At 36.7% G+C, this 72,089-nt stretch overlaps 1 long non-coding RNA gene across 1 annotated transcript; it reads left to right on the top strand.

Moving 5' to 3' along the window:
• The first annotated feature begins 3,841 nt into the window (after window positions 1-3,841).
• On the top strand, window positions 3,842-36,094 carry LOC112540961 (uncharacterized). The gene is made up of 3 exons (XR_003084999.2): window positions 3,842-4,044; window positions 33,825-33,900; window positions 35,234-36,094. It is a non-coding gene; the product is annotated as an uncharacterized LOC112540961 (long non-coding RNA).
• The last annotated feature ends 35,995 nt before the right edge of the window (window positions 36,095-72,089 follow it).

Consider the following 72,089-nt stretch of genomic DNA (forward strand, 5'->3'; position numbering starts at 1 on the left):
TGCTGCTGGTTGTCCTCTTCTTTTTTCTTCCACCTTTCCCAGCATTATAGACTTCTCAACAGAGCTAGGTCTTTGCATCATATTTCCAAAGTAGGATAATTTGAGCTTGCTCATTTGTGCCTTGAGTGAAAACTATGGATTGATTTATCCTATGATTCATTTGCTTGTTTTCTTGCTATATTATCTATAAAAAAAGAGTCAACAGATGGTGGCACTACTGAGCTAATCTTGGTTGAGCTTGATCTCATTAGCACTTGTTTGGGAGATCACCAAGAGGACCAGGTTAGGGTAGGAAATTTTTAAAAGCTCAGAAGGAAACAATGACAGACCACTTCTATATTGTTGTCAGTAAAACTACAATTACTAGGAGTCAAGCTTGACTCTAGAGAGATAAATTTGACTTTTTATTTTTTTAAAATAAGTTGTGATATTATTCCATTTAGAAAGATAATTGATGTGCCATTGAGACATGAGTGGGTGTTGGAGGAAGCAGGATTTGGTTGATTTATGTAGACAGGGAATTTACCAATATTATTTTGTACTGCTGCATGAAGCAATGAGCCAATAAAGTATATGCTGGCAGGTCTGCAATCCTCCACAGTATTGTAACTGCTCATCCATAATTTCTAATGATTTCTATTGGGTTTTACACAAGGGATCATAAATCTGTTTAAAAATGAATTTCAGAACTTCAAGGGCATTTTGATCTAAAGAAATTGTAGATTCACATTCATTATGCATGGCTGACCCTTTCCCCTCTTTGTTCTCAATGCAATGGGACATAAAGGCTGGGATTTAACATATTTTTTTTCTGTATCAAAATGAGTAAAACTGTCATTCTTTGCATTAATGAGAGATTCGGCTATTGATTGCTCTTTGCCCTATTGTCATTGACTTGGTTGCTTTCCCTCCCATCATTTAGCCTAACGTCTGCCAATAATTTATTGACCAAAGAACAAAAAGTCAATCAATTTTATTTTCTGTGGACAGCATGGACATTTAATTTATCTCCTATCCATTGCCTCTTTAAGAAGAGCCTTGGGAGACAATCATGTGGCTGCTTCCATGTGGATTTTTTTGGCTTCAGGAAGATATCAGTATGTGAGCTGAGCTCATTTCAGCCACTTTTAATTCCAAGGTTAATAATGCACTGACATGGCATACTTGAAAAGCACAGCATTTTACCTCCTGTATACCTAAGAAATACAGATACTCTTCATTGGAATTAAATGCTAGCCAATTGTCATGTATTTTTTGATGCTATTATACATCACTGCTTGGTTCTTACTATTTTATCCTGGGTTCTTTCTGTCTAACTAGGGAGAAATAAAGGCATCAGGTGTTAAACTGGACTCAGGCTATGAATGGCACCTCAACCAGAAGGACTGTCCCATCAATCTGGGATAAAGAACTATTAAAATATACAACAGGGAGCAGCTCTGAAGTAACCCATTAGTAGTGAACACTACTAAGGCAACAGACTAAGCAGATACATGACTCATGTGGTCGCAGTCTTTCCCACTATGGTACAATACAAGAATTTTCAAACTTAGCGGTGCCATTACCCCCTAAAATGATAAATGAATTTGTGGGACCTTCCCATGAATAAAACAAACAGGTTAGGATAGGCAAGAAGTAAGTATCCCATTTACATTTAATAATTGAATTGCAGTTTGTATATCAAGTAAAACAATGATATAATCTTGAAATTTTATTTAAAGCAACAACCACCACTTTTTCATTAAAAATAAACAACACATCAACCTACTTCTGATTTATTTATCTGTTTGTGGGCTTCTATTTTTCAGCCAGTGACTCTCATTTCTTGTTGGACATTTATTTGGGATCAATATTTGCTCTTAATAGCAGCAGCTGTAGGAAATGATCTCTTTGCTGACAGCTTGTCCAGGCAGAACAGGTGCAATCCAGCAATTCCACAGCCAAGCTGATCTGCAAGTCATGGGAGTGCGGGGAAGTGGGATGTATCTGGACACTCCAAATGGCAAGATGGAGATGCATCTGCAGGTGAGGTAAGACTACTTAACATGCCTTTCAAGAGATATACCAAAGCCCCAGCGCGACCCACATCAATTTAACAATTATCAATCTTACCTTTTTGGAATAATGTGCCCTGAAAAAATGGCTTTTCCTATTCCCTCACTAGTGCAAAGCAAGAGAGCAGAAACAATAGGACATAGGGCTTGTTGTCCTCCTGCCCTTGTTAATCCAAGACAAGCAAAGGAAGAAGGGAAAGGAAAAGAGGCTTGCATAAGTTAAGATGGAGCCCTGTCAGAACTTGCTGCAGACTTTTTTTGCACCAGCTTTGTAAGCACAACCCTGCTCAACTTTGTTTGTGGCCCCCTGGGCCACTGAAACCAACTATTTGAGAATCCTTGCAACATACTGCATTTCTATAAAAATGAATTATAGATTTGCGTCCATAGATGGATAGATGAAGATATGTGTAAGCTGTAAACAAGGCTGTGCTCTGTTCCTCTTTCTTAGCAATTGGGAAGTGGCCAAGTTAATCTAAGATTATGAATACAGCACCCTTTTTTACTGATACTCTCCTTAAAAAAACAAACAAACCCTCCTTACCCTTCCTGGGTAACCCTCTTTGTTGCAAAAATCTGTCACTGGAATCAGTAGTTTCATATTCATTTTAAGCCCTATTAGCAATACAGGGTGGTTTTAGATTTAGATATACTCCCACGTTATCAGTTTTCACTGTCAGTTTTCAGACTAGAGCTTCCTTTTCATGATATGCTCTACTTAAGCCTTCTGTACATGTTCCCTTAATGGATTTTTTTTTTTTTTTGCACATCATCAACAGCAAAAGAATAAATGTTCAAGTCATATACTCAGACCATACAGCATCACAAAACTTTATACCTTAAACAAACAAAGAATCCTGATGAAGTGAATGTACTTTCTTTAATAATAATTTTTAAAAAAACTGGGTAAAGTCTCTATTGATAATAGCCCATCAATAATTAGAGTCCATTGGAGTTGGGTGACTATAACAAATTTGCATAAATAAGTAAATTATCCCTGATGATTATTCAGATATGCTAATGCACTTAGAAATTAAGGTGATAAAGTCAGGAGTCAGAGAAAGTAAGTAAATGAATGCTGGGTGATACAGAAATGAAGAGGAAAGAGAGAGAAAAACGGGGAAGTGAGAGAATTGGGCTTTATTTTCCATTTTTTGTTCTGCCAATCAAAAATAAGCATACAAAAACATATAATTCAATGAGACTTCCAACAGGAGCATTCAGATACTCTTCTACATGTATAGAAGTTTGCTGGAATTACCACAGCTTTTTGTGCTGTGTCTGAAAATACCAGAAGCTGAGAGCAATGCAGTGGATAGGTAAAAGGTTGGAGCACAAATGGAAGGCTGTCTGAGAAATAAGACCAAACATGGAGCAGAGTGCTCTTTCAGGCCTATTTGTGTTCTGCATCAGTGGGCGTAGCAAAGGGGGCTTACTTCTCCATTGCATCAGGGCAGAACAGGAATGCTGTGGTTTTCTACACTACGCAGCATCTCCATCAAGATGTCAGGAGAGGGAAACTGGAATATTGGAAACTCACACTGAGTAATTTTCAGCATTCTTTGCAGATGAAGTTGGTTATATTTGTTTTAAGTTGGTTTCTAATGTTGGCACAGATCATAAGGAAATAACTTTGCAAACACCTGTCCAGTTCACATGGATTCTTTCCAGCTGGTAGCTCTCAAGGTTATGGGACGGTAAGTAGAGACCCAGTATGGCATACTGGTTAAGGTGTTGGATTAGGACCAGGGAGACTCTGGCTCACTCTCAGTTGCTGGGTGATTTTGGGCAGTCACTCTCTCTCAATTCCACTTACTTCACAAGCAGTAGCATCTTCAGGAGGCAGGAAGCTATGAAGCTGCCTGGTTACTCAGATCATCAGGAAAAAGCCTTCTTAAGATGCCTGGCTACCAGATGGCTGATATCAGCTATGCTAGAAAGGCTTTTCTCTTGTGCGGCTCCCAAGCTATGGAACGTGCTCTCTAGGGAGGTATGTTTGGCCCAATATTTAGAAAGATGGTTAAATTGCTTCTCTTTACCAAGATTTTAATTTTTAATAACATAAAATTAATTATGTTAATGACTGTCTTGATAATTACATTAATTTTTCAATGTATTGCATTTTACATTTGTAACTGTTATAGACTGCCCTGGGATAAACCAAAAAGTAGGAAATAGATTAATCTTCTGGATTTTGGGAAAAATGTCTGGGTGCACAATCTGGAAGTAGAAAGATAGAAAACCCAAAATTTCAGAGCCTGGACAAAAGAACCTTGAATCCCAGTCATAGCTGTAAAGACTGAAATACTGCTTATCTAATCTGTTTTACACAAGTGTAGTGTGAAACCTTAAAAGACCAGAAAATTGATATATGACTTAGCCAAACATTATTTTTGAACATTCTATTTTCTGAGCCATGTCACCTGAGAACTAAATTATATGTTATACTTTAGCTCTGTGTGATTGCCAATTTTGCTGCACAGTGATCTTGGAAGGGATATCAGCAGTGCACTTAGGTAACTTTTATAGATTCCTGACTTAGCACCTCCCTTCGGCAGTAATATACAATAATTGATTTATTTCAAAATATAACCTTGATAAATTTGGAGACTCTTCTGCACTTCCTTCTGTCCACAAGTGCTGCCCTAAATGTTTTACTTCTTGGGATAATACTTAGGAGAACAACAGTAAGGAAATTCACTATAAAATCTATCATTTCCTTCTTTCTTTGCAATGAAAGCCCTGCCAGGTTTAGTGGATTGCATTGGTTTTCCATCCCAGACCTGAATGTGTAGACTTTTCAATTGTAATTGTCACTAATGAGATTCATGGTTTGCACAACCATCTTACCCATGTTTACTCAGACATTCCACTAATTCATAGGACATATTTCCCTAGCAACATGCTGGAAAGGCATGTGGTCCCTTGGGACTAATGTGGATTTACAGCTGCAGAGAATTTGAGTCCAGTCTTACTGGTTCTATTCAAGAGACACCTTGTCTCCATTAGACCACACTGCTCTGTAGTAGATAGAATTCTGTTTCAGTTGCAAGGATCCCACATATAGAAATTAGCAAATCAGGTAGAAGGATTACACAGCGCATTTTATTTCTTAGTTACAGAATGTTCTCTTCCCCCAGAATAACTTATCTACTTCCTTGAAATTTCTCGTTAGCATGGTTCTTTTAGTTTTGTACCTATCAGTTGAGTGCTTTATCCTAACAAAAATCAATTGATTTATTATGTGCCACCAAGTCAGTGTTGAGTCTTAGCAACCACATAGATAGATTTTCTCCATGATGATCTGTCCCTAATCTAGTCTTTCAGGTCTTTTAGCAGTGCACCATTGCCACTGGAACTGAGTCCATCCACCTTGCTGCTGGTCATCCTCTTCCTCTCTTTCCTCCCACTTTTTCCCACCATTAGAGCCTTCTCTAGAGAGGCAGGTTTTTATATAATGTGTATGAAGTAGGATAATTTGAGCCTGGTCATTTGTGCCTCTAGTGAGAAAATGGGTAGATGACATTTAATCAGCTTTGTTGTTTAAATGTGATGCATAGCTGTCAAAGGTTAGCCAGCAGAAGCTCATACTTTTAAATAGGACAAAATGCTTTTTGAGGTTCTGTTCTGCCTGATAGCACAAAGTTCTTTATGAGTGATAGTTTTATCATTCAGGCAGTAATGTTTCAATGACTGTGATGGAACCAAGATTTTAACTTACCAAAAACCTAATCCAAAACATATTTTGTTTAACAGAATTTAAACTGAGTTTATTTATAAGTAAATATGTTTAGAACCAGGCCAATACCACAACAAATCATGATTCTACTGAAAGAGATGGTGTAATTGCTTTCCCTAAAGCAGACTGCATACATTAAGTCTTACTGCTATAAGACTTTTGTAGTTAAGCAAACATCAATATTATAATAGCTGTATCAGTTATGAAAGATACTGCTTTTAAATTACTGGTAAACTTTTTCTTGAAAAAGTTCAATTCTCTGCTTGGTGAGTTTTAACTAAAAAAAAAGGATAACATTTTCCAGCTGGACTTCTTGTTTCTTTGTTTCTATTAAAGTTAGAGGATAGAATAAGTCCGTGTGAAAGTACTTATATGCAGACAAATTACTCTAGTTGGTTCATAATTATGAAAGCATACAAAAAAACTGAACAATAGGCTCCATAAAACATCAAGAATCATTCCATAAAAATCAAGTTAGAAATAAAAATTAAAATCCAAATCAGAAAAAATGGAAAATAAAATTTAAAAATATATGAAACTTTTCAACATTTGTTCATTGTATTATTATGAAGTGCTATTCTTCTGATAGCATAGTATTGTTTTCCAAGTTCCATAATCTTAACATAACATAACATGTTGCACGATTGTGACACTTTCCCCTTTTCTAGAGAATAATGTCCCTTTCATAGTCTCATTGACAGCAAAATGGCCCCCTGGAACTAGAACAAAGACCACACTGCCTTGTGTACTGACTATGAATGGCTTCAGCATTTGTCGAAGGCAGTGTGCCACTGGAGCTATACCAGACTGTGAATCCAGTTTGATGTTCTGTCAGAAAAACTAGTAAGATTCCAAGGGACACAGCAGTTTTCAGCCAGGCTCCACCAATTTTTCACCTTTACTACTCACCCAAATAGACTCAACACAACTAATAGTGGCTTACTGAGGCAACGTAAGCTGGGGATAGTGTCATAAGACCTCATTTTTATTTGCTTGCTCAGTTGCTTGTTTAGCTGTAGGCAAAGTGGCTGAAAAAGAAACTGGCAAAACAAAATCTGGAGTGCAACCAGGGAGAGGATGTCCTCATTACCTGCTAAAGTTTTCATGAAAGATAGCAAAAAGCATAATTTGCTAGCGTTGTTGAATAGTTTGAGTCAGGAATACACTTCTTCCCTCAAGCTGAAGGCCACACTAGGTCTTTGCTCGGCATGCCAGAGACCTCACTCCAAAAAGTATGCAAAATTGCATCACTGCAAAGAAGTGAGTATGACAAGGACAAACACTAAATGTGACTTTAATTTTAGTTAAATTAAATTTAAGTTGAGTGGAATTGAAGAAGCCCAGTTAATAACATTGTTCCTGTGTATGAGAAATTTGAGAAAAATTTGGCTGCATTTATTTTCAGAAGCTCTAGGGGTCAATTGCAGCTCTGGGGGCTCAGATTGTGCACTTCTGGGTTGACAAAAGAAGAAAAATGGATGAAGAATTCAAAATATACAGAAATATAATGAAAATTGAAAAACATAGCAGGAAGCTGGGGACTAGAGTTTAGGCAAAGTCTTCCAGGCAGATATTAATATAATTGGCTTCATAACTTTCATTGTCATTTTTACTCTTGAAAATCTTTCCTGATGGTTTGCAAAATCTGCTGGGATGCCTGTTCATCCTGAGCATATCTCTTGCTCATTTCTATGGAGCTTTCAGGGAATAGGTTTCCAGTGGTTAAAACATTATAATGAACACCACAGAATAATAAGCCCTTGAGGCAGAATATTTAAACTGAGAAGTGCCTGTTTCAATGATGTAATTTGAGGCTAGAGAAAAACCACCTGCCACCTGCATGTTTTAGTCTCCCCCCGCCCCTTTCATAATTAATTCTGGGCAAAAAATGAATAGTGAAATAAAGTGGGCACCAAAAAGGAAAAAAAAGGAAAAAGGAAAAAGAAAGAAAATCTGTATTAAGACCATGTAAATCATCCCTGAGTGTTCACAATCATTCACCAATAACTCTCCCAAATCCTTATTTTCTAAATTTTCCTGAATAATGTTGAGGAGCACATGTTTCAAGATGGGTTGCTCTGAATCCGTGCTGATGCATTTGCTCCTATTTATTTAAATAGTATGTTTGGTGGTGGTGGTGGAGAAAGAGAGACTGTCACTTTGTTGGGAGCATATATTATGAGAATGCCCAATTAGCTGCTGGAATGCAAAACCGTTCCTTTTGTCTGACCAGCTGCTATAGCGTCCTGTTGCCCAGCTAATGCACAGGAGGGTACATGACAATGGAATTATTGTTCATCTGTTGCTGATGAGGTTCTTTCACCGGCCAGCTGCTGGACACAGCTAACAGCTTGCTAAAGCACAGATCACAGAAAATCCATGGGGCAAGATCACTACTGATAAATATCAGCAGAACTCCGTTTAGTTCATCACAATGCCACTTATTTAAGTCAATGTCTTTTTTCCCCTTCAAACATTTGAACAGCATCCAACCTTATAGGTGCTAAGGTGCTCTTCTCTCTGCCCCCACTGAGTCTTCCTCCTCTTATTCGAATTCTGTCATCTGGAATTCAAGACCAGAAATAACAAAAGATTTGATCATACTTTTTAGTCCATATACAATGTAACTACTGTTCCCCTTTCCCAGTCCCTTCTTTTAGGATCACTACTTTAAATCTGCACTATGTGAATAGAGGGTAGAAAAATATAATAATTATTAAAGCTAAATGTTGTAAAGGATGATAATGTAATAAAGATTAATGTAAAACTCACATTTTTGGAGGGCTGTTACTTGATACGTTAGTAGATACCACCAGGTAATCACAAAATAACTGAAGAAACATCTGGGTATAGCTGAGTTATTTTTTAAAAAGTCATATTCAAGTCTTGGGAAGCTTGAATGATAAACAGGTCATTGCTTATTTTCTAGTATCATCCAAACTTTAGAGTGCTACAGAAAATAAAGCTGTCAAACAGGGTAATGTCTACTTTGATATACATCTCATCAAATCCTATGGGATTTACATCAAGGGAAATGCTTAGAAGACTGAGACTTTAATTTACATATATTAATTCAGGAATAGAGTATTAGGGCTTCCTAGATGCTGCTGAATTACAGTTCCCAACAGCTTTACCCAATATGGACAATAGTAGGAGATGCTGTGAATTGTAGTTCAACAGTATCTCTGGATCCCACAGTTTCCTCACTCTACCTTAACTCCTCACCCTCAACCTTTCTTTCTATCACATGGACATTTGTCTTTTCATATATATATATTTCTCTATATTTTATGGTCATAACTACTTTTGCAAAACATTTTTTCATATTATTATGCATACTAGAACTTCATAGTGTTTCAGAATCAAAGGCAAACAGGTATTTTTGAGCACTTGGGGCTCATAACTAGCATGTTCCTGGGACTCCTTAAAGCAGCTGTGTCTTTGCTAGGATTGTGCCAGAGCTTCAGAGAGCAGCCACACAACCCCAGGAAAAGACACAACTGCTTCAAGAAGTCATAGACAGAAATTACATGAACATTTCCACACACTCCTAAGCTTCCTCCCCCACCCAACAGATACACTTTTTTATTTTTTTTCTGCTAAAGTTTGTAGATATGCTTGTTCCCTTTGAGACAATTCATCAGAAAAGATATGCCATGAAAATCAACTTCTTTGGTTTTGGATTAAAGGAACCAGTTATGAGAAAAACTTGATCATTCCTACAACTCTATATGCAATACTGTTTGTACAGAGCTAATCCATTACACTTCCCAAAAGGAGAATAACTTGGCCACCCCTTCCCCTTAATGCATGCTTCTTTAGTAAAGTTGTGTCACTTCTACATAGTCATGCAAGTGCTACCTACTTTGGAGTAACTATTCTGTGGTTTGCTTTTCAAGATTGTACTTATTAGACTAGGTTATTTACGCCACCATCCCTCAAGATCTGTGGAGGAAGGGGAAGTCTGAGATTGGCATAACTATCATTGTTTTGAGGATAGTCTATTAAAGAGCTATCAAATTTTATCCAGGCTATTTTCTCATGCACCACATTCAGGGCTTGTTTTTCCAGCAAGCTGACATTTCAAACATTATTACATTTCACCATCATCTTCATTTTCATCATCACATCCATTATGCTCTTTCTTAAGTAACATTATGAAATGTAGGGATATATAATAGTGTCCTTACACAAATCTAGCGAGACCGCACTCTAACCCCGACCTGGAATTCAGCTTATCACGCCTTAAGAAAGATATTATAGAGCTAGAAAAGTACAAAAAGGTCTTGAAAAGGATAATGAGCTGCAGCAGCTCTCCTAATATGAGGAAATATTACAGTAATTGGACCTGTAGAAGGAAGGAGGAAAAGGCTTAGTTAACATATACAAAGAAAAATGTCTTCCCTTGCAAGTGGCAGGCAATTGGGATGATGTTAAAAGGAAACTGGCCAAGTTCATGGAGCTTCAGACTGTCCTTGCCTATTAATACTTATGGCTATTTGCTGCCTCTTCAATCATAGGCAGCATGCCTTAAACATTAGTTACTGGGAACAAAAGTGGGAGGGGCTCTTGTTCCCCAATCCAGGCTTGTGAACTTCCCAAGTGCATCCAACTGGCCCATATATGACACAGAAGGCGGGACGAGATGGGCCTGTGGCCTGACCCTGCAGGGATCTTTTTATGTTCTTATCTTCTTAAATTGCATTTCTCCTGGGCATTCATTTTGTTAGCATAACATAATTTACCTTCCCAGGGTTGCTTGGAATAAGCTTTGAAGAAAATGTAGCCTAATTTTGCAGCTAATTTTGCACTGTGTACAAAGTTATGTTATACAACACTCATATAACCTAATCAGAATTATTGTATGCTATGTTGTTAGGGATTATCTGGATTTATCCAAACAGTTCACCTTTAAAGTATTATTTATGAATGATGACAATTTACCATTTCTTACTTCAACAATCATGCTACTACATTGTTCCTTCTCTAAATTTCATTTTAATTCTGGTAAGGTAATCACAAGTCTAAGTCCTTCTTAGATTCCATTTAATATATTTTGTTTTTAATAGTTTAGTTTCATGCACAATGCATTCTTTTGCTTGCTATTTCTCAGAAAAATAAATTTGACCATTAAAAGCTGATAGGCCCTATCAAAATTTGCCAGAGGCAGGATGTTTGATTATCTGTAGCAGAAGCACTACAGTGATTATATTTCAAAGGGTGGGGGGAGGACCACTACCTTTAAAAATTATATTTTACAGGCTCACTTATCATCTTTAAACTTGCAAAGCCTGCACATTTTAAAAGAGAACTGGCACTTCTTGATATAAATGAATAATCACCAGATCTTTGTTAGCTATAACCTTTTTTAAAAAAAGAAAAGAAGGGGAGGGGTGTCAGAATATTAATTACAAGCTTCCAGCTAAAGTGCAATTTGTGTTTTAAATCAAGAACTTTAAACAAAAAACTTAGAACTATACTCACATCTAACTGCATAAGGCTCTCTCCTAGATTTTATATGATTGATGTGCATTTCTTTAAGACCAGAAGTCTCAGCTTGTCCCTGGTGCAGTCAGTTAACAAAAAAGAACATAGCTGCTATTTAAAAGCTTATTGTGTTGCACCCATGATGGGATACAACTACCAAATTTCTTGAGGAACAGTAATCTCCAGCCTTGTTCCATTCACAAATTCAGCCATGAAATCAACAGTCAGATGCTTTAGACAATTTCATTTCTATTGTACTGAAGATTCTATGCAAGGAGCACATAAGCAGCCAACATATCCTACAGACCAATCTCCAACTTGGTTCATAAACCACTGCCAGCTCTACTATAGTAGCATTAGAAATATTTATTGATTCACAACATAACATACTATCTTATGCAAGGCTATTTATCAAGATATGCTACATGATTGTGGAAATTATAATATAAAGAAATACTATTTTATTGGGCATCGCTTTTGGGTAGCACAAAATAGTTAAAACCTTTGATATCTAGGAGATTGTGAGGAGACTAGGAAAGGACTGGAAAAGAAAGCAGACATAAGCAATCAAAAGATAAGGGGTGAGTCAGTTGACAGCTTATCTCATAAATGGCAAGTTAGCCCAGGTGGAGAGAAATCCAGGACGAAACGTTTCAAATCATTCAAAGACACTCCACCTTAATTAACTCATATAAAGGAGGAAATTCCTCTTCTAGTTCCAGGATTCTGTAATTAACCCTAATGAACATTAAAAGTATCTTACTGAAATCTTGCTCATTTGATTTTATCCAGCTGTGTGGGGCTTGACAATATCTTTCCATTAAGTTTTGGCACTCAGTTCAGCCAGAAGATAAATTGTGTGTACTCCTGGAAGTCCAAGTGTCTCTTTGCAGCTTTTATCCTGTGGACTAACAAATAGCAATATAATGAGCAAAAAGTCCTCTCTTCTACCTCTCTTTTTCCCTGTTCCACTCTTTCTTAAATGGAAGACTGATATTCTTAGGCTGGCCTGTAAATGAGGTTATGTATTTTCTCTTAGAGAATCAGTCCTTTACTATTTCTGTGAAAGGAGCTGAGGTCTGTTCAAAATTGTATCAAGCATTGGATTTCAACCTGGACTTGTGGTCTTTTAAGGCGCTTCCTTTACTGGGTGGTTACTGTTGTTGCTATTGTTGAATTGAATTATTGTATTTTACTGTACTTGACTTCCTTTTCTTTTTGAACTTTGACCATAAATAAAACAATAATTATTATGGTACTGTTATTTGATGATTGCAAGGTTGTTAGTAGGGGTAGCATTTTTCCCACACTCTAAAGAGACTTTTCTGGTAATTTGATTCAGTGGAGAAATAAGAATGGGATGTTCTTCAGATTTCTCAAATGTTGTCATTGTCACTTTCACTGGGCATTGTGTGCCAATATTTTGGATAAAGTTTTTGGAGAATGCTCTCTCCCCTTCTACCTGGAAAAAATGTGGTATAGTTTTTAAAAAGTTAAAACACTAGTTTTTTTTGTTGTTTTTTTAAGGAATGCTCATTATCTGAAGTAGGGCAGATTCTTTTGGGATACTGATTGTAAAATGCATATGTGATTATCTAAATGCACTTAGATCAATTGTTTATGCCTACGACAGCATAAAGGAAAAGTCTAGCTCCCACAGAGGAAAATGAGTAAGAAGTTCTTGAGATCCTGCTAGCCCTTTTGATGGTCAAAAACTACACTGAACTTTTTTTAAGGAACCAAAGACTGAAGTGGGAGGGATGATAATGCGAAGGGTATAGGATCATATGATGCATGTGGATAAGGCAAGGATTTTTTGTTGCTGCTGTTTTCCTATGTGTTGGGAAAACAGGATTTTTGAAAGTGGTCATTGCTGTTATTGTGGTGTTAGACTTGTTTTAGGGCTTCCTGTAGCTTTTGCTGCAATTCCATGCTCAAAATGACAGGAGATGTTGTTGCTACTATGTTTAGGCAATAAGGGGAAGACAGGATGGGGGACAGGAGTCTACATGTACCCTTCAGGCTCCAGTTTGCTTGACCTTTGCTCTTCAGACTAATAAAATGATACATTTTCTTTCTGAAAAGTCTGTGTCAGACTTCATGGACACAGTCGTCAAAAAAACCTCAGGAATTATACTATAGCAATTAAAAGCTAGAAAAGAATTTTGTAATTTGGAATAGGCTTATTAATAGCAGTAATAGCAACAATGGAAAAAATAGAAGTAGCAATAGTATATTCAATGCAAAAAATTCAAAAGCATTTTGCAAGTTTAATAAAAAGCAGGTGAAAAGCATGAATCAGAAGCTAGAAACTTGCATTGCTTTTAGGATGAACAGTGTTTATATATTTATGAATTTATAAATCATGTCAGAAGACTCTGAAGAACATATCTGAGGCTTTTTTGCTGGCCTATTTTATGTTATTTTATTTTAAAGGTAATGTCTGGTTGCAGTAGGAATATAATATGGAGACAAATATTTATCAGGACATTTCTGTTTTGGGGAAGACTTTGGGCTAAGGCCAGGAAACACCTCTGCACAAAAAATATAAGAAGAGAGGGCTGTGATGAAGCATTGCAGAGATCAATCTAGCCTATTTCCCGCAATGGCCAATCTGATGCAAGGGTGTTCTTCCCAGTGAAGCACAAGATTTACCATTGCTATGAATGGACCCAGTTCTCTCTCCCTTCCTATTCTACTGGCATATTAGTGGTACAAGAAGTGGGATTTTCCCCAGAAAGAGGGGAAAAGAAAGCAAGTGGAAACAGAAATGCAAGGGAGGACCCTGCAGAAAAATCATGCTGAGAGGGGTAACTGGGCAGCATTAAGAAAGATGAAGTAATGTTTAATGGCAAATTCTTGATCAGGAAAATTTAGCCATCTCTTAGCCAGTAGCAGACTTACCATCTGAATGTGGCTATTGCCTGGATGGAGTTGACTTTTCTAAGCGATGTATTTTGTGAAGATGGCATTTTGTCTTTCCAGAATGCCCTGTCCTTTGAATTAATGGGGTGACTTAGAATTCTAGTATTCTGAAAGCAAGAGAAATCTTTCCTTCTATCCACATGCTCTATGCTATGCATTGTTATAAATCTCTGTCATGTACTATTTAGTTGCTTCAGAAAATAAAAAGCCTTAAACAGAAACATGCTCAAAACAATAAGTATTTAATCACCTTTTCTGTAGTTTTTGCTATGTGCTTATCCTGTTGAAGATAAAGTCATCAGAACTGTACACAATATTCCAAATGTTCCTATAACGTAGAGTTATCCAAATACATTGTGATCATGGCAACTTTATTCTCTTTCCTGTAAAAACTAATATGGAATTTTCCTTTTCAGCAGCTGCTATAGTACATTTTCCCTGCACTAACCACAACTGGTTAGGTTTCAGATCCAGTTTCTATTAAGTCATTACCAGTTCAGATTCTGTTAAAGTGAAAAGGTTGCTATGCAACTTTTATGACATCATTTATAGGAACGGTCTGTTAGTCTGCTAATGGGTGATATCATCATCTCTGAGCACCTTGGCATCTAATTACTGAAACAAGATGCAGTTTTCTATTCTGACATCATTCAACTCTATTTTGATAATGTAATATTTTATTTTTGTGTTGTGTTATTTTCTTCCCATAGATGATGTTTGGTAATATGATTTTCTAAAATTAAGAATGATGAAAGGAAGAGAACTGAAGATCCACAAGAAGCAGGATTTTTTTCTTCTTCTTAATGTTGCAGTTTACCTTCTTGAAGTAATGTTTTGATTGAATGTCCAAACAAGGAATCCATGGAAACCTCACTTTTCACAGGAATTCAAATGTTCTTACCTAAAATCTACAATATGGGGACTAGGTATAATTTTCACAAGTCATGATATTTAAAATTACAACATGCTGTTGGGAATAGAATATTTATAGGAAGTTAATGGTTTTCAGGTAAGTAGTTGTTTACAAAACAAAATTGATTTGATTTAGTGAAAAATTCCCTTATTTTAAGTAATCTAGATTTTATTTTCATACAAAAATTAATTGTGGCTTCCCAGCAAATCTCAAAGCCAGTGAATTCAATTTGAAACTGTATACCTTCCAATAACTTTATTGACTACATACCACTCTATGTAGCTCTGTAATCATCACTTCATTTGAGATTCAGTTATTTTTAGTGGAAATAATGGGATTTATTAGCACATTAACATATTCTAATCTAATAGGTCCATTATGAAACACACAATTTTCTTGTATATTCATTTCTGATCACCCAACACCCAATTTGATTTACCCCACTTCAACTTAAACATATGTCTTAGGAAGCTCCCTTTATAAAAATTAGCATTTACATAAGTGCTGTCTTGACTGAAATTATTTCCAATTTTTATTTCATTGCCTTCCTTAGTCAGGAATAAAATATTTTGGTGGATATGAGCCATAGCACTCAAATGTTCCATCCTGAGTTATTACTTAGGAGCAAGCACTTAATTTCTATAAGGAATATTTCTGAAAGAGCATTATGATTAGACCTGTTGTTGCTCTTCTGAATTACCAAATTATATCATGCTATGAGCAAATGGGAAACTAATTTGAGCAGCCACTACTTTATTAAGATTTAGGAAAGTATTAACAACAGAACTGATTAAGAGTAATTTTGACAGTCACCTATTTATTTTATGTTAAAATGGGAGGGGGGATTTTTGTTTCATTTTTAGTTACAGATGGTCTGTATAAATGTTATAGAACAAAAACACACTTAAGTACTGTATGTTTTCAGATAGCTTAGTAGGTACTGAGCTTCTCTTCATGTTTTTCCATTTATCTTCTTACCACATCCTCTAACTCGAGAAGGGCAAAATTATAGAGATCTGGTTCATACAACATGCTAAACCATAATTGGTTAATTTCACTTGGCACAGTGAATTCTGTAAGACCATGCAGAGTAGGACTATTAAATTTAAATATGGCTTAATGTGATGGGTAAAACAGATGAACACTCTCATTCAGTGCAATTATGGTTTAAATATGCACGTACAATATTCAGGCCATGTACCAGAATAATTTCATAAATATGAAATAGATCCACCTTCTAACTTGGTGCCTTCGAAATACATTGAATGATAGACTTGTCATCTCTAGTTGGCCTGGCCATTGATTTGACCAGGTTGTGGAAGCTGTTATTGATATTAAATTCAAGTTTAAAGCAGCGTTGTATTTAATTAATTAAATAGGTATATATAGCGAGAACACTACATTTCATTCCCATTGGAGAAGTTTATTCAAAGAGTCAGCTTTCTCTATTGATTTTCATCTTAAGCCAATTCAATACCATTTTTAGGTACCACTGTTAGCATTCCAGCACAGCTACTCATCCCACTACATTTCAGTAATTGCTGTATATTTATATCCCTTCCCCACAATCATCACCCAGCTTTATTAATTTAAATCCATCCTCTTTCTTACCGATGCTGTTGGAGAATAAGAAACGACAGGCCAGGAAAATCTTCTTTGTCTGAGGATTTAGAGCTACCAGTAGAATTCCTACAGGTTTTTATGTATTTTTCAGAACCTAAGTTTTCATTAGAGAAAAGGGCTTTTTTTTTCCTTCCCAAAAAGTGCTTTGCAGTGCTAAGTGTTTTATTTCCATTTTTCACAAAGCAAAACCCAAGCAACATTGTATAATAGATTGCCAAGAGTCTGACTGGATATTTGCTTTGATAGCTTTACCTATGTGGCAAATTTGGCTAAATATGCTAGATGTGGATGATGGCAAATAACACTGCTGAGAAACTGCAGTTTCATGCAGATGGATGACCCACCAAACTGTAGGGCTATGAAGCATCCTCAGACTGGCTCCACTGACTTGGCTGGTTATAGAATCCTCATGGACAAGAATTCATGTAAGGTGGCTTTCTGTTTTGAACAGAAACATACAAGATATTTTTGAACTTCTATAACTTTCCTCTTGTCCTTTGATTTCTCTTGCTCTGAAGAATAACATATACATTTTTAAGTAAGTAAATGAATAAATATTGATCTCCTGATGTAATTCCTGGTTTCTCATTTCCAGGTCTTTCCTCATCTAAACTAGTGCTTATTGTTCAGTAATATGCAGCCATAATATTTAGCACAAGTCATTACATATATTTGGATAATCAAACGTATGGCTCCGCAAGTTATCAACAAGCAGATGGTGGCACTGGATCTTAAAAGCCATATCAATTCCTCTCTAGTCGTGACATTTTTTCAAATGATAACCCAAATTTTGGTAGATGCTGTCTCTACTATGGTCATTGCTTCTATGGTTAAGGAAAGTTAATTTACTCTTTACTGTAGAGGTAAAATCTCAAAAGAATGTCAAACAGTTCCAGAGCAGAAATATAATAAGGCCACTTCCAACTCAATGCAACCACAGTGACTTTGTGATATTTGATATTTGATCACCAGGAAAACAAGCCCATTCTTTATGTTGGCTGTTCTCTCACCCTAACCCTACTCACACATCCATATTGTACTTACTGGAAAACATAGTGTCTGCTGTCTAGTCAAAATAATAATAATAATAATAATAATAATAATAATAATAATAATAATAATAATAATAATAGTGTCTGACTTAATAAGCTCTGTTTTTCCAATTGTCTGCTAAACCAGCACCCATTGGCTTCTCAGATGCAAAAAATCTTGCTCTGCTCATGTATAGTTGCAGGGCTGACTATGAAATAGTTATGGGAGGTAAGTTGCTTTACTGAAAGGACCTTCACGAGAAGAGACATTTGTCTGATGTTCACAAGACCCTGTTTGTCTTCATCACAACTTAGAAAACCATAAAATCTGAACAAGGCAATGCTGAGTTTTCACACTAGACACACTTTAGTCACATGCCTGTGGATGACTTAGTCAGGTCTCAGTCTCCATCTGACCAGTTTGTTGGCATTTTTAGGCCCTGTCCTTTATGCCACGGCAATAGACAAAGCAAGAAAGTTTCAGCTGCCATCTACCTGCTGATGAAGTAATCAACACACACCTGTTTTCTGCTGTGAAAACAAACCTACGCTTGTTAATGTGATGGCCTTTTAATCTGCAAGATGGTAAGAAACAGCCATACTGTAAAATACTGAGATTTAGAAACTTTCTCTTCTGGTTTGTAAATTGAGCAGGAACAGCAGGATACTGGCATAAGTATCTGTTTCTGTGATGACAGATGATGATGCCACTGCTAAAAATTAGGCTCTCACATGGCAAACAAAAGGGAAACCCAGCTGTGTGAACAAAGCTTTTGCTTCGATCAAGATGTCAAAAGCAGTTCTTCCTCTGTACCAAGTTCAAAACCTAGCACTAGTGGCTGTATTCAGTTGTTTGGTTGCAAAATTTGGGCAGCAAAATTGTGCAACCAAACAGCTGTATTCAGTTGTTCGGTTGCAAAATTTTCTTTTCTACACCTTCAATATGTTTTCTACAAAAGTGCATATTTCCAAACCTGAAATGCAAACTCTTTTCACATGCTTTTGATATTAAGAACTGCCTGGTAAAATTGGGAGAAATCAGGAATCCACTTCTGAATGTGTGATTACATTCTGTTCCACAAATCAGCTTGGGAGTCAATTCACATCAGTTCCTAAGCTTTCCATTCCTTAACCATTCCTGATAGAATCAGTTCTGGGATATCCTTAAGATATATATTTAACCCTGTTTTCCCTCAAGATTCCAGATTGTGATGAGCCCATTGTTTTACCTATCAAGGTAAGCAGAAGATGCTAATGGCATTGATTTGCTTAACGACCACATCACTTAATGACCTAAATTCCAGTCTCAGTTGTGGTTCCTAAGTGAGGACTATCTGTACATACTTTGATCCAGAGGATTTTAAAGATCAATATTCAATTGTATCCAGAACTTTTCCTTTTAGGATTAATGGAGCCACAGAAGATTATTTCAATATATGATTACTGCAGAGAGATTACTATATGCACAGAGATGGAAAGATTTGTTGAAATGGATAAATTGACTTCTTTGATTAGAAAGAAGACATTATCTACATTTATTGGTGACTGGAAGCTTCTTATGGACTTTTTGCGTAAAAATGAATAAAATGAACTGATTTATGCTTTTAATGATTAGATAGGATAGATTATAGAAAGAAGAGTAATATGTGACTTTAGAGAGAGAGGTTAAAATACATTTGTACTCATAACTGCTGTGAAGAATATTGGAAGCCACTTCTTTATATCTTTTTTCTTTTCTTCAACTTTTTTTCTTTTCTTTTCTTGCACTTCTTGCTTTTTCTTTGAGTTCTTCCTTTTTCTTTTTTCTTCCTTACATTATATTAGTTTGTGTTATTTTATCTTCTTGTTTAAAAGTTTTAATAAACAGTATAGACAAAAAAAATAAACACAACACACAAAATATATCTTCACAATACACAGAATTACCATATAAGATGTGACAATGGCACTTGTTCGGCTGGCTTTAAATGGCTTTAACCAAATGCATGAAAACAGGTCTCTCAATAGCTATGAATGATCAGTGTTCTGAGGAAGACCTACTGAATTTCATGTATGGGGCAAACAGCAACAGGGGTAAGACAGTTTTATTTATTATGAACATTTATATCTCATCCTTCCAACAGAATATTGCTCCTAGTGGATAACTATAAAAAGGATATTAATTAAAGAAAAACAGATGGTTGAACATATTTAAAAATACACCATTAAAAACTAGCTGGTGTTCAAATCAATTGTCCTATTTTATGAAAGTTGTCTTCCACTTGAAAGAAGCTTTTTTTTTCTTCTTTTCTCAGGGAACTTTTGAATTTCCTTGGAGCACCTTTCAATAGGGTCTTTGAGCTTGTAACATTGCTATGGCAGAGGGAGTCCTTGTGTTTCTTCATGTATCTAAATGTTTATTTCTACTACATTTCTCCTTAACACTCTGTAGATGCCCTGGATGCCTCCATTTCCTGCATGGAAAAATACCCTCAAGAGAGAAATAAACTCATGACAACTTTCCTGTTGGTTCTAGAAGGATGGGATAAGATGGGGCAAGACAAGAGGTGCTTAAATTCTCTACAAGAATCCCCCAAAATGTTGTTCTCCTTTGCATATTTAAATGCCTGTTCCTTTCTTCCCAACTGAACTAGTAGAGTCAATATATTCAGAAAATTACAGCATAAAACATGGGTGGACACACATGCTTAATGCCTTCTAGAAAGCTTTGCACAGACTGCTTACTGTGTGAAGTAAGATTCTGGACTAGTGAGATATTATTTTTTTCAGAGGACACTTCAGAAAACAGGGTGTAGAATATAGATATTTGAGGAGAGGTATAAAGCAAAACAAAGAACAAGAAGGGACAGGAAGTCAGGAGGTCATAAAAGTGAAGACAAGAGCTATTAATCTGACTGCAGAGAATTATTCAATTCAAAGGATATGGTCATTATGACTACATAGAAGACACATTTATCAGAGGCATTTTTAAAGAATTAGTCTGAGGTTGGTAAATAGGAATAAAAGAAACTGTAGCTGACAGATAATAGAAATGGGCTGAACACAAATGTAATTGTGCAACACAATCTTAGGGAAAATTATGGTCCTCTTTATTTGGCTTGTGAAAAGGTGATGGAAACAGTGGGTAACAGCTATTCAGAACACAATCCTTTGACATCATCCACAGAGTACAGGATTTAGGCTCCCAGGAACTCTGCAGAACTTTGTGTATATATTTGTTACTATGTGCCTTTTGCATGACTTTTGATCCTGCAGTGGCAATTCAACTCTATAAATATCTTTTTCTAGCTTTTAGCTGAAATAGCCTATGTGAGAAATTGCAGCCAGATGGACAAAACAGCTGTTGAATTTTGTTAGGTACATGAACCATTTTCCCCAGGCTATTTTAGGAAGTCAAAATAACCTTTCTGGTCAATGGGATCTTTCACAAATGTATTTATATTAATTCCATTTTTGCCATCTTATAGGCATCTGATCTAAGGGCTCATATCTGTACAATTTGCAATTCTTCCATTTTATGTGACAAAGTGGTTATCTTTATAAAGAACTGCATATATCTATTAGTCAGAGACGCTCAGCTCTGGGTATCTGGACAATCAGCTTCTGCTTCATTAGGTTATAATTGCTAGCAACTGTCTCATTAGACATGTCTAGGATTAATGTGTCACTGGAACCACTCTCCCCAGCATGGGAAGGCAATGGCAAGACAAGCTCTGCATCAGCGCTAATCATATCTGTTGAAGTGCATGGATATTGTTGAAAAATGAACAGAGTAACTTTTGGCTTGCCAAGGTTGTAAGACTGCAGAGGTCAATTGATTCATTATGGACACATGTTAAAAATCAGGATGTCAGATCCAGAATTTTATATTACTGGTAGAAACATCCCCAAGAGGAATTCTGCTCAGAACATTCCTCTTCTAGCAGACAAGGGACAAAGTAAGATTCAAATCCCTCTATTTTTGCTGCAATCCCCAGTGCTGTGGCTACCTTGACCACTGTTTTGAAGATTAACCCAATCTTCTGAATCTGATTTTTGAGAGAGGTACAGGACTTCAAAGGAAGATGATTGTTTGGATAGGATTGTTTTCTCCCACACATATCCAGAAGAAACACTAGAAAAACAAGTTTCCATGGATAGAAGGAACCTTTTCATCTATGGAAGGATTTTGCTGGTTCCAACCTTTTGTTTGGAGCCAGCAATCCATATTTGGATTCATTGTAGTTTTGAAAATAAATAACATGGACTTTTCCTTATTTTGTGGTGGGATGGGCTGTTCTTCAATTATGCCTGAATCTGAGAACATGCTTTCTAAGCCTGTGATAAATAGTACATATACAGGTCTATAAGAATTTCCCCAATGCCTCTTCCTTGAACTTCTTTAGAAAAAACACTTTTGGGAAGAGGAGTCCAGTAGAGAAGAACTGAGGAAAAGATCTATTATTGTTCCCCATTTCACAGTGTTCTGACCCCTGGTTGCAGCTAACAACTGTCAAATTTCCATGGCAAGAATCATGATCTGGCTGAATATGTAATATTTTTGTAAAAGTTCTAAATAGGGGATAATTACAATATTACTGTGCACAGAGGCAGTGAGTTGTTATCTGAATTAATGCTGTGCTGCTTACTGTGATTTAACATGTGCTTCTTTATAGTATCCTTTAGTTTAAAGCTGGTGTAATTTAGTTGAAAATCCAGAACAATTCACTGTTGCTGATGCTCCTTCCTGTTTTCCTCCTCCTCCTCCTCCTCCTCCTCCCTTTTGTAATGGAGAAAGAATGATATAAAGAGCATCTTGAAAGCTGAATTCTTTTAAATGTAAGTTTATATGAGGTGGGCGGAGGGAGAGATGGGATCCATTGATGTATTTTATTTGCATTTCTGCGTATGATCTCCAGACAGGATAGTATAATCACAGCATGACACATAAATCTTAACATAATAGCTTTAATGGATTTCTCGGAGCCACTACAATTTAGCATGCCAAAGCACTCTTAAGGAAGCTTTAATTTATATTATTAATTGTGGGGTATGAAGCTGAAGGTGGGGAGGAGAAGGTAAAGGAGGCAATTCACCTTCCCATAAAAACGGCAAGAGCTTGTAGTCAATAGATAAGAGAGTAATAACTAAATAAAACTAATAAAAGTAATAATCTAATAAGATAGGGCAATGTGTGAGCTAACTGCAAACTAGCCTGCAGGTCCACTTAATGGGCAACTGTGGATCATAGCCAGCTTCTTTAGGTCGATGGAATACTGCCATTTTCAGATGCGTAATATTGGAGAAAGATGGATAAGGATCTCAAGAATGGGTAAGCCAAGGCCCACGGCTCACAGGTTTCCCTCCAGTCCAGTTCCTTGCTCTTCTTGCTCTTCTTAAGGGATTCCTTCATACAGCTGTAATAAGGCTGCCTGCACCTTCTATAGATATAGGCTATCCTCACATTAGAAACAAAAATAAAAACAAAATGTCCATGATAAGCAGTACAGCTTTGTAACATCCGTGTCTAATGATTATGGGCGATTGTGTGTTTACTGTTTTCTTGATTTTCTCAAATCTTCCACAAGAGTAAAAGTAAATTCCTATTATTATATTGCTTTCACTCACACCAGAAAGAGCTTCTGAACCTCAGGATAATAATCTGCATTTATTTACATTGTACAGAAGCCTTATGTGAATTTTCTATCATAAAAAAAAAAGATAAACATTTGTCAGAAAAATGCCTAGAATGGATCATTAAGATTTTGATAAAATATCATTGATCATGAGTTGACCAATTGATTGATTGATTATGTGCCATCAAGTTGGTGTTGACTCTTAGCAGCCACATAGATTTTCTTCATGATGATCTGTCTTTAACCTGGTCCTGCATGACAATCTGTCTTTAACCTGGTCCTGCATGACAATCTGGTTTTCCAACTAAGTCCATCCACCTTGCTGTTGATCATTGCCTTCTTCTCTTTCCTTCAACCTTTCCCAGCATTAGAGCCTTCTCCGGAGAGCTAAGTCTTTGCAAAATGTGTCCTAAGTAGGATAATTTGAGCCTGGTTCTTTATGGCTCAAGTGAGAATTCTGGGTTGATTTGTATGTAGGTAAGGTGTAGGGGTATGTGTGTGTCTATTCATTGAGAAAATTTTATGTTTGTTACATTTATAAAACATGACATTTTAAGGAAGAGTTATATATTATTTTTATTTATTTATTTATTTATTTATTTATTTGACTTGTCCTCGCCCATCTCCCCACAACGGGGGACTCTGGACGGCTTACAACAAACTGTAATATAACCTCCATTATTGAATTACTTAACCTTTCCCCCAAAAAACTAATTTCATTATTATGAGAGTGATATTCTAATTGACAAGCAAAATACAGAGAACATTGGTGACTGGTGCAGTGATTTATTTTAGGAACCTCCCACCAAATAATCAAATGACCTGATTCCACTAGTTTGAAAAAACATTTTAGTAAAACTCCCTTGTTCTTGGCTGGTGTGGGTCTTCCAGGCTGTGTGGCTGTGTTCTGGAAGTTTTGTTTCCTAACGTTTCGCCAGCACCTGTGACCGGCATCTTCAGAGTGCAGGAGCACAGACAGGAGCAGTTCTCTCTGTGCCCAGGGTGATGTGACCCTTTTTGTGGGTATTTATCACCGCCGCAGGAGTATACCGCATACCATGCAGTTGCGGGCAAGTATACATCAGGACCACAAAATGCAGCATCCATACCAGGATAAAAGAACACGAAAGACACTGAAGAGTACACCAACCAGAAAAATCTGCAGTAGCTGAACATGCTCTCAAGCACACTGGACACAAAATCCTATTTGAAAACACAGAGATACTGGACAACACCAACAGCCACTATACCAGGCTATACCGGGAAGCCATTGAGATTCACAAACACCAGCACAATTTCAATAAAAAAGAGGAGAGTCTAAAAATCAACAAAACCTGGCTACCAATCCTGAAAAATACAGCCTGCAAAAGGTCAACGAACTCAGCTCAACCACCAGGACATGTGAACAGTTCACACAATGAACTTGCTAATCACCCCCAGCAGCCCCTCGTTAACAATTCAATAGAAGAAAAAACCCTGCCTAATCCCCAGGAAGATACACACAGATGCTGACACCAAAACAAGCAGCCATTCAGTAACCCAACCCCCCCACACACACACCCAATCCCCCTTCCCCCCCCTCAGATCTCTATAAATACCCACAAAAAGGGCCCCATCACCCTGGGCACAGAGAGAACTGCTCCTGTCTGTGCTCCTGCACTCTGAAGATGTCGGTCACAGGTGCTGTCGAAACGTTAGGAAACAAAACTTCCAGAACATGGCCACACAGCCCGGAAGACCCACACCAGCCATCGTATGCCGGCCGTGAAAGCCTTCGACAATACATCCCTTGTTCTTCCTTTCTTACTTAGAGTAGTGATGAAGAATTTATAGATTTATGAAATATTGAAGAAAGGATGGCTGGAAAAAATGGCTGGAAGGACACATCACCCATATGATAGCATCAAGTTAAATCTTTTCTAAAGATTTCATGGAGACCATGGGGACAAAGCAATAACCTGTGGGGAAGGGGGGACTACTATGAGATGCAGTCAACAATAGAACTGCGAAGAGCACCTGGAAGACTTCAGCTTTGGATTCCTCATGGTTTCTTGTGTGGGTTTTATCTGGTATTAGTTACTGGTGATGTAGAAATGGAATGCAGCCCTCACCTCAGCTGGATTCAAATTGACTGTTACTTGCGTTTGGAAGTACAAATCCTATAACTCTGCAGTAAATAGTGATAATGGAGGAAATGGAAAAAAATAATTTGAAGGAAAAATGTGCATTATTCTAAAAATACATCAGTAGTCGGGTCATATAAACAGAATGAATGAGGAACAGATTGACAAACAAATATATCAAATCAGTTGGATGGAGTGGATCAGATCTTCAAAAGGGAATGGTAGTAAACAAATGGTAATGTATAAACTGGTGTATAGGCACAACTGCTATATGGGGCTCAACTGGGACCTTATAACAGTATGGTTACCTTAGAAGGAATACAGACAAAACTTCTAAGAAACATCTTCCAGGTTACCTACTGTGCTCCAAATGCTGTACTTCGACAGGAAGCAGGAGTCAGCAAATTCTAACCCAATCTCTGAATAACTATCTTTACCTATTGGTTAAAATTACATCACAACCCCAGTGGACTGACCCATCTAATCTTGGCAGACAGCTTCAAATCCTCTTGGGAATTAGCCATCTGAACGAAACTCAGTCTTTATGGTTTCTCCAGTGATGCCATTTTAACCTTAGAATTAGAACAAGTCAGATCAGTGTTAAGGCAAAGAATCTTAGATATAGAAAGCCAGATAGAAACTGCTGAATTTTCTTGCAGTATAGTTGCTAATAACCAAATCTTAGCACCCAAATCAGCTTCATATCTATATCATATTACAGTCCCCAAATTCAGGATAGCCTTATCTCTAGCCTGATTAAATGTCCTCCCCACAGCTGTTTTGGAAGGGAAATATAGGATAATCCGATATGAAGCCCGATATTGCCCCTGTGACACAGGTGCTGCAGAAACCACATGTTCTTTTATATTGTCAATTCTACAGGGACATTCGCCACCAGTTAATTACCCCCCTTTTATTTAAATTTCCAGGGCACTCTGATCATTTTTATTTGCATTATCTGTTAAACAACCAAGATAAATGTATTTCTCTAAAAGTAGCAAAATTCTGCTACATTTGCTGCTTCGCCCACAAATGGTTGCTAACAGTTAGTGATGTTAGGGGATAATTCTGTTTTGTTTGTTTTACAGAATGTATTTTTATTGGTCAATGTCTGAAATAAAGTTTCTGTCTGTCTGGGCATGGCAGATATAAAAGTAGATTGCAAGGATAGGAAGGTATAGATTAGTATTGGTGTAAATTACTTTTAGCTATGTTTATTGTCTTTTTATAATGTTATGTCTTTAATTTCTTTTTTTACAGCTTTCCTGTACTGTGCATAATAACATTGCTCATTCTAAAAGTGAGCAGAGTGATGGGAATGTATATACAATACTATGTCATTTGTCCTATTTTATTCATGGAATCAGTTTTAAGCATGACTAAATCTGTATCTAACCTAGGGTCATGGTGAATTTATTCAGCCATCTAATCAAATAATTTTGTTTTGTGTTCACCTTTTCCACTTCTGTTTGGTAAAAAAAAAAAAAAATGATTGAATTCATTTTAAAACACTTGTGTATATCAGGAGGAAATACTCTTCTAAGGCAGACATCTAAGGATTGCAGACATCTGAAGAATCACTAGATGGCAGCAGAGAGTTAGGTGTCTAATGGCGATCTTGATGTTTCTAGCCAAATATGGCAGTCCTACCCTTTTCTATGTTTCTGCTTTTTAAATGATGATCCCTGATATAATACATACCTTTGTGCTATATGTTTCACTCTGATTTTATGCTGCAATAGATGCTAAAGAGAATATGTTGTTTCAGGGTTACCGCAAATCTCCTTCAGCAAAATACATATGATTTTCCAATGATAAAAGCCAGCCCTTGCACTCTTTAGTCAGCTCCAGCATTTCAGGATCTAATCTGAATGCTCTCAAAATCAATTTGAGCTTTGCTGTGTGATTGTGTCTCAGCAGTGCCAGCACCTAGCTGGCTTTTCTGGCCTTGGAAGCGAAGCAGGATGAAGCCTAGTTAGTACTTGCCTAAGAGACTACCAGGGAATTCCAGGGCTGTAGACTAGACTGAAAGGTTGAAATACATCCTGGGAGAAGGCTAAGATAAACTCCTATAATTGGCAAGAAAATGATGTGGCTATATCCATGAAGTAATGGAGAGTGGAGCTCTACCTGAAGATTTTCCTCCTATATGAAATAAAGTAGCAGGAGATGTTCACGTTTTTTGAAAATCCAACCTTGTTTGAAAGAATGGCAAAATGGAGAAACAGGGCTTGCTTACTATTCCTTTTACATTTACAAAGAAGAAAAGGATTTTCCCTCAAGCAATAACATAGGGGAACCTCTGGTTGAAGAACAAGTCAAGGTTGATCTAAATTGTGTATTTATATAATTTAGTCACAGAGCAGAGCAATACAGAATGCAATCCTTATCAAAAGATGACTGCAGTATTATTTCAAAGGTATTCACAGCATGGTTGCAGAATGATGTTTTCAAAAAGAAAGAAGCATGAAGACTGAGTGACTTTCTTATTGAAGCAGAAGCGTTCCATGTCTGGCACCCTACTTTACATTTTCCTTTTGGTCTCAAGAAAAATGAAGGGGCTCAGTTAAGTCTCCACAGTTAATACCCATCGCATACTATGTGACGTAATTTAAGACAACTCACTGCTATCTAGTAGTCAATAGGGTGCAACATAATGGCACATATATTTCAACATTTCTTTTTCTACTTGATTAGTAACATTTATGGTAAAAGCAGTTTTATTTTCAATACCACCATAGTCATATCATTTTGAATGACATGTTTGATAAAAGAAATTTCTTGGGTCAGGTATGTGATTATTTATGTTAAGGTAAAATCTCTTACGAATCAGGCTTGATTCCTGGTTACTATTCAGATATGAACCAGGAGTTGGGAAGTAGCCATTTCTTTGACTTCTTCCCAGACCTTTTTTATAGAGGTCTATCTTAGCTTACCTGCCTAATATGCACCTATATCTATCTATGGATATCTCTGTATCTATTAGAAAATCAGCTGTTTCACATCTGAGTCTTCCAGAACTTTCAGATGGGTTATCATAGGATGTTGGTGATTTATTTGTCAACAAGTATCAATAAAATCTATAACTCCATGTCTTGTTACCACTATTTGCTTCAGTTCCCTAGACTTTCTCTCTAACAAAGTGAGCTTATCTTTTGTTCTATATCTTCTTCAGTAAAAACAACCTCAAAGAATTCATTCAATTTCTCTGAAATCTCTTCATTTAGTATGTAATTAATTCCCTTGGCATCTAATGGTTGAGCAAGTAGAGATATTGAAAACATTTTTAATTTCAAACACAGCTCTGCTAACAATCTTCCTAATTGCTACCTGCTTATGAAATATTAAAACATTTTGCATATCATATTGTCTTCTTGCTTTTGTTTTGAGCAATTTGGTGTGTATGCCTTTTTATTTCCCTCCCTATGTATGTTTTCACTGTACCACATAGTAGCTTCCAGAGGAAAATATTAAATATGGTTCCCTTGAACTCATTTACAGGACTTGATATTTGTTTTAACCCATCCCCCGTCCCTTTTTTTAATGAGGCTTTTTTAGAGTCATTTATTTATTTATCTATTTATGCAGTTTCTATAGCTGCCCATCTCAGTCCAAGTGACTTTATTCTTCACTCCTGGCAACTACATGGACAAGCCCCAGCAGATTTTCAGAAGTGGGTTTGCTCTTGCCTTCTCCTAGAGCTGAGAGAGAGGGACTGGCTTTGTGCCCAAGGCAGGACTAGAACAGCCTCCTGGATTATAGTCTGGTGCATTTAACCATTATACAAAACTGCTTCTCAATCCCCAGTTACCTTGATTTAAAAGTCTACAGGTGATTATTTGAAAACAATATTCAGTTTTATGTCATTCACATGTGTTTGCTAATCCCAGACTAGTTGACATTTTGCTGTATTTTATTTAAATGTTCATTCATTCATTCTCTCTCTGTCTCTTATCTGTTAATAATAAACAGCCATGTTTCTTTATGAAAGTACTAAGTTATGATTTCCTAGGCTACTTTCTTCATGCTGAGGTGGATTATTATATTAACCTGTATTCTATGCAGCATAAATGCTAAATTTTCCTATGTGCACACACCATAATGAGTAACCTAGAAATTTGTAACATTTGCTTATGTCCCTGTGGCATTTAAATTAAGCAATTTTTTAAAGAAGATTGGGATAAATTCCACCTTGATATAATTAGAGTAGCTCAATGAGTAGCAGGATAATAGGTAAAAAATAGTCTGAGTATATAAAATTAATTAATTAATCATGTTTTGAGTAGTAAAATGAAGAAATGCACCCATCTTTATGGGCTGAAATTGATACATGTAATTCTATTAAGGAGACTTTAGCGCTGTGAATGGTTAAGGAAGGTCCTTGCTTAATAATAATAGGAAGCCAAAAGTAATCAAATATTAGGTTATCCAAGGAAATAGTTAAAGAAAAATGTGAAAAATAAATGTGGAAGAAGAAAACATCTCGTTTTATGAACTGAGAGTTTGTTCTCTCTCAAAATACAATGTGCAATAACCATGAACCAACCTCAAAGGGAACATTGTTAATTAGACAGGGGAAAGGAAAGGGCAATGATTATTATCACAAATGAGTCACATGGAGATAGACAGAGTACAAAGAGAACGTTGTGTGTACATGTGTGTTCACTTTTTCAAATAGAAATATATATTTTTCTCATCCTTGGTTTAAGGAGAAGTTCCAGGTATGACCAAAAGTAGACATGTTCAAGCACTGGTATATGTTCACCTTTGAGCCTACTCAGTGGTGATCAGAGCAGCAAAACAATAGTTCTTTTCCATGTTTCTCCATATGGATTCTCCATATGGATTCTCACCCAGTGACCCTGTTTACTTGTGGATAATGTTAGAATAGTAGAACGTATATTCTGGTTTAAAGATCCATTGGAGACAAGTAAGTAATGTGAGCAGGCAACAACTTGCATTTTCTGGAGAGTAAAAGGAAAGAAGGAGAGAAATATTTCAGTCTTGCAAGATTCTGTTAATGCAACCTTACAATAAAGGTAGAGTTAGTACTCATAGTTGTGCTTCTTGTATGGACTACCTTGGAGGGAGAGAGAGGGCTCCCATTCCTTGTGTGATTTACTGGCAGGTAAAAGAAAAAAGTAATGATAAAAAAAATAATTTTGTTGATTTGGCTTCTTGCTAAAGCTCAATGTTTATGAGATAGGGTTTTTTGTTTGTTTTATTGTTAACGGCAGTGTTCCCGACAACAGACAAACATAGAGTTATTTCACATAAAAAAGCACCAAAGATTAGATTCCAAATTAATACAGTGCTTACATTGCATCTTCTTAATAAGTCTAAAATACCACATCAACTTCTACAACATAGAATGCTCAAAAGCTTTCCAGAGCAGAAAGGACTTGTCCACACAATTCACTTCAGAAATAAGGTTTCAGAATTCGTTTGTTGCCTGGAAGATACAAGCACCTGCTCATTGGAGTTACTTTGCAACATTAGGCACCATCTTTCATTTCAAGTGTACTGAATATTAATCCCAGGAAGATAACTGCCAAATGTAAAATGTGTAGACCTATACACACGTGGCTTCTTGATTTTCTCTGGGGGAGATGGGCAGCATAAAAATGTAATAATAAAATAAAATGTTAGGATACAAATCCTAGCTCTGATCTGATCTATTGGAATTATATAATGATGTATTGCAGTAGCCCAAACCAGTGTTCTGATGGTTTGATAAGATTTGGATGGTGGTTCTTACTGTATTATTTATTAGCTGTTTTATAAAATGAATTGTTCAAAAGAATTTGTCAAAAAAAAAAAAAGTCAAAGTGCAGCTACCATGAAAAGAACAGGTTACAGTGGCATTCCACAAGTGGCTTAGATTGACATATCAAGCTAGTGTTACATTATGACCCTCTCTGTTCTCCATAGCAGATTTACACATATAGTTCCCATTAACATGACAGTGTTGTGCATGTAAGTCCCCATTGCATCAGGATGAGAATACTGTGTATCCCAGTATCTGATAATTGATGCCATTCAGCTTCATACACCTTCCTTTGCAGCAGAACACAGAATGAAAAACAAGCTCCTTTTCCCTACAGAATTTCAGCAACTTACATTAATGCCAAACTTATAAGATAGAATATTTATTAGAAGGATGGGGGGGGGGAGAAATATGATTACTATAGTAACAGTGGAAAGGCTGATATCCCTTACGTTTGGAAGTATTAGGAACAAAATTAATTTCTCACAAAGCAATTGCTGTATCTTTGGATTAGATCTAAATTAATGAAGATTTATCAACTTGGATGTGTTTTTTATGTGGTCTTGTCGTGTTGATTACATTTTTTTCCTACTAAGACTGAAAATGAAACAGTGGAGAAGGGGAGGGGGGGAAACCCTAAGCTACTATGGGGAAATATGCCATTTATGTAGAACAGACTCAAAAGAAACAGGCAGAGAGTTTATGCACCATCCTCTTGTCAAGGAACGGTGGCAAATATTTCCTCTTTCCTGACTTTTGGTGGGCTGAAGGGACTATATTTTGATGTGGGGGGGAGGACAGAGTAATGCATTATTTTTAGAGTGAAATCGACTATGTTTCAGGAATCAAGGGATACCATTATGATTATGAAATGAGATGACAGAAATTTCTGTTTTTTTAACAATTACAAAAGTTTTGCCATCAGCAGCCTAAAAATGTTCCTAAGTCCTAACTGGAATGATACTACTTCATCACAGAGCAACACAGTTAAACTGTGCAATTCACTGCATCAGATGTAGCGGCAAACAATCCATTTAAACCATTTTAGAAGTGGCTAGACAAACCTTATGTAACTTTCCATGTCACCTTTCTTCCCAGAATGTACAGAAAATTACAAAATCCAGGTTGCTACCCTTGATCATTAAGAGAATCATGCCCGATTTTACAACCTTTTTTGCCACGGTTGTTAAGCAAATCCTTGCAGTTGTTAAGGGAATGGCATCATTAATTGAATCCAGGTTCCCTCACTGACTTTGCTTGTCAGAAGCCCCCTGGGAAGGTCACGAATGGTGATCATGTGACCCCAGGACACTGCAGCAGTCATAAATACATACACTTGTCAAGTGCCCGAATTTTGATCACGTGACTGCGGGGATGCTGTGATGGTTGTAAGTGTAAGAACCAGTGCTTTTTTCAGCACTGTTGTAACTTCAAACACTCATTAAATGAATGGTCATAAGTCAAGAACTACCTGTACAGTAGTCAACCAGATGCCCTATCAATAGGTCATGAAAGAAGTATTATTTACTCCAGCAACTAAATTACTAAGAGATATTGCCTCAGTTTAGTAAATTCTATCTCACTTAAGTGGTACAAGAAGGTAAATCCAAGTACGTGGCTGAGGACAAATTATTCACAAAGGTGAAAGGCTGAGTTTTAAAATAATGTTTCCAAATTAGGTAGCAGAGTAACAACAAGGCAGATGATATTCAACATAAGCATGTGTAAAATGATCTACACCAGACAAAACTCTGACTTAATCCATAATGTTAAGAGTCTAGACAGATAAGAGATCTAGAAAACATAAGATATGGATATGTCAAACAACATGCAAGTGCTCTGGAACAAGGCCCATTGATGATAAAAATCATCAAGAACCAAAATTAAAACAATAAATAAAATTTCCAACATTGCAATGTCTACCTAGAGGTAGAACAGGGTGCAGAAAAATGCAATAAAATTATCAGAAAGTTGGAACACCTATTATGAGCAAAAGATAGAGGCTTTTTAGTACATTTTTTAAAAATTTGGAAGGACATGATAGAGATGGAAGCTTATAAAATGACACAGTATGCAGTAGCTGAGGACAAAATGTTTCTTTACACAATCCAGAACTGATTTTTGGAATTCACCCGCTGCTCACTAGTTTTAAATAGCTTTAGAAATACAGCTGACAAATTTGTAGAAGAGAAATTGTTGATCAATTGTTGTTTGCCATGATGGGACCTAAATAGGACTTCCTGGTTTGGAACAGTAAATTAAAACTGAGTAGAAACCAGCCAGCAGCTAGTTTGTCAGCTTCCTGAAGGCATTTCTTTAGCCCTAGTGGAGAACAAGATGCCACCTACTTCCTTGTAAATACGTTTAGGGTTTCATTCTCCCTGTTCAGTTTTGCTATATTTTGATGGAAGCAAAACCAATCAATGCGGTTTGCTTGGCCTATAATTGCTATCAAGGTCATGGGCAGACCTAGTGCAAAAATCTGTAGATACTATTGTTATCCATACAAAACCCCAGCTTAATTCAGAAATTGTTCCCTCTTTCCAGATTGTTGACAACATGCAGACAGCTGTCTCTATCTTAGGACAGTTCTTCAGGGGCAGCATCACCTTGGCTTTTATAGGTTTGTATTACCCAGGAATAATTCGAAATTAAAGCTGTAGTATAGCCTTTTCCACACTAAAGTATTTCAATAGTTACAGTGATTTGGGTGATGGGAGGGCACTGTAATAAGGAAGTTTCCTTCCTCTCCAAAATACATAGAAACATAACAATCCCTAGTGCAAGCATCAAGATCTATACAATTAATATTAAGAATAGGCAAGAATGATCTGTAAGGATGCATTTCAGGACCCATTAGGGTCTCCTATCCAAACAAAAGGGTCCCCTAAACATAAACAGTATATGTTCCTATACCTTAACTTTTATCTATTTTTCTGAAATGTGTTAATTTTTTTTTTATCCATTAGAAAAGTATAACATTACTATGGTTCTCCTTTTCAGGAGTGGGGGGCAGGCAGGGGAGAAAATCTATTAATACATTATATTGTAACACATGCTGAATTCCAAGAATTCAGCCCATTTTTCCTCTTCTTCCTCCCTCTCTTTTTCTTCATCTTAATATCCCTGATTTTTTCTAGCCGCTCTGAAGAGCTGACACAATGAAAACGTCTCCTGCAGGTCATCATTTTTCATAAGCTAATTAGATATTCAGGTATGATTAATGAGTAAAACAGTTTAAAAGGCAAAATTCTGCTACCCAACTGGAAGGTGAAGGAAGAATTTATCAAGTTTTGGTTCATGTAAAACAAATCAACTGGCAATTTTAAAGAGGAACAATTGCAGAACAACAAGAAGAAGAACCTTAAATTATCATGTTTTAGGGCAAGCTCCATTTTTCCCCTGAAAAGTTGTCCCTCTCTCATTTTTTTTTTAAATCATACCCATATAACTATATGAAGAAAATATTTCTTTAGAGCACTGTCTGTAATTATAAAGTCATACCAAAAGGCTGCAAAGCATCTACTTCTTCTTTGGCCCCCTTCAATTTAAAAAAAAAAAAAAAATGACAGGATGAAAGCTAGCTTGGGACCCAAGGAAGGGCTTAGCCATTTGCCTCTGTTCTGGTTCAGGGCAACATATCCAAAATTCAAAATACCAGAATATAACACTGTAAAATGTAACCCTATCAAAGAAAGAAGTAATGGGGAAAGCCAATATAAATTAGAGTTACTGCAAAGAAAAAAAACATTGCACACACACACACGCACACACACCTTCTTCAGCTAAGGTCCACAACTGAATTGAATATCCAATATTTATTTTAAGAGGGTGAAGGGGGGAAAGGATAAAGTAGTTGCTAAGCTATTTCCTTAGAATACCATGCAGTCTGATTTGTTAGAGATATTTTATTCCTTTATTTATTAAATACTGCATCTCTCTCATCTTTCCTCCAGGACTCAAGGCAACATTTATGGTTCTCCTTCATGGTTTCTGCCATTTTATCCTCAAATCCTCCACCACCCCATGAAGTAGTTTTGAGATACCAAATTATCCAAGCTCACCAGTGGAGTTTAGTGTCATTTGAACAGAGTTTGAATATGGGTCTTCCTGTTCTTGAGCGACCAGATCTGGGCTACCAAAAAATTCAGACAAGGCCTCAATGGCAGCAAAGAGATGCAGAAATGAGTTTTTCTGACTAGATCTGAGAGCTCTACTCCAGAGAAATGGTTCCCCACTGGGTCTTCTTTTGAGCTACCTTGAAAAGATCCCTTAAGCTCCCTTTTGCAATGACCTGAACTTCTGAGCAATAGCTGGAAAGGAAAATTATGCTGATTTATCCTAAAGTCAATACTTGTATATAAGCAGAGAGTTTTTCTCGTATATGTGATTTTCTGAGAAGACAAGGTACAGAAGATAAAGAGCAGCAACAAGCATATTCATATATAGATGCAAACCTGAATACATTCCAATCAACCAGCAAAACAGAGAAGATGAATGTCTCATAAACCAAATGCAGGATGGGCATTTCAATTACTGCTTTTGCAGCCTATGAAAAATAGTCTAATTGTATAATGATTCTCGCTTCTTTTCATCCACTATCTTTTGTGGTGACCTGCGTTTTGGGTAATGAATGTTGCTACAATGATGCAGGAGATACTGACTTGGGCCCTGGCTTTGTTTGTTTTGTTTCGGTCCATGTGTGAGTTTTTCTTCTTCTAAAAAAAAAAAAAAAATCTAAATGAAAGAGATCACTTTTTTTTAAAAAAATCCCTTAATAAAATGTGAAAATGAGACCGATCTATTTGTTTTGGAGACATATGCTAAAAGAACGGATTACTGGCTTGCATAAATGAGGAGGTTTCATAATCAATACCTTATTAAGTGCAATGGAAGATTTCCAGGCACCTTTCATCTTTTCAGAAATAAGAAGCTGGAGAAAGCCAGTTTTAAAACTAATGGTGGAAATAATTAAGCCACAGTACACAGTTCATTGTTGCCTGGGACTGGGTATCTGACAAAATTTTAATCAGCCCTTGTAAATTGTTAAATCCTTCATGAAGGTAAGAGAAGCTTCTGGGATATGTTAAAGACAGGTCTCAACAATCACAAAAAATGGAGAAGGTAGAGAAGAAAAAACTGATTTTGAGGTCAGCTTGTTGTTCAGATGGACCAGATAAAATGACTCATTAGTTATCCATAATAGCCCATGATGAGTCACCTACTACAGGGAATATGTTGATTTAAAAATGTGAGAGAGGGCAATGCAGGAATGCAACCATTTTTTCTTGCTTTTATCTTCACAAATGATTCTCATTTGGATATAGGAACACGTTGTAGCTTGTTTTCTGAAGTGACAAGAGATGCATTCTGGTAATTTAGTGCTAAGAGAAGGTGACACAGAAGCAGGCATTCACTTTTATTTTCTCCTCCAATACAGCCAAGAAAAGGGGACTTAAATGCAGCATTTTACTTTGTCTGAAACAAGTCAAACTGTGCTTCATTTTAACTACAGTATTGTTTCTCTGAATAAGCCATCTTCAAACAGTGGTTTCTGGCTAGATATGACACAGTTAAAATATACCAGAGTTCCTAGTTTCCACACATCGATGAACTATCTGTTATTTGAATTATGAGACTTCTAATCCAGATGGGAGAAAGTTAGTTTAAACTGAATGGCCTAAATTCCCCATCTCCTCTTGACCTGCATATTTCTTCTGGAAAAATATTGCTTGACTTTGTCACATTCTGTGTCTCTTAGACATAGATTAAGTTAATACATTTGCTGACTTCTACAAGACTGAGTCACCACAAGGGCCTTATTCAGGTCAGGGGCCAGAAAATCTGATACTCTGGCTTCTGTGGATTCAGGGTCCCTGGGCATTGGCAAAACAAGAAGAGAAGGAAAAGAGGAAGCTGCTGCAACTGCTAAACTGGGGAGAGGGGAAACATTTGGGGAGGTAATTTATCCTTATATGGCCTTATGAGGCAAGGGGGTGGGTAATTTATCCTTATATGGTCATCTCAGCTGCATTGAGGCAGGGCCACTTTGGGAGTGGTGGAGAGACTTGCTCTCCAGCACTGCGGACCATCCTTAGAACTGAAAATGTTGCCTGCACAACATTCTTGAAGCTTGTAATTCTTTTTGTCAATCCTCATGTTTTAACTGTAAAAAAACAAAACAAAACAAAACAAAAAACTATATTTCTATCTACCTAGGATGGTCCCAAGTATGTAGTGTGACCTTAATGGTCCTGTTTCACTTCCAAACTGATAGGCATCACACCCACGTTTGTTATTGTAGAGAGTAAAGATGCCCTTGATGGAGATAAGCCAGATCCGTTCCCAGAGTGATAAGGCGAAAAACACAACTCAAGCCCAAAACAATCTGAGGGGAGGAGGAAACAACTCAGGCAGACAGCTCTGTAATTTCACAGAATGTAAGGTGGGCGGGAAGGAGCACAATCAGACTTGCAAGATTCTGTTACAATAGTCCATCTTAATAAAAGTAATTTTAGACTTCTCTGGAGTCTGTTTCTTGGTTTGGTCTACATCATGGGGCTGACAGCTATATGCTTGCTATAAGAAAGGATTTTTTTTTTAATCCATTCAATCATATCCAATTCATGGAGACTGCCTGGACAAGTCCCTACAGTTTTCTTGGCAAGGTTTTTCAGAAGTGGTTTGCCATTGCCTCCTTTCTAGGGCTGAGAGAAAGTGACTGGCCCAAGGTCACCCAGCTGGCTTTTTGCCTAGATAATTGGTAATTGATGCTATAATTGCTATTGACCAGCAGATGGCACTATGTGCTGGTTTTGTCCATATTGGGACTCATCAAGTACCAGTAGTTTCCACATGCTCAAACCCTTTACAGGGATTTGAATTCAGGTATTTGCACATTAAGCTTTAGAGATATCTCACCCTGGGTGTCAGTAGCTTGTAAGAAGAGATATTTATGTTCAAGTATGCATAAAGAAGGAAAAAACATTGTGACACCTAAAGGATAAATCTAATCAGGTGGTAGACTACAATTAAAACAGTAAGATATAAATCCTAGGAATCACATTACAACCAGATTTTTAACAGTTTCTTAAATGTCACAAGGGTGGGAGCCACACAAATCTCTGGGACAATATTGTCACAAAGTGCACCCAGTCAGCTTGATGTTCCAGCCTGTCCTCTCACCTCCCCCAGTCTAGGGAAGACTGATCAGACCAGGACATTAAGGAGAATCTGAGCAACATTTATATCCAACTATCTTAGTTTGATACCTTTTCTATTAGAATCTCAATACTAAATAGATGTATTCATGACAGTAAGATGCCCCTGTGTGCCTCCTCTCATTTCCACATTTCCATCATGTGAGTCAAATCAGTCTTGCACAGATGTGAAATTTGCAAGGATGCTTAAAGCTTGAATTTAGCTTGCACTTTTCAAGGGACATGGAATGGACATTTCTTGGAAATGGTGGGATAGAACGCAGCTATTTTTTTGTGTATGGGACTTCTCAACATTGTACAACATGTTTTACAAAATTACTTCTGTGTGTCCTAGAGCAGGATGAGTGCCTGGTGATTGGTTCATGAGCTAGTTGTAGGGACAGAAGATCTCTTGTCAATTTATCGTCTTGATTATAATAGAATTCATGTTCCTATAAGAATTCAGTTATTTTAAAAACATTCTTTGTAAGACCCATCCCACTCAACAGCCTTGGGATGTATAATTAAACAAGGAGAATATGAGAAATATTTCCTTACCAAGCACTCAGGAGTTAGTAGGAAGTTCTCCCATACCCAGCACCAGTTCTACTGCATAGCTCCAGCTATACCTGGAAATACTTCTACTAATTTAAAGCCAATAATAGGAGAGGAGAGGCTATATAAAGCTAAGTTTCAGCAAAACAACTGTTCTCATCATGATTTATGACTATTTCTGTACTTTATTTCATTAGCTAAAATGATGCATATGCTTAATTATTTCACTAAATAGTATTCCAAATTCTCTAGAGACACAGGTCAAGAGATAAAGTCTGCATAGCAACTATAATATTATGTACATCTGGAGGTTTGTTTGTTTTTTTCCCCTTATAAGTTGGGATCTGCACAAAACAAGGAAAATTACCTCCAGAGGACTTGCCAAAACTCCTCAGCCAGAGTTCTATAGAACCCAGTTACGGAAAGCTGGTTTGAGTCTTCCAAATTTAGTCAAAACAAAATTTCTCCTCTGGTCGGTAACTTCTAGCATGGATATCCCCTGGCCTGCTCACCTCCCCTTCTTCACAGCCCTTTTCCCTTCCTTCCCTTAATAGACACCAATATCCCAGCACAGCATATCTCACCAACCTCTCCACCCTCTGATCTGCCCAGCATCTTCACTTCCTCCCTTCAGCTGTTGCTGCTGCACTGCTACCCATATCTTCACGTGAGATGTTCCACTTCCTCGCACATTCTTTCTAGCATTCTCCCTTCCCTCCCTCTCCTGCCTCCTCTCCCCAGTTACTGCTTCTCTCAAGCCATTTCCACCTAGCCCCAAACCACCACATTTCATTCCATGCATGGATTCCAAACCCTAGAACAGCCCCATTTCAGTTCTGGCATGGACCATCCAAAGCTAAATACCCCATGCATTGAATGGTTATGCACTGAATATTTTGCTATCCTTACATATAAGCATTGTCTAAAGCCTTTTCTTTTAAAGATATATTAGCTATATGCATGTCCAATTATTGCTGGGAATACAGATTGGCCCAGAAGTTGGCAGCTGGGACTAAATGTCCCTTCCTTTTACATTGTCAGTCCATATTATTTACAAGAAGAAAGTGATGGAGGTTAGGCAAGAAAAAAAAAAAAGTTCCAAAGGCAAACTTCCAATAAAATGATCCAAATGGAAATAAAATGCAGGACTGTGTTCATCAGTGCTTGTTTATTATTTTTTTTAAAGGATTTGGTCTCTGTAAAGGCAAACTTTTTTTTTTTTTGTATTTTGAAAGCAGAAATTTACATATATAACAGTCAACAGAGTCATCTGCTGAAATGTCTGAAAGACAGAACGTTTCAAAACTCCTCTTTGAATTTTGAAAAGAAGCATCTCAGTGGAATCTCCCCAATTTAGTTTGCATTTACGATGACCCAAAGACAAAGCCTTCCTTTTGTTTTCTTTTTGATGAGATGAAAGGAAAGGAGATTTAGAGGGGAAGAATTGGGGGAGGGATGCCTGTCTAAAATCTTTTCTCCCAGGTGCTGAATCTGCAGCCAGCAGGAGGCTTTTGGCAGCCAAGCTCTTGCAATGGGCAAGGGCTGTTTATTTGATCAGCCATGGACCTCCATTGTTTGTAATCCTTTTAAAATTAATGCTTGATCCAGAAGGCTGGCTTGAATTCCTGACCAAAGTATAGGTATGAACCAATGGGAACTTAAATGGCTTTCTTACAGGAAACTCATATTCTTACAAAAAAGAAGTAATTCTTGCAAAAAAAAGCTTGGGGATAAAAAGTGTACAGTATATAACTGGTAACTCTAACCATTCAAGAAGTGTTACAAGTTGATTAGTAGATTGTCCAAGCAGATGGTTGAGGAAGAAATAACAAAAGAGAAAGGTCATTTTATAATACTCATTATTATAATGGTGATGTGTAATATTCAGATCTGAAACAGGCAAAGGTGCTTCGGGTCTGACATGGTCATTTTCTGTCACCCTGTTGAATGCTTCTTAGAAGCTCTGCCTTTTCCTGCAGTTGCATAGTAACCTCCCAGATACTTTATGTTCTTCTCTCTATAGAAGTTGCTTTCTTTTAGGTTATTTTCTAATATTTCATTTCTACTGTTTAAACTGTAGCATCGATGCTATAACTATTTTGGACCATGCTTTGATGAAAGTATTAGCCTCATTTGAGAATAATTTGCATATATTTCTCAAATGGTCTTTTGAATCATAATGATTTTATTCAGTAGATGGGTGATGGTAGAATGCTGTAGTATTGTCAGGGACTCAATTTCATCATTGTCTGGTATGTGATCATATTATGTTAGAGGCTGTGTCATTCTCACAAAAAGGAGAGAGGATTAAAGTTAAAATTCTAGAGGATAATGAACTGTTAACCTTTTAAGCATCCCATCCAGATCTTGAATGGAATAGACCTTTGATCTCTGAATATGAACTTAACTTGTAACACCAAGCAACAATACTGGGAAAGTAAAGACTAATATAGTAAGGTACTGGCTTTTAGACTTAAACAAATTAAGCAATGTAATACCATAAACTTGTATTTGCTATATTCATAGGAAAATGCATGAAAATTTTCAATCATTTAATCAACATTTTCAAAAATTTTAATCCATATGTACTGTTGCAATCTCTCATTAATAGATGAGATAAATTGTTCTTTACAGAATGAACAAAAGCTACCATAGGACCACATTACTAAGTTCACTTTCCCTCTTTCTCTTTGAGAAATGATGACTACAATTAAATTATGAAAGTGGAAAATAGTGATTCTTTTGGGGGGGGGGGTTCTGGTTTTTTGGGTGAAGTGGTACAGAAGCTATTCATTCATTCATTCATTCATTCATTCATTCATTCATTCATTCTGTGCCATTAAGTCAGTGTCAACTTTTAACACATAAATATACTTTCTCCAGAATGATCTGTTCCCAACCTGGCCCTTCTGGTTCTCCAGTGGTGCACCCATTGCTGCTATCATTGAGTCTTCCACCTTGCTACTGGTCATCCTCTTCTTCTCCTTCCTTCCACCTTTCCCACCATTATGGATTTTTCAAGGGACATGACTCTTTGCATAATATTCAATAATTTGAGCTTGGTCATTTGTGCCTCAAGTGATTGGAGGATTGATTTGTTCTATGATCCATTAGTTTGATTTCTTGGCTCTCCATGATATTCTAGGAGTCTTCTCCAATGCTAAAAGATATCAGTATTCTTTCTACTGCTTCTTCAACATCAATAGAAGGCAGAAGGAATGGTCTTGAAGGACAAGAGGAAGAGCTGCTACTAAGGCAATGGTCAGATAAAAGGGGTCTGAGTACAGGCCAAGAAAGTAACTTGAGAAAATGTCTCAAACAAGCCCTTACATAGTTCACACAAAAATAAAGGGAGGGAAGGAGAAGCACATTCAGACTTGCAAGATTACAATAATACTAGTATTGACTACATAGCATTGTTTTCTTAGTCTTCCAGGGCTGACAACATCAAACTTTCATTTCCATAGAATATCACAGGGAAAACTATTTCCTGCATGATTCAGATTGTTGTAGATAATGAGACATCATAGTGTTTCAATATCTTTTCCAAGGCCTTCAGTGCTACCCTGCCAAGTGCAGTATATTTCTTGACTGCTTCTTCCTTTATTGTTGATAGTCAATCCTAAAAGGCAGAAGATATCCACTTTCAATATGTTCAGCCAGTGTGTTTCACCTTGTTCCATCTAGATTGTAGTTTTCTACCCTGTGTAGTGGCTTCTCATGAGGACAATGAGATGTTCTGGGATTTCCGTTTTCCAAGGCATGTTCCATTGCTTGACGTGGTCAGCACAAGGCCTTTCTATAATCAATAAAGCACATATTGACTTATTCTAGTATTTTTTAGCTATCACGATTTTCCAGCATGCATCAGCAATAATGTCTCTTGCTCCTTGTACTTTTCTAAAATGCTAACATGAATATCTGACATTTCCCTTTCCATGTAGGGCTCTAAACTATGTTGGATGATTCTAAGCATAATTTTGCTAACATGTGAAATTAAGGATATTGTATGATAGTTTGCACACACTCTTAGGTCTCTGTTATTTGGTATTGGCATGAAGACTGACTTCTTCCATGTCTGGTGGCCACTGTGTCATTTTCCAGATTTGCTAGGATAGTATGGTTAGAACTTGACTGCTAGGAGGTCAAACCAGTCAATCTTAAAGGAAATTGACCCTGATTGCTCATTAGAAGGATTGATAATGAAGCTCAAGCTCAGATACTTTGGTCACATAATGCGAAGAGAGGACTCTTTGGAAAAGACCCTGATGCTGGGAAAGATTGAAGGCAAAAGGAGAAGAGAATGGCAGAGGATGAGATGGTTAGATAGCATCACTGAAGCAATGAGCATGAAACTGAGCCAACTCAGGGAGGCAGTGAAGGACAGGAAAGCCTGGCGTGATATGGTTCATGGGGTCACAAAGAGTCGGACACGACTTAACAAGAACAACAATGGTTAGAACTTTCACTGATAGTTCTTCCACTACTTGCCATATTTCTGTACCTTTCTGACTTGGTAATAACTGAAGCATCAATCTAACTTCTCTTTCTAGTTCAAGAAGTTCTTGTAAATAGGGAATATTTTCTAAGGTATCTTGGATGTTGACCTTGCTACTGTGCAGAATTTCCATATAATCCTTCCATCTTTTCTTGATTTGTATTATCAGTAAAGAAACCACTGAGTTGTCAGAAAACAAAATTTTGTTCTCCTGCTTCTGCTCCCTAGACTGTTTTCTCCTATACTATTTCCAAATTTAGCATTCCTGTCTCCAACCCCAAACTGCACATCTTGCTTGCATGTTCTGTCAGTTTCAGACTTTGATGAATTTTATGGTCAAGTTCAATCTCTGCATTAGTGGTTACAGCATGAACTTGGGTAATTGCCATATGAAAGATTGTCTGTGAAGCAATATTAGTACTCTGAAAGAGCTTAGTTCTTCCTTAGTAGCATATTGAGTGCCATCTAAGGTGAGGGGCTCATTATCTGGCATTTATCATCAATCACTTTTATCTGTCTTTATAAAATAGAGGCATGATTTACCATTACCTCCTCCCATGCAATATGAAATTATTCCTTTGCAATTGTCACTAAACTGATCATCCACCTCCAGTATCTTCCTATATACTACTGCTTGATGTAGGTGCCTGCTTGCTTTAGCTGGACAGCTGGGATGATCTTCACACATAGGGCAACCCTGTTGGAAATCTATACAGTACTCTTAGTGTGCATTTCTGGTGTTTTTCCACCCTTCTCTTCCAGGAACATGCACATTCTTGCCACAATGATGCAGCTTAGTAGGTGTTAGGTGAGGGGAAAAGAAACTGTATTCAGTTATTTCATATTTTACTGGGTATATATGTGAAAATGTTTTAAAATAGATTCCTATCCCTTAGTTTTAATGAGGTAAATACTATATCCTACCTAGGTAAGGTATGGATCTTACCATCTTTTCAGTTACAGACCTGTTTATTTCATAAATGTGGAGGTTAAGATTTTAGCAGCTACTATAACCCCTAGATAACATAGATTTTGAGTGATTGTTCAACCATCTGAATTTATATGATGTGATAATATTAGGTTTTTAACTGATATAGTTGCTTTAACTCAAAACAGGCAGAATCCATCAGCTAATATTTTTTTGGGCACTGAGAAAGCTTTTGATATACTTTTTGAGAAGCTTTTGAAGTGCACACTAATGTTTCCTATAGCTTTATAGCCTAGACTGAATATTTATTTAATCCCTATATTGCATGTTATTATCAAGAGTTGTCGTCATGTGGTTAATATTATGCCATATTATGACATGGCCTTATCAAGGATGCCTTTTTTCTTAACTTGACTTTAGCATTTCTTGTTGTTATCATTACAAATTCTGAAAACACTAAAATGATCACTATAGAAACACTAGCATCTAAGATTCTGTTATATATCAATGATGTGCTTTGTTTTATAGTTAAGCCAGAAAATTCACTTCCTAATTCCCTTGTACTAATACGTGAGTTTGAAACCCTATCTTGCTACTTTCTAAAGTACATGTACAGGGATTGGGGTTTTAGTTTGGGTTCTGAGCTTTTTTTCTTGGTATAAAGATTTCTAGGACGCCTGCTCAACTGCCAAATTTGAATTTATCTCTGATTTTGACACAGTGAAGTAATTGGTCTATTATTCTTTTGAACATTTGGGTCAGGATAAATTTAACTCCAATGTTGTCTTACATTTTAAATAGGGATATGAAGCAACTTTAGATCTGAAGTGGAAAAGGTACATTGGAGGCAGTGTGGATGTGCTCATTGCATCTATTGTATCGGGTCATCAGCTCCTTAACTCAAGCATGTATTTTCTTGGGGTGACCAAGTTTAAATGATAGACCAGGGACAGGTCTGAGAATATTGAATAAGGGTTGGATGGCCTTGCCTCGTTGGAGATGAAATTTAGACATTAACTTATCCACTTGTACAGGTTATACTTTAGGAATGAAATCTACACAGCTGTTGTTAATGTGATTTTAGAGCACTCACTGCTGGTTAAAAACCATGCACTTTCTGCTTGATTGGGCCCAGTATTTAAACTCTATCAAGGCATCAAGAAGTGGATCTTTCATACATGGGGGGATGGCCCAAAAAAATTATATAAAATTGCAGTGACAAATCTACACATTAAACTTGCTGCAATCAATTGCTGATATATGTAGCCTATCAGCTTTTGAATTTGTTTGCTTTTGTGGCAAGAAATGGCAAGGAAGTCAATATTAAATCAATGTGACAAATTGCTTTCTTCATCAGAAATTTCCAGGCTGTAAACTGGAAACCCTTTTTTGGCTATATGGAAATGATATACTCCATACAGGTGAACATTTAGAGTAATAAGCAAGAACTGTGAATAAAATAGAAACAGAGACAAGATGAAGGAACCAAGAAAAGAAGAAGACATGTAAATAGTCAAAACTCACTGTTTAGTTAGAAGGAAACCCTGTTTTTAAAATTTTTGTGTTTTTTTCTTTCTTTCTTTCTTTCTTTCTTTCTTTCTTTCTTTCTTTCTTTCTTTTTTTTTTTTTGTTTTTTGTGGCTGTGTGGTGTTGATCTTTAGGGTTTTTTAAAAAAATTCTTTTTCTATCTGTATTCACTCTTTTCATTTATGTTTGTTATGTTTTTGTTGTTTGTGTTAAATTTTATAAGCTAATAAAGAATTCTCAAAAAAAAAGAAAGAAAGAAAGAAAGAAATTTCCAGGCTGCTACTGCTGCTCCTCCTCCTCCTCCTTCTTCACATTATTTTATTAACTCTACTTCTGTGTAATTAACGAAAGATAAATTATACACGTGCTATAAAATACTACTTCAAAAAGGAATATATAGGAATAAGCTGGTCCTTTATATTTTATTCTTGTGGTTAACAATATTTCTGATAGAGGTTTTTCTTTTATGGAATAAAAAAAAAAAGCATAAGGAAGGAGAATCACAAACAGCAAATTTGATAATTGTCCTTGCATGATCCCCACTCAGGAATCAGAACTTTCTTCTCCTCTTTTTTGTTATATTAATGCTTAGCTGTGGAAGGCTGTACTAACCATATGATAAATAATAATAATCCATCTTTCTTATTATGTTGAATTTGGCAGTACACAATAAGCATGTTTGTATTTTCTCTTCATGGTGAGATGCTCTTTACACAGAGGAAATCTTCAAAGGACTGGGGTCATTTGGATTCTGGCTGTGTGGTACCTTTGAGAGTAGTCAGTATGTCTGGGAAGCAGGTGCAGAAACATTCAAAGATAACAAGGAAGCAGAGTCAGATTTTGGCAAAAAGGAGGAAAATGTATGCAATTCCAAATGGCAGACTCCATTTCACTGCAACTTTCAATGCAATTTTCATTTTCCTTGAGGAACATCTGGCCTAAAACTCTTTAATATTTTTTTCCTGATTTAATATTTCTTTAATATTCTTCCTGACCTAAAATGCACATAAATATGAGAAAAACAGAGAAATTTGGGTAAACTGGCATGTACCTAGACATACAGAGTACAAAACCACAAATTTGGTTAAGCCACATTGCTTTCTCATTCATTTAGCAGAGTTCCATTTATTATTGGAATGGATCCACCAGCTGAATCAAGGAGTTGTGGCTATCATTCACAAAACTGAACACTCCTAGTAGTTTTCATGGAGAAAGTTAGTGGGCTTCACTTGAGGGGTGAAAACTAAATTGCTTTTGACTTCAGGCACTGATGTAACCTAAAAATAAGCTTTCTCATCAGCTTTTGAAGCTTCCAAGAGTGGAAATACATAATTTTTCCTTGTGGATGACACTGATTTGTTTGACAATGGTACAAGTGGGTAGAAAATGGAAGACCTTTTCCAGGAAAGCAAAAAACAAACCAACTATCAATAGGTCAGAATAGAAGAGCCGCCCTATTTTAGTAGTCTAGGATGATCAAGAGGTATATTAGCAAACTCTTGTTTCATTGTGTATGTAATAAAATTGCACCTTTCCTGCCCGCCTGAGTAATGGAGTCGGTTTTCATTGGACAATGAAAATGAAATAACAAAATGAGCAATCATATAATTGTAAATAGAAAGGATACTTTTCCTCCACCCCAATGTTTTGTTGTTTTCTAGGTAAAAATCTGAAAGAGAAAGAAAATAGAATGTGCAGGTGCAAGTAGTGATAAATGCCCCATTGAATTTGTTTCCTGAGGGCACAAATATTTCTCTATCATCAGAGGCTGCCCCGAACCAGCTATGGTGCTGCAATAAATAGATTTCCTGAGTTCTTCAATTTGCATTCTGTCTCTCAAATAGAAGGGTACATTGTTTAAATACTAAGCTGTCATGAAGCTATCATGAGGAGGAAGGAGTTTATTTATGCTATCAAGAAAGGTCACCACGACATCGCTGATGGGGAAAATATGGATGCAGAAGTTTGTCAATTGGTTGATTTGTTTTGTAAAAAGTAAACACTTGGTGCTGCATAACTGTCTTCATTTAATTAGCTTGTCAAAAGATTTTGACAAAGACCACAAGTGGATTACTGTGCAAACCTGAATGGCAGATTACCTCCATTGAATCATTTATTGTCCTTCAGTGCTTTTAATAGAACTGATCTAATCAAACCACTTCTATTCCCTTATCAAACGTTATGTTTTCCTTTTGTTTGTACTGGTTGCTAGCCAGTTTTTCAGAAACACTTCTTTGTTACCATCTTTGATGTAATAGAACTGTAGTTGAACACCCTCTTTAGATAGCAGCTGATATCATTACTTGGATTTTGGTTCGTATCAATTTATCACAGAGGGTAATGTCTCCTGTTTTTTCCTCCTTTCCTCCCCTTCTCTGATTAGCAATGAATGCATTTTTCTTTATCCTGCAGATGACATTATTCATTTTCCACACTTACATTTATCTTGGGAAGGACATACCATACACAGCACATCCCCGGCAGAATGGCATGAACAGTTCTTGCTTTGTTTTCACTCAGCTAAAATGAATGCAGGGGAAAAAGTTAGGTTGGGCAAATGTGACCGTTTTTTATTTCACTATGTTTTGCATTTTTCCAGCCCTGGGTTTATTTTAACTCGTTTCTGCTTCAGTTTACCCATTCAGCAACTAAATAAAGGTCTTCAAAAAGGGACAGATTTCCATAGATTGGTCCTGATTTATACATCATTTTAGAGCATTTCCTAGAATGTGCTCTTTTGGCTAACAACATTTCTCTTTTAAAATACAGTATGTTGCTATGCATGCTTTTCTCAAGCACATGTATTTTTGTGCCCATTTCCCCTTCATATACATATGGTTCTGTGCACATTTTTGTGTCATGAATGGCAACTGCCCAGAGAAAAGATTCTCCTTTACCTTCTACATACACAGGAGCCCCATCCTCCCACCTACCCCAAATCTGCTGTAGAAGAATTATGGGAAGATACACATGGAGGATTGTTAGAGGGAGTCAAGTTTTACACATGGAAATCTGATCACAAACTATTGAATAACAGTGATATTTAATGATCAAAAATAGCCATCTCTAGCTGGATTTTTATAATAGCATCTAAAGCTGTATGAAGGGGATTCTATTCATTACCTTCTCAGCATGAATGCGCTCAGATTTTGCTATTGGGAATTGCAACCTCGCTCTCCACTCCCCTACATACAACTAGTGTGTTGAGGACAGAAAGGGTTGCAGAGGAATCAGGAAATGCTCCCTCCTCATTGCTCTTCTAATAGTATCCCTTCTATCAGCAGAACCACCCCACTGCATTTCTTCCTTAGAGTCTATTATAGTCTTTTAAACATTTCTCCTATTGCTTTCACATAACTGTGAATGCTTAAGTATAGGCCACAGTCTACACTTTACAAAATACTACTATTGGATAATCAGGAATGAAACTATATAAAAATTATGACATAGGAGAAGGAGAAGGAGAAAAATGCATATTATTTGTGAGGTAGGGACATTCCATTTTCTGTTCCTAACCCTACCATATGAATCTGTCCAGTGTTTTTTTTTTTAATGTCTGCATAGAAAGAAAAAAAGCCTATATGCTTTCTTTCAGATAGGTCAGTAGGGAAGAGAGTATATATTACTCTTATAGTATATAACTATTTCTTAGCTAACTTCCTCTATCTTAAAGTTTATTAAAGTGTTCTAAAAGTGTTCTACAAAGACTCTTGAGTGGAAAGTTGGCCTTTATGTCATCATTACTGGACAGTTTTTATTGCTTAATGAAGTTATTTTTTGAGTTCATGCAGGACCTATGTTGTCCTTCTCAGACAGCCCTTACAAGCATCTATATTCATTGCTAGCAAATAAAATTAGCATCTAGAAGCATAAAGGCAAGGATGATAGGTCTGACATGTTATCAACCAGCCCGCACCAGGAGCAAAACCATTAACTTGTTGAAGCATTGTTTTGGAAAAGGAGCCAGTGACTGAATGCAAATAAACATGTCATATTATATGCAAAAATCCTTTCACAAAGCAGCACTTTTCTACACAATACATACTTTTAATATTCACACATTTGTGTTATTCCTATAACAAGCTACTACAATTCTACTGTGAAGAGAGCATGCTTCTAAGAAAGTCGCAAACAATGAAATCTTAAAAGCCTCTAAAATATAAAGAAAGGCAGCATGTTTCCAAACAGCAATGAAGGAATTTCAGAGACTCCTATAGTTAATCTTGGGTTTAATCTGTAGTGGTGAAATTGATCCACATTGAGCACATACTTCTAGTAATTGGTACATTGCAAGTTTTAAGGGCAGGGGTATGCAACCTTCTCTGGACTGAATATTGAACTTACCCTATGAGTAATGCAACAGAGTTCTCATTCCAAAAAGTATTGTAGGGCAAAAACTGCTCCATTCCATTCCATTCCTTTTCCAATTTAATTTTGTTAAACTAGGATCCTAGACCTGGGCTGCAAAAATCCAGCCAGGTATTGTTTTGTCTTCCATCATATTGAACCAATGACAATTTAGTGATAGCTTTGGAAGCTCTCTAAGGGTTATACCCAAGGCTTTTGTGGAGGCCACAGGATGCAGATCATTATTTTAGGAAATGAATTTTTTTCCCATGTGCTAATCAGCGTTTGCTTGCACAATTATTAAAAAAAAAAAAATCCTTGCTAAATTGTGGCCAGATTGAATCTCAACATCTTGTAACTAAATAATTTTGCAACCATCTGAGGGTTTAAAATATTGGTGTGTAAATATATATTAATATAGTCTAGCATACATATAATTTAACACTGTGTTACTGTTCTTGCAAGATATTTTTTCAACACTGTATACAAGAAGGTGTGAAAAAGTGGTATCATCCTGTGGAATATTTTTAAAAAGAAGTCATTCCATTTCTATCTATGTGAGAGGCAAAAACACAGGAAAGATATATGCAATTTGTGGAATGTTAAAACATATTCAATTCTGTGTTAAGAAGATGCTACTGTATAGGAAAACGCATACTGCTTACTTACATATAAGAAAGTACAACCCACTTTTTATTGCTAAAACAATCTCAGAAACTGGGATACAAATGTTATGCATGCAGTTGGTCCCAAATTCAATCTTAGCACCTTCAAAGAAATGAAACTAAGCCAACAGGACTAGGATATACCTCACTGAACAGAAGTCAGATATGGCATTGCACTAGATCAGTGTTGTCCAAACTTGGCCACTTTAAGATGAGTGGACTTCAACTCCCAGAATTCCCCAGCCAGCATGGCTGGCTGGCGAATTTTGGGAGTTGAAGTCCACTCATCTTAAAGTGGCCAAGTTTGGACAACACTGCACTAGATAAATTCTCATGCTCAGTATAAGGCAATGTAAGGAGCTCATACTGGTAGAGAAAGGGGAGAGGTCTGCGCCAATTTCCTCTCTCCTCACTGCTTCAGAGATACTAAAGGGATTTTTCTAGTGGTACAGCATGTTCTAAGAGCAGGGGAGGAGAATCCATGAATATTTTGGTCCTCCTCTCTTCCAAAGGTAGAAATTCACAATGAATCAGAAACTTTGTGTGGATGGAGAGAGACCATTTTTGATCCAATTCAAGCAATTTTAAGGCCAGTAGCATCACTTTACTTCTGGCCAAGACCAATGGCAGCCAGAATCAGGAAGTAGTCATTTTCTACAAAAAGCAGGGAGATGTCTCAGAAAGGGAAGGTCTCTACCAGTCCTCTGGAAGACATGCTATTTTTGCTCCACAGAGCATAAAACAGAGCACAGAAGTACAGAGATATCCTGAGATTCTGCTGGAGCAATGATGAAATAACTACAGTAATTTAGCGAAGGTACTGGTGTACCACTGAGATTTAACACACATCTTTCTGCACTATGCAAAGAAGCAAAAAGGGAAAAGAAATGCTTATTTACATAATCATTGATAAGATGTATTTTATAATTAAGGTAAGTGAGAAGAATTTATTGCCAGATTCCTGAAATCTTTTGGAACTTCTCCATGGGAAAAAAATGATTAACTACTCCTGGAAAAGTACTAAGTAACTATTAGTTTGGTGGCTTGTTCCAATTCCCTTTCAGGTTTCAGTGTTCATTAAGAAGTTATGCAAAACAGAATCTTCATATTGATTTTAGGAGCCCAAGACATTTATCACTGACCACCAAGAACTGCATGCAAAGTCAAAATACAATTGGGGAGAAGTTTATACTCTGCAGAGGCTTTATCCATGCAAATTGGTATATTTGATCTTGCATCAGGTGACTAAAATCACCACATTTATGGGTTCATAGGATAATTCTGTAATTTAAAGGCCAAATTGTGGCAGCCCATGCAGTTGCTCCCTGAATTATATAAAATGCATAGAAGTCAACCAAACGTCATTGAGTGTTAGAAGTAAAAGACTGACAGAAGAGAAGATTTGATCCCTAGATGATTGGTTTAGTGATCTTAAAAAAGGGTATTGAGCCTTGTTTTGCAAGATTTATGTTTAAATTTAAGTTGGCTAAGTGATATATAGAATCAATTAAAAAATAAGTTATTCATTTTATGGATTTATAATGAAAGGCTAGACCTGTGGAAATGAAAGGTATAGGGAAAGGGGGAATTGGTAAATTATAATAAACCAGATTTTAAAAGTTCAGTGATGGAAAACCATAGGTACGACAGGCCTATGTGGACATATAGCGTCTCTTGAGTTTGATTCTATGAATTGCTAGACTGCGGCTGCACTTGTTGGTCCACTTCTCCTGTTGAACCAGGAGGTTCTGCTTCCTTCATGAGCTGAAGGCACTCTGAAGCAGAGTGTCTACTTCTCTGCATGAAAGCTCTCTTTTTTCTCCAGTGCAGGACTTTGGTAATGGAAAACCAACCAAGACATATGGCTAGTGAGAATGGTCCCACTCTTCACCTGATTGTGTGATGTCTGAATGAGACTAAGGAAAAGATCAAATAATGGTTCATTGGTAGTAGCTCACTCAGGAAAAGTGATGCTGTTGTGGCCAGTTAAAACATTGTTTATATCATATCTTGATAGTATTTTTAATACCTATTTCACATAGAATTCCACCCTAGAAATAAATGGTGGATTACAGGTATGTTCCAGTAATTCATTTGATTTTGACTTAAATGAGTCAAATGATGACTTAAATGATATATACTTTTGGTTCTGAATGTGAAGCTACTCTCCATCATGATGTGAACATGACAACATTGATTGTTGCAGAACCTGGCTTATTACACAATCGCTCTAATGCTACATACAAAAATTGATGTTTTATGTATTTATATATATTTATGGTTTTAATGTTCTGTATGAGTCGACCATAGTTCCCCCATTGGGGGGAGATGGGTGGGGAAGAAATTTAATAAATAAATAAAAATAAATAAATATTAGTTGAGCAACTTATTAACTTAGGCTGGACACAATGTCTTTAATGTAGCATTTCCATCTTCATTTATACCAAAGTAATTTCCTACTGTTCCATCTCAGATAGATGCCAGTAACAGAGGCTAGCTTTGTATCTCTCTCTGCTTACACCAGTATAAATGTGATATAAAGATATCACATTTAGATGACCTGAGATGTTCTACAAGATTCTACCATCACAAACGTGCATTCATTAAATAAAATTGGCTAATAAAATTGATACCAGAGGGTTAGGTATACGTATTGAATAACATGTTCACTATATAATAATGATAATCTATATTGATCATTTTATTATTTATTCAGTGTTCCCTGACCTTTGCCCCCAGATCCATTAAAAATGAACATCTATGGCCCTTTCCTTGGTGTTTGTGAAGTAAACATGTCTGAGTTGGGGGTGGGTGGCTGTTTAAATCAGAAGAAAGAAGAATGGCTCCCTGCACAGTCCCAAAAGAAAGGAACCATTCCCCAAAGTGAAAGATCACAAGGTCCCTGATCTCTCATTCCTCTCTTCTATCCATATCAGTAAACAGTTCAGGAGATGATATAAGAGACAGACTGTGTGAAATATCTTTACAGAAGGAGCATTTTTCCCCCACATCTTCTGTGGATTTATTATTTCTATTGGAAGCTTGTTGTAGACATTGCCTCACCATCAATTATTATTCAAAGTTGACAAATCCCTTCATGTCAAGCCCATTGTGAATTTGACCGATGAATATGCTTACTGTGTGCTTATTTCCTGCTGTTGGGAGAAAATTCAAACAATCTTATACTGCCTCATAAATATCAGAAGCTCAATATTTGTGCTGAAGTAGTTTCTGACCATAAACCAATGAAACTGAGGATGCCTCACATTTTTGGCTTGGCTTGTGTTTCTTCTGGATCACACCAGCTGAGATCAAAGCCAGGGGGTTCAAGGTTCATTGTTTGTATTCCTGTGAACTCCATGGCATGACTGATATATGGAAACTCAGGAAGCCCATTAAGCATTGCAGTCCTAACTAAATCCCACCAAGAGGTAGAGTTGATTAATTTGTTCAAGACCAATGATCATTTGGCCAGATCTCATGATCTGATGCCCCACACCTTTTACAGACATAATGTAAAATATAGAAATGATGGAATTACCATAAATGGTTTCCTCTGAAACAGTTCCCTGACTTTAAATGCTGCTTTGGTTCTGCATCATGAAAGTATCAAGAGGTGTGAACGAAGTCATTCCAACTAGCCTATTTGCAAAAGTCCAACCATCCAATGGACAGTGGCATCTAGGGCCAGCTGGCAACACAATTTTTATATGTTTCCTGTATACTCACTATGGACTGTTGGAAATAGTGGCAGGAATACCAGGTAGCTGATAAAGGCTTTACTGTTTTATTTATTTGTTTTTTGGGCTTTTCCACCCAAAAGAGATTAGTTCATTTCTTTATTGTATCTTGATAATACATTACAACTCATCTTGGAGAGTCATTGATGGATGGAAGCTAACTCTTTATAGCAAAGAAATAATACATTTTGAAAATCAGGAAAATCAACTGAAATTAAGCCAGAGTTGCATAGGGGTTGGCTGAGGTTAATTTGTAGTAGTATCTTTTATGGATCTTCAATAGATTTAATGTTGGATATTTACTTCCATTGCTGGCCAATAATGAGTTGTAATCCAAAAATCAGGAAGGTACCAGTGGGGAAGTCTGGTCTATATAATAAAGGTACTATGCCCTTAACAAATCACTATCACAAAGTCTGAATAAATCTGAATAGGAACTAGAATCCTTCATTGGCTTCCTAGACCCAGCGAATCTGCAATAGCTGTTCCTACTGATATGTGGATATGTGCAATGCTAACATAATAATAGGTATTGTGTTATTATATTTAATACAAAATAAACTATGATCTAGTCAGATTTTAAGAGACAAGAAAGATACTAACTAATGTTTACAATGCTTCAAAGCACCATGTAGTGGTTTTCTTAAGCTTGGTACTGTTCAGATGTGTTGGACTTAACTCTCTTAATCTCCCAGCCAGTCAGATTTGAATATTGAATATTGGTCTAATATATTTATTTGCTCATTTATAGCTCAGAGCAACACCATCTTATTTTATTCACCAAAGAACCCTGTAGAAATTCAAACATAGGAATCTCCCTTTAGACCAATACTCTGATAGCTGCTCTTCTGTTCTCAGGAAGAAAAAAGCCTTTTGAAACCTTTTGGATCAATTTTTATTTGATTCTTTTTAAACTGGAGATACCAGGGACTGAACTTTGGGAACTTCTGTGTGGAAAGCATACAGTCTGAAGTTGAGTTGTGGTCTCTTGGCAATTTATTAAGAAGTAGATCAGACTCAGCTATAGCGACTTGTTGAAGACCATGTGGTAAACTTAATGACTCGCTTTGGATTTGGATCCTGATTTCACCAGGCCCTTGGCCAACACTCCAGGCATAATGCCAACCTAGACCTTAAAGTATTAAAAGTATTACTGTTGCAATCAGTGCAAATCTGTTTAATTTCCACTTTACTATGCATTTCCCCATTTAATGGTAGGCTTAAAATAAAAGAATCACATTCCTGACTCCTGTTAGAAAGTTAATCTGATCCATTAAATATATTGCTGAGTTAAACTGCTAAACGCAATTCTCAAATTCATGTTATTGATATTCATTGTTATAACTCAATAACGTTTAAAGTAGACAAATTATAGACACAGTAAGACTTTTGAACTGCTAAAATGTTGTTACGAAAGGATAACCTTGGTCACTTTGTCGTTGTATCCCTACTCAGGCAGTGGCACTTTCTACCTTTCACTGAGCTAAGAGTAGCTAGTCTCAATCTATTCCTGATTCTGAAACATTTGTTAAAAAAAGGGGGGAGGGGGCTACCGTCCTATTATATATCACATGGAAAAACTGTAAGACCCTTAGAACGTTTTGTTTTCTTTTGTTTCTATGGAATAAGATAGTAATTGCAGAAAAGTTAGATCCTTATGAGGCAACAAAGCTGAGCAAATTATCATAGCATCACTTTTACTCACAGAACTTATTCAAGTGACCACAACCTGTGTTGCTTTTCACCTAAATAAGTGAAACATACAGGAGAACTAGGACATTATGTTAGTTTTTCAATTATTTTATTTTTCATTCCTTATTTATTATAAGTGGTCCAACACCCTTCCCTTTTCAGCGAATCTTTTCTGCATCTAAAGTGCATAATGGAACTGGAGCACCACAGCAGAATTTGAATCAGATATAGGATGAACTAGACTCTCCCATTCCACTTTGAGTGAGCTAAACTCCAGCCCAAATTCCCATATTTCATCTTTTACTCATATCTGAGTAAGATCAAAGTCTTATTACAACAAATATTTTTTTAAAAAATCAATGTTATTAGAAGGTTTAAAGATATTTGAATTTTTGCAGAATATGTGAATCTGAAATCTACATATATATTGGAATGTATGTTTAAACACTAGTAGATTAATGAGTACAATCCTATACATATTTACACAGAAGTAAGCTCCTCTGCTTCAACCCTGTTCCCACTTGCCCAATAAACTCAATGGGCCTTCCTTTGAATGACTGCACTATTGGAAACATTATTGAATCCCCCTATGAAATCACCTTGCTGAATCTGAACCATATGCATTTCTAGGCCTTTCAAATCCAGGGAGAAATGTTCTTAGGTTTATGAATCAATAAAACCAAGCAAGAAGAAGGACTAATTGTGGGTTACTAATTGTAACTCCAAAAAACAATGACAATAAAACTCATAGCCTCACCTTCTCAAATTCATTCCTCAAATATAAAATACTAATTGGCCTAAACTTAAAATATGATGCTGCCTTCTGTACCAAAAGAGGTATGGGTTCCAGCGCTTTCTTTTAATCAGTGAGATTCTTAATGATACATTAATCAGGTTTCTGAAATGTCATTCTATATATGTGCCATTCCATGTATATTCAGCATCTGTTCATTCTTGACCTTATCTGTTCTTGTTTTGCGACAGACAATTCTTCAGTGGCCTATTCCCAATGCATTGAATCTCATTTTATGTTATTCCTAACATACCCAACTCTCACTTCTATGTAACAAAGTGGGCAGAAACACCTTCTTATACACAGGTCATTTTTCCTTTTTATAGTTAATTACATATTGCCCACCACAGACCACATACTACCCACTACCTTCTGGCACAGATGCAACCATCATGTACAGATTAAACAAATCCCACAGCCACTCTTCAGGAAGCTTTATTCATAGTTTAGCATTTTTCTAGTTATATTATCTTTACCTATAGCCTAACTCTTTTCCCATATTTTAAGGCATTTATTATTCTCTTTTCAATCTTTTTTTTTTTTTCTGGGATACTAACATTTATAGTATTTGTTACGATTCCTCTCTTCGATGTATTACCATCATTCCTGTACAGGTACCTCAACTATTTCTTCCAGGATCCCCTCACTTCAGCTTCACTCCAAATAGTTTCATCACTTTTCTTTTTAAGTCCATTCACATGAGGATTTCTCGTTTAGTCCTCTTCACTTCAAAACAACTTTTGGTTTCCATCAAAATGTCTGTATTTTCTTTTCTCTGTTAATCCTTCCTTGTTCTCTTTGACTGCATATTTTGTAACTCCCTTTTTCTTTATAAGTACAACATTGTCATTTTTTTTGCAGCATTCTCTTATATAGAGTGCTTCCCCCCCCATCCCCCATCTGTAGAATTTTCCACCGTTTCAAATACCCCTTTAGGTAACTTCAAAATCTGTGACACTCTGAACTATAATGATTGTCACTTTGTTCCAGAAAATTCCTCCTCCTTTTCCCTTATGATCACTTTCCACTCATTCTATTGGGAGATAGATTAATCTTCTAGCATTTTTTCATACAGGACTTGTTCTTTTTCTTCCCAAAGTCATTCTGCTTCCATTCCATTTTTTTCCCACTTCTTTCCTGTTTTTAATGTCCATTTTTTTCCAAGATTCATTCCTGATGTTATCCCACATTCAGAACCTTTCATTACACTGGCATCCTTCACTAGTTCTCTCAGGTGCTCATCATAAACAATAAGGTCATGTTTTTAGATTTATATTCATTATTTTGCCCTATGAACATGCACATATGTAAACGAGACAGAAAAATCTTTCCCTATGCAGATACTCACTACTCTTGCTCATCCTTGGGTCAGTGAATGACCTGATTGCTTTTTCTGTACTGTCTTGTCTCATTCCCACCTATAAATTCATATTACCTAGCAGAATACCCCCAGACAGTGTTCAGTCAGAATATTGCACAATTTTTTCAAAATTAAACATCTGGTTCTTCCATTATCACTATTTACTGGAATATTATGCAACTATCATCAACCTATGGATTTTTACTTTCATACCCACCCTAAAAATCAATCTGTACTTTCTGAAGTACATTTTAGCCCTTTAATTTAGAATTAAATCTATACCTTTGTTTCTATGCATATATTGATAAACTCCACTCCACAAGATCATTCATATCTGTTACACCCTTCCCCTTTCTCTTAGTTTCACAGGCAAAGAACATTGTTTTTCTTTTTTTTCCTACTCTTTTCATACTTTTCATTCATTCATGAATTCATGGTCTTTACTGCTTACTTCTCTTATAGTCCAAATCATAATTTTATTAAGTCTATGTTTATTACCAGGTAGGCCCACAAATATTGATCTCTGACATTCATCATGCCTTTGTTCAATCATGACTTGTACATGATGCTTTTAAGTAAGATGGAGAAGGTATAGGTTATCAGCCATTGATATAGCTGTGTCATGGGTAGCACTTTCTTCCAACGATAAAGATCTACTGGCTAGTTTTGACATTTTTTGGCCAGTATTATTAACTGCAACCAAACCCAGTTTTATTTCAAGCATGCCCAGGTTATTCTATGCAGGCTAGCATCTTTAATGTGGAGATTAACTTGCCAGCCAATACAAAGTTTTCTGCATCTCACCAACTAGGAGGTGTATGCAGTGTCTTGACACACATTCAGGATACTCTAAAGCCGTGTTTCTCAAACTTGGCAACTTTAAGATGTGTGGACTTCAACTTCCAGAATTCCTCAGCCAGCATGGCTGCTGGAGGATTCTGGAAGTTGAACTCCACACATCTTAAAGTTGCCAAGTTTGGAAACACTGTTCTAAAGGAAGATGCTGCCAAATGTTTTAATGTTTTTCTTTTAATTTAATGAGGTCAGTTACCATGTTCCCTAACATCCATTCTAAGGATTTAGATAGCAGCCCTTAAGTGATATTTTATTCTAATTATTTGAATCTTACAAAATTATCTTAATTAGAAGTGAGCTTTGACTTTAATATCAAATTCAAAAGCAACATTTAAGAACATTGATAAAATAATAATGTGAGTAGGGATGGTGGAATCAGCCCATGTTTCAAAGCTATAGCTCAGGTCATTTTAGAAGAATAATTGGAATATGTGAAACCCATAGCTAAATAGGCACTTGCTAAATTTCTCTTTCTCAGACTTCTACCTTGCAGCTTAAACAACAGATTACTTATTAATGCATAGCATATTTGTATTGAGTATTAATAATGCACTGTTTTAAGCAATACTCAGATTTGAACTTTTCTGAAAAGTGTAGGTGTATGCATCTTTGGACCTTTTTAAAAAAATAATTCTGAGCATGATCTAGACAAAGCACACATATTTCCTATTTAATTCACTTAAATACTGGGCTAATATCCAACTCTTGCATAATCTGAGGCTGTTCTCTGGAGTTGGAAAGGAAAACTCTTCAAATGACCAGAAAGTACACACACACACACACAGAGTATTATAATGAATCTCCATTACTGAAGCCATATCTAAAGTTTTTAAGCCAGATCCTCTCCAATTTCTTTTATTTGTGCAATCGCATCAGCCAACCCAAGATATTTTGCTGACCAAAGTGCAAAACATACCTTAATCAAACTATATACTACCTTTGCTTGCCTTGGGCCTTCCAAAGAAAGATGTTCACAGAGCAGAAGAAGAATAAAGAATTCCAAAACTTAATGCAAGCACAAAAAAGGCTTTTTCCTGTTCTCACACTTTAACTGCATTTAAAGAACACTGCTGCAAATATTTTATATTCTATCTCTTTGCAGTGAGTAATTATAGGAAACAAGAAACATTGCTGAAAATGTGGGATTTAAATCAGATTCAAATACCGTAAGTCATCATCAACCACTTTTTGTTCAGACTCACACTCAGTTATCTATTTGGGCTGTATACATTTAAAAATGATTAGGAACAAATGTTTTAGAACTCATGCAAGCATGATGACAGCATCTGTCTATTATTCCTTAAAACTGCCCAACATTTTCAGGCTTTTGCAAAAGCCTAAAAAAGATGCTACCGATTTAAAGTGACCACTCAGTGTGCCTCTTAAAGCAGCAACATTATTTTTTTCAGGAAGCCTGAAAAAGAGAGCCTGCAGAATAGCAGAGAGGGGCTATGCTCACAAAGTTCTGAACCATTTATACCAAATCATTTCTGAAGCATGCACAACCCTATCCACTTAGTTAATACCAACCTTCCTCAGTTGTAAAGACTATTGAGATAATGGGCTGAACGCAGAGAGCTATCTTCAGAACAGATAGGAAGAAAGCATTTCCTTTTCTGGCAAACTTCTCACCATTCCAAAAAAGCTTTTTGGATGTCTGGAGACCTGCTGACCAGAGTGAGCCATAGCCTAGGGCATGCTAAGGAAGAGAGAAATCTTCCAACAGAATGTGCCCCTGTCCAATTATCTATAATCTTCTCCTTCCTACAATATCTCCTTCTGCATCACAGCCCATCATTTTCAGCATGATTCCCTGACCTTCAAGAGAGTAGAGGGGTGAGAATGACCCAAGGAACTGCCAGGGAAAAGAAAGCATGAGCAATATCAGTGTAGGCGCAGTGTTACATCTGAGAAAGATGCTACATAAATACAAATTATGATTTTTCAGTAGACTTGGTATTATAGAAAAGACAGAAAATCATCATTACTTATACTTCATATTCTAATTCAGAGAGTTCAGTGTCTGGAAATAATGGTCTGAGATTTGCAATGGATGTCCACGAGCTAGAATTAGAATCTCCTTTCTCAGAGGAGATAAAGGTTTAATGATATGCAAGGTTAGTCCTTTGTGGCCAGAACTTTGCCATCACAGCCTGATTCACTAGTATCAATTGCACAAAGAAAAGAGTAAATCCACAATGTTCTTCTTCAAGGAATAGTAGTTTTTTGCCATTACTCTATTTCTTTGATTTCTGTAACCCTGGGATATCATCAACTCCAATAATTAATACTGCTTTAAATAACATTATTCAGTTCCTAAGTACTAGTGCTGTTATTTCCCAGGCTTTAGATTTAAAGGGGAAAAAAATGAGAGAAAGAAATATGGAGTTTATTTATGCAAAGAAACAATATCATCAAGAATTAAAAGAAACTCTTAAGTAAACAAACGAAAGAAGAAATGATATGCTTAGTGCTATTTTTTGAAAAAAGGTATTTAGGGAAATATGGCAGATGTGACGTGACTAGGACTACTACATAGCTGGACTTAGCAGTCAATCAAATATCTGATCCCTGGTGGAATGAGTGGGTTGAGGTTGCTTAGAGGAGTTCATGAAAATTGTTCCCATAGCAACGAAGCTGAGTTCTGTCAAGTAACTCATGTTGAGATTAAGTCCTATATGTGTGCTGGGAAGCAACAAGGGAAAATAAGTTGGCTTTAACAACCTTGGTTTCCTAATTGAATCAGTTTGATCCTTTTCACACATGGACATGCAGGCAAAAGGACAGGGACCTAACTCTAGCACCATCACAGCAGCATGAAAGAAGCAGGACTAATTTCATTTCCATCCCAAATTACCCCAGCTATCATCATTGCTTTCATATACAAGGCTCCCAATGCAACCAACTGCAGGAAAGAAAGAGTTTCCACTCTTGTGTTTAAATGACACAAGGGGACAGAGTTGTGTACTCTACTCTTGCCTATAATATCCCCATAACCTACCAGGTCTACTCATCGTTTCCTAGGGAGCTAAAGATGTGAAAGATTTTTTTTTTTTTTTTTTGGTCATGTTCAACTGCACACTTTAAAATCCTACATATGATCAGGATCTTACATGAATCCCAAAGTATATATGATGACTTGAAGGACATTCAACCTTTTCATGAAGAACTGGGTTCTAACCTTCAATCTATATCTAAATGTTGGCAGTGATAGTAGTCAAAATGGGATCACTGAGATTACAGGGTTAGCACATCACCCCATCACCTCTGCATGTGTTGACTACACAGACAAAAACTTTAGAGGAGGCTATGTGGTATATAGCACAGATATGGTACCTATAAATTATATTCAGATTCTTCAGCAAGAGATTCATCTTTTAGATTCAACAGTTGACCTTTTCATGTAATGGTCCTTGTGGGTTTCAGCAACACCCATCATCTCAAAAGTCCAGATGCACCACCTGTGCCCCCCAAATTGGAAGCTCCCTTCTATTCTGCATTTGTCAATCATATTGCCTACAGCTTTTGTAGAAAAGGAAATCCCAGTTAAACTGAATCAGGTCTGTGCTGTTATTTGTTGTTTTTCCTAATGTTAGTTTGGTTGGTTGCAGGTCTATTGGATTTTCACTCCATTCCCTTCATTTCATATGGAGAAGCTATCAACACATGATGCAATGAGGAGTTATATTTTTTGTCCAGCTTATTTGGGTTGATACTTATTTGGGTTGAGAGAAGGTAACTGGCCCAAGATTACCCAGATGACTTCTGTACCTAAGGGAGGATTAGAACCTGTTTATCCTCTTCTAATCCAGCACCTTAACTACTACATCATGCCAGCTCTCAAATTAAGCCTGTGCAAAATGGCTTTTATTGACCTTGATAAAGAGATCTGCACATCTGATTAGTGAAGAGTGATGGACTATGTTGAGGTGAAGAGATAATGTAGTTTGTATCAATGGGTGCTTCCTGTTACTTCTCAGCTTCCTCTTAGCTTCTTCAGACACTTGCAAAACCTAGAAGAGGCATTTGCACACTTTATTTTATTTTACTGGGATTATAGAATGCTCCTGCCATGTGCATCCCATTTCAGTAAATTAGGTTAAAACAAAAAAAGTGGTGTTCATCTGATTTCAGTAGGTTGGGTTAAAACAATACAATTAACCACCCAATATATTTTCCTTCCTTCCTTCCTTCCTTCCTTCCTTCCTTCCTTCCTTCCTTCCTTCCTTCCTTCCTTCCTTCCTTCCTTCCTTCCTTCCATCAGCCTTTACTCCTGGTGACTATATGGACAAGTTGATGACATTTTCTTGGCAACATTGTTCACAACTGGTTTGCCACTGCCTCCTTCCTAAGGCTGAAAGAGAGTGACTGGCCCAAAGTCATCCAGCTGACTTTGTACCTAAGGCAGGACTAGAATTGATCATTTCTTGGTTTCTAGTGCAGTGCCTTTAACCACTACACCAAACTGGCTCTCATCAATATTATAGTCAATCATATAGCACTGGAAACATGAATTAATTATTTTTTCTGGAGCTCCCCCAGCCGCCCACCTGAGATTTGGATTAGCCGCCCACCTGAGATTTGAGGGCCCCCTACATTTTTAGCTTTCCAGAAGGCTGTGAAGACCTAGCTCTTCCCCCAAGCATTGAACTAGGAAAGGGTTGAGTCAGAAAGTCAATGATTTGCTTCATCTGATGCCTGGTGGGAAGAATTAGTTTTTATTCCACTGTTTGTATTGGTTGTTGTGGGCCACCTAGAATCACTATGTGAGATAGGCGGCCATATAAGTTCTGTAAATAAACATTCAACCAAAACCAAAAATAAACCCTCCAGTGCAAGAGAATAAGCTTGTAGCATTCCTGCCCCAGGGCCTGATGGAATGCCTCCATTTTAATGGCTTTCCTAGAAACCAGTAGAAAAGAGGTCACTTAGCTATCCAGAAGGATGCTGTTTGACAGAAGGGAGACAGTGATTGGGAATGTTCACTTCCCTGATCCATGGAGAGAGTATTCCATGAGCAAAGGGACACAGTAGAAATCCACTCTTTCTGATCTTATTGGAAATGTAGATACTATTTGGAGAAGGTAGTCCCACAGATATCCAAGCCTTGAGATACGAAGGACCATAATGGTGACAACTAGCACTAGCACATGCACAGAAGCCTCTTCTAGCTGTTGTGGTTTCCAACTGAGGCAAGTGAACAAAACCTCACAGCCATTTCAATTTGCTTTTAGAAGGGCGGGGGGGACTGCCTCACTTTATGAAGCAGGTCTGAAACAGTCATCAAAACAACAGATCTCCTTGAAGGTTTACAGAGCCTAATATTTATTTTTTACTTATTTTCCATATTTCTACCCACTGCAATCTCAGCAGTTTACATGAAATATAAAATCACATAAATCTCCCACAATATTACAAATATAAAAAGAGTAAAACACCACCATCAAACAGAAAATGAAAAACAATAAAAAAAAAAGGAAGATGGCATGATAGAATCAGAAGAAGGCTGTCCAGAACAACTATGACTTTAAAAGCTTCCAAAACATCAACAAAGAGGGGGCTAGCCTGATCTCCACTATTGGTGCTGCCACAGAAAAGCAAAGCCTCCTCACTTCAGCCTGGACCTGGACTTCCTGAAAATGTGGGATCAAGTACTGTTTGTCTCTGTTTGATCTAATTGATCAGGTTGGTGCTGGTTGGAGTAGTTGTCCTGCAGATATCCAGGTGGCAAGCCAAAAAGACTTTATAGATTAAAAGCAGTATCTTAAATTGTATTTGGAAACCAACTGGCAATCAATGTAGGGTTCACAAAACTAGTGTTATATCCTCCCCATGACAGGAGCCAGAAAGTATGCAGGCCACTACATTTTGGACCAATTGTGGATTCTGAGGAGTTTTTAAGGGCAATCCCAAATAGAGTATGTTACAATAGGCACTCTGGGTGGTAATAAGGTTACAATAGATAGGTTTTCCTGCCCCAGGTAGGATCACAATTGGTGCACCAGCCAAGTTAGGTGTAGGTTTTCATCTGCTGTTAGATCAGGATCCTTGAGTCCAGGAGGACCCCAAAGTTTGAACCTACTCCCTGATGGGTAATGCTTGCCCATCAAGGAACAACTCTGGTGGTGACAGAGAACCCCAATGTATCCATAGCAATTCAGACTAGGTTCAGCTACATAATGTTCTCTCCCATCCAGACCCATATTACCTCCAAACACTGGGAAAGGTCATCAACAGCATCTCCCTCACAGCCTGGGGTAGCAATGTACAGTTGGGTATAATCAGAAGACTGATGATACTGAACCCTGAAGTATTGGATGAACTCTCCCAGCAGATTCATATAGATGTTAAAGAACAGGGGAGAGAGGACCAACCCCTGTGGCACCCCACATATAAGGAGTTATCAAGCCAACTTGTCCCCCCCCCAAGTATCTATGCACACTTACATGTACATATGTTTGTACATTCACATTCATGAGAATTCTTTTTCTCTGTTAAGCAGACTTCTATAGGTTCACATCATAGACATCATACTGGTATGTACAATTAAGCCAGTTATAAATGGATAAAACTTACAAAATATCCATGAAATATCCTATGCATAATGTGTCTATTTGACTTCAAGGTCTTTGCTTAATGTTTTTTGTAGATCCAACAATGAACATTTTTCACACTACAGCTATTGACAGAAATGACAGCAGAGTGGTGTACCTATACCTTATTCTCTCTATTTCTTCTTTTTCAAAGCAGTTTCAAACAGTTACTGAAAGCTTCATTATTGTCCACCCAACTTTGGCAAACCTGTTCATGCCACCCCATAAGTGTCCTCATTTTTGGTTGCTAAGAAACTTCCTGAGTTGGCCTATCATCCCTTTCTTCTCTTCAGCTGCTCAATGGCAGAATGCAAAAATTAGCATTGTAGCTTCATATCTGTATTCTTCAATGCTTTGCCATGTTTGTTTGTAGAGGGTGGGGAGAAACCCACAAACAGTCACTCTGGGGATGTGGAAGAGCTATTTCTTGGCTTGATCAGGAAGCACGTAGGAGAAATAGCACCAAGGCACCATAGCAAGTCCTTTTTTGGAGAAAGAAGGGAAATCCCATGAATTGGAAGGAGGAGTTTTGGCAAATGGGCAATGATAGCTTTGCAGCATTTCCTGTACTGCAACAGTGGGTCTTTCAAAGTCAACTCAGCTTGCAAAGACCTACTGAAGTCATGGGCATGGTGGAACACAGAAGCAGGGCCCTTACATCTAGAAGGGACCTCAGTTATTTAAACTTTACTTAAATGTCTCTGCCAAATAATTTGAAGTGGCTTGTAATGCATTTGCAAAACAGAAACATAACAATAAACAGAAATTTAAAAGCATAATCTACAGTAGAATCCAATTTAATCTTGAAATGATTTCATGTATAGACCACTGAAGTTTTAGTTGATGTTATGAAACAGTGTTAAAATAAATGTGTAGATACATTCTTCTCATATTTTTAAAATATTTTAATATCCATATTATATTTAGGTAGTTTCCAAAAACATATTATTACAACTTATTCTGTTGCCGTGAGTTTTAACTCTGGTCCTAAGCAGGCATTCACACATATGTGTGTATGAGTGTGCGTTTATCACATCAGATTTGCTTTAGGATCTGATATGAAATATAGGCCCTATATTATTTGGAAGTTTAACATGTCCTACAAGATCTGCCTCAAGGGAAAACAGTGGAGAAAAATGAATACTACTCTACCCTCAAACCTGTAATGCTCTTCTGACATAGCCTATCCAAACTGATTTTTATTACATGGTCCACCAACCTGAAGGAGACCTTAACTTAACCTTGAGTTTAGGATGATGGAACAAGCAATTAATCATGCAGGGGGAGGATAAAATAAGGGGGTTGTGAAAACCAGAGAGGGATGAGCAACAAATGAACTTATAAAACAGCACAATTTCACTACTGTCTAGCTAACAAAATATATAGGTTCTGAACATACATATATTTAATAACGTTTCACTCACCTTTTCCACAGTACATTGCACATGTAATAACCACATCAGGCTGGCAGGGAGGCCATGAAAAACTTTAATTGGCAGGCAAACAGACAGCCTGAATCTGGGAGTCCTTAGGTCAAGAAGAATAGCTTGCAACCTATCAATACAACGTGGTTTAGAATTATATTAAATGTTCGTTAAATTTGTTAGGTGAAGTCCCCAGTGCATTGTGAAATGCTGAGTGAGGCCATAAAGAATCCAGATGATTAGCTTTGTTTATTTTCTTTTATGCTCCAACTAAGTAAAGAGAAAAATCAGTTACATTGGAAACTGTTAACATTCACTATGCAAAGCAGACAGTATTTCTATGCTAAAAATTATGATTGAGATCTGATTAAAATGGGAGATACTGAAACAGTTTTAATCCTCTTCATTCTTATGTCATGACAGACAGACAGGGTTGGATCCAGAGTCCATATGAATACTATTCACCTTTTTACTTACATCATCCCTTACAGTCCCATTTCTGTGCAAGAGGGTTGGGAGTCACCAGATAGCCTGGAGGGCTTCACAGAGAAAGAGAGTCAGTTAAAGCCACTTATTTCCCATCTCTCCCATCTGAATCATCAAGCAGAGATAAGGAAATAATTCTACCTAATTTTTTAATAAAAATTTATCATATTTACACTGTCTAAATCTAAAAGCAACACAAAGCACATGGCAAAATCCACAGAACCAGAGTTTATAGCCAATATTTTTCAATACTAAGGAAGTATAATTTTGTCCTCAGCTAAATTTGGGAGACTGCTAAGACACTGTCCTCCTGCAAGAAGGGAATGCTGTTATCCCATGAAGATGACTCAAGGTATCTACTCTTCCTCCTAGTTCTTCCTTTTGCTGCTGTAAATCAACCATAGGTGCACAGTTTGTTTTCTTTCACATTTTGCACATATCCATAACCTTCTAGAAGAGTGTGTTCAAAATTCTCCTTTGATTACAGTGAAAATATTTCATATAGCACTACAGTATCTTCCTGCTAAAGCCTTCACTGTGATGGGTCTCAGTGACTTTGTTGTTGTTTAAACTAAATGCCAGCCATAAGGTAGGAGTGGGAAGGACAGATGGAAGGTTCATTTTTCAAACTATGTTGGCATGAAATTGCATTCTTTAAATGTTATTCTCTAGTGTAGGCTTTCTAAATTATAAATGATAACTTTATTCCAACAGAGTGATCTAGTTGATATAAAATTAAGAAATTGATTGTATAATACAGAAAACAGAAAAATAAGTCCATATGTCAGTGTTGAAAGAGATTATTGAAAACTTTATGGCTTTCACCTTTAAAATGAAAGTTATTTCTTTTAAAATACATAAAATTAATTTATAATAGTTGCACAGAAAAAAAATCGGTAATGCTCATCAAGGCAGTCAATTTTATTTAACATATTTATTATGATATCAACTTAATAATGTCTATAATAGGAAAGTAGGATGAGCTGGGCTATTCTTTAGATAATTCCTATTTATTATCAACCAGGATTATCAGTGAATCTTTTATATATGTTACAATTTACAGTTAATTTCTGTATAGATGAGGCTGCAGTCCTACATGCACTTGCTTCAAACCCATCGAAATCTTTATGGATAAACAATACAAAGAAGGATAATTAGGACCATATTACAGTAAAATTGTATTCAACAGAGCCCCATTTAGTAGATGTCAGATGCAATGGACACCATTTATGTCCAGACAGCACTTGTAATCAATAAGTCCATTGACTCTGGAGTAGTTTGAACAAAGCTCCTAAATTTACTTTATTCCATATTTATATCATTTTTATAAATGTATTTCATTTGCATTTACACAAAGAGTGTATCTTGAAGAAAATGATGAGAATGGCTGCAAATGATGAACTTTTGGATTTAACAGCCTTTTGGGAATAATGCACACACTTTCCCTCCAACTAATTCATTACACTGAAGGTTTGCAGTGGCTTCTTCAAGAAAAGTACTGCATCTAAAGGAAGAATATAACTTTAATCAGAGTTAACAACATCAAATTTGGAATTTCTGAAAGGTGAAGAACTAAACTCTTAAACTATTAAGAATCAACGGAGGATTTTAAAGCTGTCACCATCTATTTTGCTTTTTAGTGAATTAGGGACTTAATTAAATGCATATGCAGTTGCATATAGTTGAAAAGCAAGAAACATGTTCTTTATTTTTAGATTTATACATTGTGTGCTTTTCACTAATAGGAATTACATAATTATTGTTAAAAACTCCAAAAAGTTACCCACTTACTGTCTAAATTGAGAGAAGAAAACAAGGGAACTAACAAACTAGTGTTTTTATGATGGTTAGTTTAAAATGAAACAACAAAAGGAATAGAGGACCTGGAAGATCGCTCATCTAAGCTGAGTAGAGAAGATCCATTTGTATATGTGAAAAGGAAGCAAATGCTTCCTCTTAGATGGGGCTTACCTTATTGCCTTTTAAATAAATACTCTTTAAAAAGAAGAAAAAACATGTAATTAGGAGCATCTTTTTTAATCTGTTGCAAGTGGTATATTCGTTTAATTTAATATAGTTTAACACTGGAACTTTTATTATGTATTTTAATTTTTGTATACAGTATTAACATTCCCACTGAAGCATCTGTCCTATTCACAAATAAGTAACTCTCTCAAGTTTAATTATATTCAGATTAAGCAAATAAGCTTATAATCAATTATAAGAAGTATTAAAAAGGAGGGAGAAAACAGGGATAGAAGCTATGGGAGAAAGGAAAGAGATGCAGATAGAGAAAGGTAGAGATAGTAAGCTATTTGAGAGTCCATAGGCCATATGAGGTTGCCCATAGACATTGTCCCCCTTGTTTCTGCACTGCACTGGTGAGACCACAGTTGGAATGCTGGGTATAGTTCTGGGTACCACATTCTCAGAAGGATATTGGGAAGTTAGTACATGTTCAGAGGATAACAACAGTGATGATGCAAGGATTATGAGGACAGACTGAAGGAACTGTGGGTGTTTAGTCTGGAGACAAAAAGACTGAGGGAGACATGATACCTGTGTTCAGGGTGCCATAAGGAAGAATGTCAGGAATTGTTTTCTATTGTCACAAAAACTGAGAGCAGAAATATCACATAGTAGCTATGGTTATCTAGATATTATTTAAATATAAGAAAATACTTTGGATGAGAAGATCTGTACCCCAATGGAACAGTCTACCTATGAAGGTTGTAAGTTCTTCATGCCTGCAGGTTTTTAAGTGGAGGCTTTACAGCCACCTTTCAAGGAAGGCTTAACTGATTTTCCTGAACATGCAGAGGGCTGACTAGATGATCTCTCTCTTTCAACTCTATAATTATACGATTTCTGTGAATGTTACAGAAACTGTCATTAGCTAAATGCATACATGTTGTTGTGCTCATTTTGGGCAATTTCTTAAGCAATGCCTATATTTTCATTTCAATACAGCTGGATTTGATCTTGCCATCCCTGCAAGAAATTTGCTTCCCTGTGCAAATCTCCTGATGCTACCAGATGCTAGGCATTATAAATACACACCAAAAGTTAGAACAGGAATGAAAACTTTTTCAGACTTCACAAAATACTTTAAGTGACCTTCCCCCTTCTTTTAAATACTTTAATACTCAAAATACCATCACATCTTACAAGACTTCCAGTGGGTTGGTTTAGACGACTTTGAACTATCAGAGACAATATCACAGCTAATAGGTGGCTGGCAGCAGTCACTGGCCGCTCAACTTGCTCCAGATCAAGGAGGAAGCGAGAAATCAACCTATCTGCCCACTGGATGGCTGTTCCTCAAAAGCTAATTGTGGAGATAAAAACCTCTCCAAAAGGCTTTCAGGTTGAGCGGTTGGGAGGCAGGGGATCCGTCTCCATTCACAGCTGCAGTGCAGCCTTTTATGGACACTAGAGCTGACCGAACCTCATTTCTAAACATTGTGGATTATAATTATTTTTCAACTCAAGAGACACCTTCCTTTGCAACAGATAAGTAACTATCTTGGGGCTTATCCTTCTTTCTGGGACTTTATTTTAAAAGAAGAAATGGAGCTTTAATTTGAATCTGATTAATTAATTTGCAAAAAGCTGGATGAAAATTGGAATTAAAAAAAAACTTAAACGTTATTTACAGTGAAAAGGGAAGATTTATTTGTTAGAAATTTATTTTTCTACAAAATTCCATCAGCAGTAATGAGGTTTGGTTTTTCCATGGGAAAGTTTTGGGTTGTGCTAGCCTATGCCTGTTAACTGGCTGGGTTTCTAAAACAGAAGAAGACTGGAACTTGATCCCTGTGTATTCCCTTTGACATGTGCCTCCAAATTCCAGCTTGAAAGACACCAGAGGGCATGAACTATCAGTTTTCTTTCTCTTGTATTTAATTATATCCAGCTAGCCATTTTACTTGTGCAAAGAAAAGAAAAAATAAATAAATAAAATAAAAAGATCATGGCCACCAGGAAAGTAGTGAAAGAAATGAGAGAAAGACAAGGCTCTGCAGAGCAACTGTTAGAGGAGAAATGGTTGCTTTAAATTTACTTAAACCAATGTTTGATGAATTAGGGGCTAAATTTGCAACTTTGGAAGCAAATGGAAGAAAAAATAGATAAGATGGACAGTTATAAA

Source organism: Python bivittatus, unplaced genomic scaffold, assembly GCF_059951505.1.
Source record: "Python bivittatus isolate LINGU-HERP-01145 unplaced genomic scaffold, Pbiv_v1 ctg000020_np1212, whole genome shotgun sequence".
Taxonomy (NCBI): Eukaryota; Metazoa; Chordata; class Lepidosauria; order Squamata; family Pythonidae; genus Python; species Python bivittatus.